Source organism: Electrophorus electricus, chromosome 14 (assembly GCF_013358815.1).
Source record: "Electrophorus electricus isolate fEleEle1 chromosome 14, fEleEle1.pri, whole genome shotgun sequence".
Classification (NCBI taxonomy): Eukaryota; Metazoa; Chordata; class Actinopteri; order Gymnotiformes; family Gymnotidae; genus Electrophorus; species Electrophorus electricus.
In genome coordinates this window covers 16,792,142-16,864,230 of record NC_049548.1, presented here as the reverse complement: position 1 = coordinate 16,864,230, position 72,089 = coordinate 16,792,142, and the positions used below count along the sequence as shown (strand labels likewise).

At 38.8% G+C, this 72,089-nt stretch overlaps 1 protein-coding gene across 1 annotated transcript; it reads left to right on the top strand.

Moving 5' to 3' along the window:
• Window positions 1-43,266: 43,266 nt before the first annotated feature.
• LOC113588312 (cadherin-20) lies at window positions 43,267-60,981 on the top strand. Its single transcript, XM_027027439.2, has 12 exons — window positions 43,267-43,332; window positions 47,579-47,864; window positions 51,039-51,333; window positions 52,180-52,299; window positions 54,035-54,202; window positions 55,160-55,347; window positions 55,729-55,982; window positions 56,860-56,996; window positions 57,742-57,863; window positions 58,122-58,239; window positions 58,642-58,893; window positions 59,244-60,981. Exons 2-12 carry the CDS (start codon window positions 47,670-47,672, stop codon window positions 59,759-59,761), a joined length of 2,367 nt encoding a protein of 788 aa, XP_026883240.2. The 5' UTR covers window positions 43,267-43,332; window positions 47,579-47,669; the 3' UTR covers window positions 59,762-60,981.
• The last annotated feature ends 11,108 nt before the right edge of the window (window positions 60,982-72,089 follow it).

Sequence of the window (72,089 nt, the reverse complement as noted above, 5' to 3'; positions counted from 1 at the left end):
CACTACTATGGCACTATCATATCAGTGTCACTTCTGTCTTGGAAAGAGCCTGCCACCCAAATAATATCTGGTCAGCCAGGACTGGTCCTGTGATAAACAGAGTTAGAGAATGGCTGAAGCATTCTGCCTGTCAAGGGATGGGCTACTGTCTATAATTATACATCTATAAAATGCACCAATAAGATAGGTGTACCTAATCAAGTGACCAGTGAGCAGTTCAAATAAAGTAGGTGGTGCATGTAATTGCATATAATTTTATTTCTAAGGGTTATTTTCCCCTTGGGATTCAGTCCAAACACTAAAAGCATTTCGTTCGTTGCCACTGCAGTGCATAAATGGAAGATAAGAGATTATTTTGTTGTCTACATTTTTGGAATTATGACGCAGACAATTTTTCAAAATCTTAAAGCTGGTTCAGTGGAAGTGATAATAATAAATGATAAAAAAAAGATGTTAAGTTGTTATTGTGTTGAACATTAAAGTTGGTTTTTAACATTTCTTTTTGTCAGTAGATGATTTAATTTATGAAACTGTTTTATTTTAAATTAAATAATTGTAAGCCATTCAATTTATATATCTTCCTGAGCCTATTGTGTGTAGGTCTGTTATATTGCATCTTGCATTTTGTCATCTGTGTATTTTATGAGAATGTTTAGCTTTTTCAACAAGTCTTCACCTTCATCAGTACCCCTGGGGACTTGCAAAAGGCCTCGCCAGCTTGCCAGCCCAAATTTATGCCCAGGAAAGCTAAGCCCAATAGGGCTTTTCTGGGCCGACCTGGGACTGGCCTCAGTCCATCTGCAGATGAGGTCCTTGTAGGCAGAGAGTAGTAAAGAGAGGGCAGGCAGAAAAGGGGGTTCTATAGGAGGGAATGGCACTATTCCAAGCACAGCCCTTGGGAAAGAGTGTGTTGGGGAAAATGGGGTCATGGCACTGCAAGCCCTGCCCCGGATCCCGGCCTTCACAGATGGCTTTATGTAAGTGTGCACGTGTATGTGCTGCACATGTCTGTATGGGTGTGAATGAAGCGAGGAGAGGGAGGGATGGCACAGTGATAGGAGGTATTGGTGGCTCTTTTCATCACTTCTACTAGAGCACCAGCTCAGGATGCCTCCAAAGCCCTGGGGCTTCAACTGAGCCATGCCAGCTGTGGGCTCTCACCCCTTTTACCTCTGCTCCTGTCTCGCAAAGCTCAGAGTCCCCACCCACACAGCACTTTCATCTACCACACGCCCTGTGCTCTGCAAGTGGAAGTACAGGTTACTAAGAGCAGCTCACAAGCCCTGCACATCCATGTTAACTCTGAGGTGAGGAAGCACTCTTCCAGCTTCAGCCAGTCATTGCTTTCAACATTTTGTGTGTGTGTGTGCCAATCAATTGTGGAACTCCTAATCCATGTTAGCTACAGTGAGTTAAGCAGAGATGTGAGAACAAATCTTTTCTTATGTACACTGTAGTTTAGAATATTATAAGTCACATTTATATAGCACCTTTATCAAACCCAAGGACACTGTACAGACAGAAATTAGCTTTTACAATCAAATCACTCACACACTGATGAGAAGCAGCAGCCAATTTGCACAGCATACTCTCTATTGGAAACCACAGCTTCCTGGGGGACTGCACTGGGTGCAGGAGAAGAGGTTAAAACCAGGACAGAGCACCAACCATCAATGGATGCTGCCGAGATGTTTGACCTTTCTGAAGTTTGCACACATTTAAATTTATTTTTAGTATTTAAGCAGTATTTTAGTATTTCATCTCATGCTAGATAATCACTTTAGCATAACAAAATTGCAGTACAGCAAATACAAATTTATTCTGTAAATTATTTATATAGTTATTTCACTCTGGACACCTGTCCTGCAGTTAGACATCACAGGATCAAATAACAAAATGAAGCTTGTTCCATTTTCTACATCATATCTGTGTTCTTTTGCCATATCTCTTTGAGGTACTGTTGTGTACTTGCATCTCAGGCCTGATTCTTCAAACACCACCCACATGAGATTCCATTAAATTTATTTTTTATTTATTGATGGTGTATCACTGTAAAAAAAAATAGAAAGAGTATTCAAGAGTGGTATTAGATAGTGGTACTCAGGAGTGGTAGTAGAGAGTAGTATTCAAGTCCAGCCCATGCCATATGTTGCTATGGCACTCCAAGAATGCACCTGTCTGTGATGCAACTGGGAGCTAAGGAAGACTCTCTCATTGCTTAGCAGATGTACCAGTCAATCTTACCTGTGCATTGTTATGTGTTAGAGCTTTTTAGTGAATGTGTGAAAATTTCTTCATCATGCATAGATAACCCAGTGAATGGACAATTGCTGGAGGGGATTAGGTTCTCTAAAGCGATGTGATGTGCTGGCAGGCAGTCTCTGGGAAATGGAGCCAGCATGTAGTGCAGATTGTATTGGAAACTGCAGGAAGAAGAGACCCATCTCCACTACCTGAGAGGGTTATATGCCAGAGCAGAGATCCTCAATGCTTGTGAAGGACATCATGGACCCTTGCTGATGGCATTCCATTGTGGCCATCTGTACTCTGACTTTCATCTGTACTCTGACTTTCATGACTTTCATGGAACAAACAAACAAACAAATAAAGCAGCATCTCTGTCCTCCATTTCCAGTCCTATCACAACAGCTGTGTGGGCCAGAAAGTTTTAAGCTGTGTTTACTCAGAGCTTGGATTTGGATAAGTTATGGGGAGAAGATTTCATTACAGCCTCAAGCTGTGCTTGATTGTGACACCGATGACAGTTTCGTCTACTTGTCATATCTGGAAGGATGCTTTGTCCACATCAAGACTTTGGCGAGGCTGTTGAAACACAGGTTTTATGCAAAAGTTGCATACTGCCCATTTTTTGGTTTTGCATTCTCTGCCCCTAACTGTGCCCATGTGGTCTTTGTGTTCTCGTTATAGACAAATTTGAAGATGACATCGTAGTTTTGTCACTGGCAGATGCATACGCATTGTGGTAGCAGAAAAAGAGCAGAGAGCAAAACACGTGATATCCATGGAATAACAAAACAAAAGGTCATCTTATGTTGTCTTCAGATACCAGAATATGAATGGAATCTCCTAATGACCTTCAATTTTATTACATACTATCATTGAAAATGCCCTGTGAGGCAAAATGCAGATGTTTATGGCAGCAAGCTGTTAAATGAACATGCTGTTTATGTGTATGTAAAGCCTACATTAGCCTTACAGAAATGAAATAATATTTAGAAATAACATTTTACATGCACCTAGACAATAGTAGCAGTTCTAATGATTTACATTAGTCTAACTTACACTAAACAATCAAAGTACAAAATTAAATGTGTGAACATGTATGCCTTCAGTTTTTCTTTCACTTGGTTTTCCACAAGGCATATGAAGAGATCTGGCTATTAATTTTGGCCATTTAGTTTTATCCTGAGCCACTGACATGACAGTGAGTACAGGTCATGAAACTCACCCCATTGTTATTGTTAGCTTGTTAATGTATGAAAGTGGTCACCAACTCCTATGGCTGATAAGATCAATATGGAATATTCAGAAGATTGACCGGTCAATCATGACAGATTGGTTGGTGACCATGCCTGTACAACAACCAGTCTTCTGCTGGCAAACCATTAAATTTTGGGAAGGCATCTGGATGATCCATATCCCTATAGTATAGTCGTACATGACCTGCTATGCTATCTGTCACTTTCTACCACCAGTTAAGCTCTACCCACAAAACACATCATCTCTCTCTTTACAAACACAAAAAATGGTCCATTCCACTGTATATATATTCTGCATGCATGTTAGCTTCATGGTCATTTCTAGTTGCTGTTAACCACGTTGTCATTGTTGTCATTGTTTTCAAAGTTATTGTTGTCTTGTGTATATCTCTGTGTTCTCCATTAGCTTTGTTTTGTCTTCATCTTCTTCTGTTTTGTTCTGTTTGGTTTTTGCTCTGTTTTGTTTTCTTACCTTTCAGTCTCATCACACAGTCCTGCCTTCTTTAGTTGGACTCGTCTAACAACCACGACTGGTTTTCACTGGAAAAACCAGCCTAACTTAACTGCAAATGTTTCCTGCCTATGTTTTCTCTGAAAGACAATTCTGTCTTTCAATCAAATCTGAAAGACACAGGTAGGCAGAGAACAGGTGAAATAATTTCCTGCTGTAACATTTTGTGCTCTCTGCAAACTAGAGGTGTAATTCTTTGGTAGACCAGAGCATTGGATGATGAGTTGGATGGATAAGTTTCTCTCTGTCAAATGTTATGGACTTTGGATATATTTCTCAAGTGGTTAGATGCATTTTTGCAGACATTACTTATATGGTTCTTAATCCTAAGGTCACTGTACAATATAAAACCCAGCTCTTTGACACAGGGAGTCTAAGCACACCAGTGCAACATTTTTCAGTTTGCTATGGTCAGTTTGCTATGGAATTCAATTGGTTTTTGTTTATTTACAGAGAATTGTGACACATCCAACATTTGATGTCCTCTAGACAATCACCCAATCAGCTGATAAACCTTCAAGGGTCAGTAGATAGGAACATGCACAACTGAATATCTTCTACAAACTGATGGTAATAAATGTGTTTATTAATTATCCCAAGATAATAGATTAAATAATCCTGGATCAAACATTAAGGGACTCCAAAAGACACTTGGATGAATGATTTCTATGTTCAACATAATATTCATGGTGGCTTAGGTAGTATTGGAGCCAATTTAGCATAGAACCAGAGAGACCCTCTTTTGTAACCTGTGCAGCAATATTTTGTGGTTAATTATAACAATGGTGGTGTTAAGATATTAGAAAACTAGTATAATTAGGTTACCTGCATTTTGATTCACTACATTATCAATTTAACAAGTTATGTTTCTGTGCTATGATTAGTTTGATCTCCAGACTGGGATATCTTATGTAAGCTGCTAGAATTTAGATAATCATATAATTGGACAGAAACCACTCTTTCAATGAATTTGCCTAGTAAGGAATAGATTGGTGACAAAAGTCCTGATAATAGATGTAGGCTGTTTAAGACTTTGTGGATAAATTCCGTGTTAAAGCAACTGATTGACAACACCCATGATGTCCCTTGCAACTAAACTAAATACCTAGTAGAGTATTGTGGGGGTACCTAATATAATATATTCTATGATTTATGAAAATGGTGATTTAGTGCTTCTCAGCTCACTGTGGTTTTTGCAATGTTGCCTCTAATGAAAACCTGATGTCTAAACACGAATATTCCATCTCAGCAATCTATTTGTATGAAGTGGATCTCCCTATTATTTTTATGGTTTTGATTCATTTGTACTGTAGTTCAAAACTACATGTTATGTGTCAATGTAGTTGGCCAACTTGGTTAGCTGATTTTTGTAGCTGTAGATTTTTGTGGCTATGGGTGTTCTACAGGCAAAGATTGTAACTTTAGCTGCTGTGTGTCCTGTGGCCTGCCCAACTCCAAAAGAGACACAGAATCAATCCAAAACACAGTTATTCCGTTCTTCCTGCTCCAATAGCACATTTGTTTAATCTGGAGCCAGAACTACAATAATTTTATCCAGAGTCCTGAAATAGGTTTTGAAGTAAGTATTGAAGTAAGAATAAGTGACATGCTTCAGGTGAACCATCCCTACACTTTTGAAACTCAAGCATTGGCAATCAGCTGCACAGTACTGACGGTAGAGGGTACTATATTTTTTCAGTTCAAATTTTCAGAGAGTGTGCAGGTGGAACCTGCATGAGAACATTTATCTCAGAGTAGAGATGTTGTGCTTATACCTGCTACTGCAACTGCTGCTGCTGTCATGATTTGTCTTGGTTGAGGGGATGGGTTCTCCACTTTCTGTACCTCAATAGCTTTAAAGGGTTTCTGCTGTAAACAGGCAGACATGAGAGGAGTAGAGACGTGTGAAGTACAACACATTTTCAGGGAGGTATGAATAGAGCAACACAGACTGTAAACTGAAACCCTGACCAAAATCAATCTGCAAGAAAGTGACCACAAGTAAATATAAGAATATCTATCTATGGAAAATCCTATGGTTGGCTAGAATGGTACACAGGTGTTCAGTATTGTGGAAAGGTGGTATAGAATCATATACAGCAGTGGGGGGCGGGGGGCTGAAAACCAGATTTGTAACAAATAATACATACATTGGATATTTTCTAAATATTACAAAAGGAAAATCACTAAAGGATTAATGTTCTTACTGCCCCTTTATTGACATATTCTGGTGGCTTTCTAGATTCTAACGTTGAAATTCAATTTAGAGTCATCACATGTATATTGCTTTGACTGGAATACCTGAAAGGCTTTGGATAAAGGAGAAAGGTTAAGGAGAGGAGAGAGAAATCACCAAATATATGCTTCACTATTATGCATCTGAAATAGATCATTATGACACTAGAGGCATAAATCACTTGCAAAGAGTGAAAAGGTTATTAGATATAGGACTGTTTGGAGATGGGCAAGAGAATAGGTTTAGACAGATTAAGAGAGAGAACAGAGGGATGGGAGATGGCAAAGAAATGGAAGCGAGTCAGGCTATCTCGTTTTCTGCAGCAGAATACTCGGTGGGGGGGGGGGGGAGACAGAGAGAGGAGAGCGAATGAGCACAAGAGGAGGGAGGGACAGACAGTGGACACTTTTCACCTGAAGATTACTTCAGCTTCACTCTCTCTCAGCCTGTGTACAAAGGAGCAGGATTCGAGCGCTGCCAGGTACATACTTCATCAGAAGGTGCAAAACCTGTTCTCTTCCTTTTCTTTGTCCTCCCTCTGGTACTCACTCCATCAACACGTGTGCCGCACCATCTCTGAAGAGCAGGGCTCAAGTGACGGAGTTGGAAAAAGAGAAGAGGAGAAAAACACAGATCAAGAAAAAGACAACTTGATACAGGAGAAGAGTTTCACTGCTAATAACAAAACAGGTTTTTATGAGCACTGACTAAAAAATACAGAATTGGGCAATAGCTAAGGTAAGAAGCTTTCTCTCTTTCAATGTGTGCTACTAGTTACATTTTGTACATTAAGAAAGTCCTGAAAAGAGAGTTATGTTATCTTCAAGTGACTCCTAGCAGGGGTTAATTGTTAAATGCAGTAAAGCACTATTAGGTATAGTCTGAATTTGTTTGGTTTAATTATTAGCAGAGACATGAATCAGTGGATACAATATAGTATACAAGGATGCTGTGTTTAAACCAGGTTGGTTAAGTGTGCACAAATGGAAGTGTATGTGGCTATCATACTTTTAATTAATAGTGTCAGCTGAATATTCTTCCTGGAGGTATTAGTTTTAAAACAGTGCAAGTTTGTTCCAAGGTAGTAGGGGCAAGATTTACTGTCACTGACTGGCACGCATAACATCAATTTGAAAAAAAGGAGAAGGTGAATAAGGGAGGGAGAGTGCAAGAATGACGGTCCGATGTGTGTGTTCAATAAGATTCTAGAGAACTGAGGGTGAAAGAAACATGTCGCACGGGAGTAGGAAAATCAGGCACATGGAGGGTGCATAACAAGAAGGCAGGGAAATGATACAGTGTAGAAAGACGGACAGAGGAGAGGAGCGGCTTGGGTAAATTGAAAGAGAAAGATGGAGAGAAGGGAATATGAATGAGCCAGCGAGCTAGTCATGAGAAAGCCCTCGCAGCATAACAAGCATGGTTATATGTCAGAGAGAGTACAGAAGGTGATACCCATCACAATACCCACAGTGCAGCTGCTCTTGCCAGCACTCTCAGCAGTTGATATGAGGGAGAGATAATGATTTTTTCTTTCCAGTGATCTCACACACACACACACGATTGTACTTCCAGTACCAAGTTCCTGCACTCTTTTCTCCCAGTGCACCAAAGTTTCACTGTGGGGCTTGTTGATTGGATTATTAAGCATGTGGTAGAGCTTTCTTCAGAGGGCTCTATTTCCCTCTTTTCCATTCTCTCTCTTTTCTGTTCTCACACAGTGTGGTCTCACCACCAATTTGTAACAGTTAGCATGAGCAAGACAGATGTTCCGGATGAATGAGGTCATGAGGAAAGGTACTAAAGTGATGCCCAAACTAGCCCCAACCTTCATCATTCATAACTCTCCAGATGATCAAGGCTATACAAATGATTAAAAGTATGCAATCGTGAGACCAATTTCTCTCCCTGGCAGTACACCCTCTGCAGTGGTGGTAAAGTATGTAGAACTGCAGTCAATTTCAGCAACCCAGCATACAAAGTTTTATATGAGAAAGTGAAACGAAAGTCAAAATAGATATCAGAGTGCTAAAAATACATTAAGGCTTCAGAAGTACAAACCAATGATAGTTTGATTGATACTTTTATGTATCAAAGATATTCTCTCTTAGATGCTCACAATAAATTGTAGTATAAATTCTTTGTGAATTCTTTTCAGACATGCCAAAAAAACTTGAAAAACTTCAAGTTCAATGCATATGAAAATAATTTAGATTACAGCTGATGTTCAAAGTTTAATTATGTGATTATAAGTTATGTTAAATAGTTTCAAAGGAGAATATTTAACTAGAATTGTTAAATGTGATTCCGTTCAAAGTTCTGTCTCAAAAGCTCTAATGGGAGTTCTTGTGTCACTGTAGTCACTCCAGAAAGTGAGTTAGGCATGTTCCTAATGTGTTTATAGAGACATGCACCTCTCGTGTCCTTGAACACTGCACAAACAGTTATGATTTAGGTCACAAACCATGGAAATATTAATAGGATTAATGAGAGTATCTTAGACACTGAGAAAATGTGAAGAAATTGATTGCTGAGATACTTTATTCATTGCTATGGAAAGCACAGCAAGAGGTAATTGAAGTAGATAATGGAACTACATTACATTAAGTAGTAGATTACTGATCTTTTGAGTAACTATATACTTTTGAGTTAACTATATATATATATATATATATAAATTACAATTTTACAATTACAATTTTCAACATCTTTAATTGAATATTCACAAATATATTTAGTTTTATATGGTCATTAATAACAGACATGTTAGCAAATTCAATACAACCAGTGCTGGATATTTAATAAGCTGGCTTCAAATAATGCTTCCCAAATTGCATAAATGGTGTTTTTTTCATCCACTGAAATGGTGCTTTGCAGGTGACAATTTCTTAACAGTGCCATTTTACTTACAGAGAACCTGTCATGCCTCAGTCATAAGCCCTTGTAGCAGGTGTACCATCTGAATAAAGTGATTTTCATGCATTTTTGTTTGCTTCACAAAATTATTCTTGTAGCCTCATGAATAGCTCTATAACATATATTAAAATATTGCCTTAGACCAAAATTCCCCTTAAAACATGCAAAATGTTGGTCCATTACTTTGTTATACAGCTTTGCATGATGCAGTCAAAAGTAAAATTCAGTTGTCATCTATTTTTATCAAGAAAAGCCTCATGGTCTAAAGTATATGGTATGAATTCTATATTTCTTTGCTAAAACTTTCCCTCTTTTTCTGTCCCCTTTCTGGCCTTAATGTGATGTTATACTTACAGGGAAATAGTTGATTACAGTGGCAATGTCACTCTTTGGCCATTTGGAAACATTTATGTATGCATGTGCGTGCGTGCGGGTGTGTGTGTGTGTGCGCGCGCATGTTCATGCATCATGCATGCACATACAAGCACTGTAAATAGATATGGACAGATAATGAAGATGCATAAATAAAACAGACTCTCAGACTGCTTTGAGGGGAGAAATTCACTCCTCAGTTAATCTCCCTCCAATACTGCTCTTAGGGTGAAGGCTGCACACTTCTACAGCTCACATGTGCTTTGTCTGTATTTGAGGGAGTTGAATGCATCGATATTTTCCAAAATATTTTGGAAATAAAATTGGGGCATAATTGTGCCAGATGTTTACCTTGTTTACCTCACAGCAAATCTGCTTTCCTTGGGTTTTTATTATTTGCGGGTTGTTTCAAACTAATTCTCAAATAGAGAATTGAGAATTAAAAAGGAGGACTCTGTCTGTCCACAGGTTCTCCTGTAGTACATTCAAAATGATGGTTTCTGACAGTTATAGACTAAAATAGCTTGACAGCAAAATTAATTCAAATTGATTCTGTGAAGCTCGTTCTTCTAACACCGCACTTCCAGCTGAACTAAGCTACCCACCTGTTCTCATTTTCTCTTACTCTCTGTCTTCACTCTTTTACTCTTCTCAGAGGTAGGGATTTCAAGAGGGCACATGCAGAAATCAATTTCCAAATGCCTCTTATCAAAGATGTGCCCTGTCCGCTCTGAAGACCCCTCTGCCAGTTCACACACTGAAGAAGAGGATTCATTAGCTCTTATTCATTTGGCTTGACTCTATCACTCTCTGCGGCTCTTCACTGAAACAATTCAGTAGTACTGTGATGATGTTAAAATGAAGTCCAAGCACAAATTTAAATTAGGGATGCCAAGCTGAACTTCACCACAGCTCACTGCTCAGGGGCTCAACCACTGCATATTCAGAATTTATGCATTTGTTTTCTTAGTTCAAAATCATAATCACTAATTAAATATATATACTCAAGCTTGAAGAGACAAAGGAAAGGAACTTGTGCATAAGGGGGCTGTGAAGTAAAGGGCTAATGTGAGGAAATGTTGCAATGGTAGAGTGTTGGTGCATGGCTGAGTGTAGGAGAAAATTCTTGCTCTTTAATAAGCGTGGCTGTGTTCTTTGTGTTAGTGAGCAGGCCTCTCACTGTGAGCAAAGGGGGCAGGTGGCACTGGGTGGACTAGTACTGAGTGCTAGCGGAGTAGTTAGGAATTTACTAACAATGCTTAGGGCTCATAAACAGGGGAAGCCAACACATAACCAAATTTTAAATAATTAATATTTCTATATGTCACATCCACATGACTTGTGTGGATGGGTTGGTCACAAGGATTTCAGGCAATGGTAAGATCTCATTTATCACATTCACTAATTAGTTGTCGCATGCAGAGTATCTAAAAGTTTTCGACTGAGGTTATTCATCTTTGTTTTTATAAATTATACAGTTGCTTTACACTGTCCACTTCAGATGCTTTAATGATTCTACTTGACCTGCTCACAGGGTTTATTTTTTGCATGCAGATTTTTCAATGGTAAAAATAAATTGTAATATTTAATTTTACTCTCACATGTATATACAGTTTGGAAATAAATAATTTTTAAAATACTGTAGAGAAACTAGTGTTTATATTGCGTATTGGCTCCACTGTATATTTTACACTCGAGTCTTATCATAAAGAACAACATGATTGGAAATTATTAGGGTCAAGTTCATTTTTGTTTGGAAAACTTTCAGTGTGGCAAATTGGTTGCACTGTTTGCTTTACCACTGCCCTATACATTTGTGTTGTTTCATCAACATCAAATTCACACAGTAATTTAATAATCTGAATACAAATGATCTGGTGTCATATATTCAATAGTGCCCCACTGCCTTCATTTCAGGGTTTAAATGTTTACGGTTATTGTAACCCTATCAGAGTAGTGTGTCATCTGACACTCAAAGCAGCAACAAACATACCAATAGACAGAACCTGCAGGTTGTCAAGAATCCACACATTGTTGTCACCACAGAGTGTGTATGGTGGAGAAGTGACAACTGCGATTAGGTTTTATTGTCATGTGAATATTCAGATACATGATCTCATTAATCAGCCTCTCCCTTCTGCTACAGGCCCAACACCCATGTCTCCCTCTCTTTCAAAGGGGGGAAATGGGACGCAGCTAGAGAGAATACATCTGTTGCAGTGTTTGATTAGATCTCTTTACCTTCTCGCTTGTTGTATTGAATTCAAGAGAGGAAATAGAGGCGAAACTGAGATGAAAGGAAAAAGAGCGAATGCCTGCTCTGTTTATCAATCTCATAAATCTAATATGATACACAAGGTGCATGTATGTGATCCCCTATGCATTGCCTCAGAAACCTGATCCAACGGTTTTCAAAAAAAGTGTGTGCGTGCGTGTGCGTGTCTGTGTGTGTGTTTATGTGTGTGTGTGTTAAAGATGTTAGGCTGGCAGGTGTAGAGTTTTAAGGGATATGGTTGTCAGTTGACCTCCACAGGTGTGCTGATGAAAGGTGCAGATCAAATATTCACAGATTCTCTGTGCATCAAAGTTCAAAGTTTAGACTATTTGTTGGCTCAATTCTTATCATGCTTTCAATTCTTGTCTTTTTATCAGACCAATTCACAAGGATTTATGCAAAAAAATGTTTCAGCATTCCCTTTAACCTTTCTCTGATAGAGCTTTGTCCTTCTTTTTTACTGTTGCCATTTAAAAACCTTTATACAACCTTGACTATGATAATTCCCAGCAGTCTGTGTGATGATATGCTACAATGTTTTGTAATGAAATTCCCAGTTGTTTGATCTGTTGGAAACAAAGTAGGGAGTTTCACCCTGTGCTTCACACACACACACACACACACACACACACACACACACACACACACACACACACACACACACACACACACACACACACACAAAAAAACCTTTGATGCCTGATGGCATGCCCCCTCTTGAGTTGAATAGATCAGAGACAGTAAGACATTGGGGGTTCGGGGTGGGGGGCAGTGCTTCAAACCTCTGTCCTTGTAAGGCAGAGCCTTACAGTTTCTGAAAACTCAGACTATCGAGCTGTTCCTATACAGAACTCCAGAACAGGCCCAACCTTCATGTCTCTCTCCCTTTCAAAGGAGGGAAATGGGAAGCAGCAAAAGAGAATACATCTGTTGCAGTGTTTGATTACATCTCTTTACCTTCTCACTCGCTGTATTGAATTCGAGAGAGAGGAAATAGAGGGGAAACTGAGATGTTCCTATATAACTCTTCCTATACAGAACTCCACTAGCAGAATGTCTTCAAATGTCCATTGTAACGATGACAAGGTTAAAGGACACAAAGAACAAAATGTAATGACCACCGCAGCAGGGATTAATTTACTAGGTCACATTTCCAGTTAAACTGGCCCATGTGGTACTTTGATAACTGTGTAACATCTTCTCTCCACTTATTCACAATGTTCCTTATTCATCAAATGCGTTGACAGATTAGATTGTCTGGCATGACTTCCAAACGTTAATAAAACTGTTGGTGAACACAGTGCCTTGACATCTCTTTGCTTGTTTAAAATTATAAGACTAAACTAGTGTAAACTAGAATTTTCTATAAGAAATCTATCTACATAAATTTTAGCGTGGCCAAGCAAACTGAATGTGTTTCTTTTTCAAAATGTGAAGTTTTGTTGGTATAGATGAAAATCAGTTTCCTTTGCTGGTCTGTTGTTCCTTTGACATTGATATAAAACCAGCCCAAAGAACAGATCTTATCAAAATAATTAACTAAAAAAGCAAACATTTCCTTAGATATATTTTATAGGAGTAACTGCTATACAGAATCAGTATAGATTTTTTTTTTTTCCAAAATGTCAGAGGTTTGACCAAAGGATGCAACTGATGGCAACAACTGACAGTAGACAAATTCTGAATTTTGATTAATAATCTTCCACAAATACATGCAAACACAAATGACTATATTTAAACTCCTTGGATGCTGCTTCATCATACAGTTGGACAGCAACCAAGTGACTTTCTACCCTCAAAAACTGCTGAATGGGCACTTCCGTCTCCTAATCTAAATCCAGATGAGTTTTCATATGCTGTAGATCTGACTGAAGGCTTAATGCTTCCAGTACAAGCAACAAGTAATATGGCTGCATTACAGACCTGATGGATCTTCACTACAGAAGAGTCCATGCATTGTCTATGTCAGTTTTATGCATTGTCTATGTCAGTACATGATTAAATGCTAAAAAGGGTAAAAGAATTCATCAAGCATCCACCACCCAGGTCGTATTCTTCTCTGTTGTACCCTGGGCCTCTAAACTCATCATGGTTGTATCATCACTGTGTATGCAAAATCTTTATTGATGTATTTGCTTTCTGTTTTAGCTTTTGGCTTCACATCGGTTTGTTATCCTATTTTACTTTTAACTTGCTGTGATCTCAGAAGCTGTTTTGTTTGTGGATTTTCCATTGAGATTTCATTTTGCATTTGTGTTCTCAGATTTATTGTTGTGTTTTCAGTATTGATGTATTTTTTGTTTTTTTCTTGATATGCTGTTGTGTTTTTCTTGTTTCACTTTTGATATGCTGTTGTAGCTTCACACTTGCTATTGTGTTTTTGGGTGTGTCATTTTAAGTTTTGCTTTCATGCATTGAGGGCAATTTGATTGATATAGTGTAAAGTTCTGATTAAATATATATTTTTTCTTATATATTAAAAAATATTAACAAACCAACCATAACCTATTTTACGGTGCCTTCTATCTCACCCTATAAAGAGTTACAATAATTGTAAGACTGCAGTACATGATTCTGTAGACCTGATTAATGATGACAATGATGTATGTCAAGCAATTACTCTCTTCATCAAGTGTCTTGGTACATATTATAATGTACTTAAATTTTGTGGCAGCTGCAAAATTTATTGTGGATTGAGGTTACTTCAAGTTAGGCATCGCACCTGTCTGGTGATGGCTTCCTTGTTTCTCTGCCATAGAGCAGTGTGTTGAGTACCCAGGCCTGCTACACCTCAATGCTGGTGTTAAGGGAGCATTGGATTCTTCCAAACCCTCTTGAAGAGGTGAGTTATTGCTTTGCCAAAGCACATATCCAGCTTTTGTTCCAGAAACGAGCAGCTTGAGACACTAGGAATTCACAAAGAGTGGTAGGAATTTTCCGACGTAGGTTTTCCTCGGACAAATAGTGAGATCAAACTCACTGCATGTGACGACAAATCTTTTAATGAGTCTGAAGTACCTCATCTGAGTGAAGAGTTAGAGCACAGTCATATACAAAAAGCACCTCTCTGATGAGAAGCTTGTGCCTTGGAGAGGTCACTCCAGCACTGTTGACAGTGTAAGCAGCATTTGGCATTAGAAGAACAAAATAAAGACGTGCCATAGTATTTTCTGCATCCATATCTATCAGCCTCCTAAAATCACCCTAGGAACTGCTGACAAGAAATATCTCAGAATACTACAAGTAAGGTATTTATAACATCATAAGAGAATGAATGATGACAATCTAAGTTGTAAAATAGAAATCACAATTGCACTTATTTTATATGGTAATTATATTATGGATTAAGTGAGTTCAAAGAGGTCTGAAAATTTGCCAAACAACATTATCAGTTTTATGTATGCATTACTTCTGTCACGGTATGGACCCCTCCCCCCTCAAATGTTTCTGTGTGTGTGTGTGTGTGTGTGTGTGTGTGTGTGTGTGTGTGTGTGTGTGTTTATTTCGTATGGTTATGTTCCTTTGTACTACATGCCTTTGTGTTTATCCGAGCTTTCGTATTTCTTAGCCCCAAGTTTTTCCTAGTGTCTTGTTATAGCCTGATTCTCCTGTTTGCCTTCGTGTGTTTATTTTGTTATCATGTATCCACGTACTCTCTGTGTCGGCTCTTTGACCCTGGACTGCCTTAATGACTCTGATTTTGGATTTGCCCATAATAAATCTTGCTCTTCTCTGCACATGCGTCCGCCTCCTTACCACTCACTGTTCAACTTCTACATGTGTATTGATTATATTGATCTTTATTTAATCAAACATCTATCATAGTAGTTAGAAAAAAAATAGATGTGGTAGGTTATTGCCTTTGAATCATATATGTCCTTTCCTGTATGTGGCAATGACCTTAATATGCATGCCATCTATGACATGGGCAGCGCCTGGAAATCTGCAGTTTATCTAAATGAAGCCTGATTTTGGTTTCCATCATGCTGAGTGATGTGGCAGTTCATGAATCTATGAATAATCTGTTTATTAATCTGTATATTATTTTTATTCACAAGGTGTGATCTATGAGCAAGGTAAGAAGGTTGATAAATTGCTTAAATCCTAAAAGTAGGCCCAAATTTGCATCACTTTATGATTTTTTTTTTATTAAAGTGGGATTCATACTATGAGACATTTGATAAATATAGGGCCTGGAGAATTACTGAAATGAAATAATAACAGTTGAGGTCTTTGCCAGTTGACATCTGAGAACTAGTAAGCATCTGAGAACTGGTAAACTTATGGGTTTCTATGGAGGTTGGGTCCAGAAGCTTAAGGCAGGCAACATTGTCCAGGCTAATTGGAAAGGACATTATCTGGTCCAGGTTTGAGATTATCATCCCAACAGGCCATTCTGAAACATCTCATGAGCTGCCTCATTTCAACTGCTATTAAGCTGCAAGGGTCTGAAATGTAAGTGCATAATTAATGACTGCTCGTTGACTTTGGGAAAGACAGAAAGGTTGCTCTCTACTCTCTTGTCCTTCTGCAGGAAGAGAAGCTATCATAAGACCAGGCATTCTCTTTATCATTCTACCAGGCAGGTGCTGATAAATACATCTATCTTGAAACCATCAGATATAAGGGAAAATCTCTGGTGAGTAAAGAAGTGTGAACATTAGAGCAGAATTGTCCCGGACCTCTCCGCAAACTCGTCAAAGTGATTGTGTCACTAGGTAAGAAGGGAGGGAGCTTTTATATAGGAATTGTTATTGTTTTAACTAGTAATAATTCATTCTTTTATTATTTTTATTATGCTTAAATAAAGCAATGTAAACCAGAGAAAGCCCTGTTAGTCCTAATTGTAACGAGTTGGCCCAAGTACCGAAGGCTGTGGAGCAGGATGCACAGACTCTCTCGACACGGCCAAACATTTATTCACACAAAACATAGAGACTAAAGTGACACTCACATGAAACACAAACAATGAACACAGGCACACCTAATACTAACAACTTTTAACATTAACATGAACTAGACAAACATAGTTACGAATGTTACATTTAGATACTAACACAAATACGCTACATCAACAATGACCAACACCACTGCACACACTGACACAGGTTTAAATACACAAAGACAAAATGAGGTGCAGATGTGTGCAGGCGTGAAGATCCTCCCACTGCATATGGCAGACCAAACCACGTGACTCGCGAGAGGCGAGCGTTCCATGACACTAATAAATTATCACTGCTTTTTAGTAGAATCATTTTCCCCTGTCTTAGATAAGTCCCTTGGCTTCCAATGATCTAGGTTAGCTTAGTGAAAAATATTTATATGGATTTTGTATGCATAAAGCTTGCAAATCTCCACAGAATATATTATAGTTCAGCATAACATTTTCACATTATACTGTCATTCTGTGCTTTCTAAATATTTCAGCTGACATTTGCTTCATGGAAGAAAATGTGGTTTAAAAATGTTTGCTTTCCTACAAATGATTAATAAATAATTAATAGCAAAAAAGCTTTGCATTTTACCTGAAAGCTTGTGTTATCAAAAACCAGTACCTACATCTCAAGAACTATTGAATTGTCATGAATGCTTTGGGAAAATGTAATGTGATCAAAAGCTGAACCCTTTTCATTGGCTCTCATAAATAATGTTAAGTGCTGACATGACCTATGTCCACTTTGCCTCATTTATTTATTTTGTTTTATTGTTTATTTTGTTGTTGTTTCTCTCTCTCTCTCTTTCTTTCTCTCTTTGTTTGTGTGTGTGGAGCATGAGATTGCCTTTGTCTGACATTAGTATAAAATAGCTAATGAGAAGACATAAAAGCCTCTTTGTATTTCTGCTTTAATGAGATTCTTTATACACAGTTTGTATAAATGAAATGACGACTATTTTTACCGATGTACTGTTAAAACCTTTAAAACAGTTTGATGGCAAACTGAAATATGTAAAGTTTTCAAGAACTTCTCATGCCGAGTTGATATATATTTCTCTGGGGCCTTTAAATCTTAAAAAAAATTATAAGCAATGAAGCACCTTGTCTAATTTTCTAATCATAATCACAGTCTGTTCTGATTTATAAGATTACTTACATAATAAATCATATTATTAAAGTTGTGTTGGAAATAGCACAAATAGCTAAGTAAATGTGTATGTTGTAATTGCACACTGTTCCTGTAACGTGTTAGCCCGAGTGCCGAAGGGCGTGGAGCAGGATGCACAGACTTCCTCGACATGGACGAACATTTATTCAAACACAACATAAAGGACAAATGTGGCACTCATGTGAAAACACAAACAATGAACATGAGCACACTAAACATTAACGACTTTTAACATTTAACAATATTAAACAAACAGTCAAGACTCGATACATATGGTTACAAACATGCTACACTAACAATGGCCAATGTACTGCACACATTGACACGGGTTTAAATACCCAGACAAGACAAGGTGCAGGTGTGTGCAGGTGTGGCCACAAGTCACATGGCGGGCCAAACCCCGTGACTTGCGGGAGGCGAGCATTTCGTGACAGTACCCCGCATAGCTAACTTACATGTTGTAAGGGGGGGGGGCATTCCGTGACACATGTCTGGCATTTGTCTGTGGATGCAAGTTAAAAATAAATCAATAAATATTGATGTATGTACTCTTTCCATAGCCCTTGAAAAGGAAGATCCAGCAGCTCTACTTGACTCTTTTGCACCACGTATAAAGTGTGTATTAAAAGTAAAAAAAAATATAAAGCAACATGGTTAATAAAAATTATTGCTTTCATGCAGTACTTGAAATCCACAGTTCAAACATCCCTATATATATATTCAGATGTGACATTGTGAGTCGGGAGCATGGCATGAGTGATGATTGTAATATGTAAAAAACAATGGAAGTGTCTTAGAAAGTGTGCAGCAGCAGCAGCAGTGGTTAGGGACCATCAATGCAAAACACTGAGATCAGGCACCTGTGGGATTAAAAAGAGTGACAGTAAATGAGGAACGGGTGTGGAGTGTCTGTGATGGCTGGCTGGGTACTAGCCAGGGCATGACATCAGGCTACCTAGAATGCTAACTTAAGTCCACAGAGTTTTCTTTCCTCCCACACAGCCACATTGTCATATCATAATAATCACAAAGGTGTTGTTTATTTTCCTGAAAATAAGGATTCTATAGGTGTTGTTTATTTTCCTGAAAATAAGGATTCTATGTCTATGTTTTATACAATTAGCTATATATTTCTAAGGTTTATATTTCTAAGATTTCTCTTGTTAATTTGCTAACTGTCTGTATTCTGACAATGAGTTAATCACTCTCCAGATTATCTAGTTTTAGACTACTTACAAATGCATAGTCTGGGCTCTGAAAATGAATTTATTTGCTTCGTAAGACGACTGCTTCATTATTGTTAATTTATTGCAATTAGTTAAATATTAGCTATATTACTTTAAAACTTAAATTTGATCAAAATACAGACAGGCTATGGAGTTCTTTTGTAATAGGTCAAAATAAACTTAGTTGTGAAGTATCTGCATATTAATGAACCCATGCTACTGAATCGAAAGATAAGACAGCTTATCACCACTAAATCTTCTTCTCTTTAGAGCCAGTCTGTGACTTCTTTATGACAGTATAATGTCAGACATCAGCTCTCTTACAAAAGACACAGAAAGCACTGGTGGAAAGAGTTGGGCCATGGCATCAAATGCATCAAGAGCTTTCCTGCACTCACAACTGCATTCACAACCCTTCACAACTGTACAAAAGTCTCCATTCAATCACAATCCACTTTATATATATATATATATATATATGCAGTGTAAGCAGTATAAAGCTGCAATTGTTTATTATGGCCCTGTATCCCTGATACAAAAAGTGAGTAGAAGCAAGATGCCACTGCATTGATGTGTATTGTATAATTTGTTCCATAATCAGAGTTATGGTCACAGTCCACAGTTGAAAAGCTGGGAGACAGGGAACATAATATAAAACCAATGGGGAAAAAAACAAGGATATACAGAGAAAATATGTAGGAAAGTACAGTGAAATGCAGTACTCAAGAACACTCCAACAAAACAAGGCAGGGAGACAATGGGTACACAGGTAGAGTACATTGGCCAGAGGAGGATGGGCCCTCCCTTTGAGTCTTGGTTCCTCTCAAGATTTCTTCCTCATACTCTAGGGCATTTTTTCCTTGTCACTGTTGCCCTTGGCTTGCTGACTGGGGGCTTGGAATCAGACATGTGTAAAGCTGCCCTGTGACAAAAACTGTTGTAAAAGCTATCAAAATAAATTTGACTTGAGTAGAGTGAAACAAGACACAAGTGCAAACAATGATGTGTGCGGAATACAAAACATGAAAAAGGCCAGAGATAAGGCAAAATGGAAACAAAAACAAAACCACATCGCAATAGTGCCATGGGAACTGCAATGCAAGACTGTAACTGCGATAATCCCATTATCAGATTACCTTTTCATCACTTCCCCCTTAAGAGAGTGGTGTGTTCACAAACCACTAGACTACTGCAATTGCAAGTGAGGACAGAACTTGTTAGGAGGTCACATTCCCTCTGTAGTAGCAAACATAAAAATATTTAGGTTTTAATTTAATTCTTTTAAAATGCACATACATATGAAGTCAGAACATAATAATGCAACTTATTCATTGCTTATATGGATATGAGGGATGTGCTCATTGATGACATCCTAAACATCTATTAAATTAACATTAAATAACTAATGACTTATATTACATTACAACATACACTGAACTCAGTGCATTAGTGAACATAAAAAGGGATGAAACAGAAAAGAAATTACATATAATTTGATAAGAATCTAGTTCTTTGAGTGATTAACTAGATCAACTAGATCTGGTTAGTACCTTGCACTCTAGAACATGCTTGGAACTAATGAGTGAAGAATCCTCGAAAAGCATCTTAATTCATAAGTTGGTATAACAGAGAGTATTATCATACAGTATGAGTATGTGGGAATTTTCATGGAAACATAAGTCAGCCGTGTTTGTATCAGGAGCTTGTCTTCTGAAATGGATACATATCCCATTTTCAATATATGACTATGCAGACTTAAATCCCTTTAACTGTACCATTTGAGAGACCTCAAATATCATAGTATTTTGTTATATTGTCAACACTTCTTGTGTGAAATATTTTTATGGTCTTGGGCCTCTCTGAAAAGAGATAGCTTGTAATAATATTGAGCTACAACACACTGGGGACTGCTGACTTGTCTGCTGTTTTAACCTTGTGATGTGTAGTCCGTCACAGTTTAAGAAAATCTGTAGATACATTCTCTGCTTTGAGTTGGCTGGACATCCAGAACCACTTTACCATTGTAGATGTTTATATATATATATATATATATATATATATATATATATATATATATATATATATATACAGGATACAGGAGTGTGTGAGTGTAAGTATATATATATATATATATATATATATATATATATATATATATATATATATATATATATATATATATATATGAGTTGGCTGGACATCCAGAACCACTTTACCATTGTAGATGTTTATATATATATATATATATATATATATATATATACTTACACTCACACACTCCTGTATCCTGCATGTCAAGATTAAGTAGCATTGTAACAGAAATAGCTGCACAAAAAATGATGGAGTGGGACTGAATACACTGGCTCTGATTAGTGTGGGGGTTAAGAACACTAGATCCTTTTCCCCTCTCCTCACTCGGCAACCATATATATATATATATGTGGGGGTCACACTTCCTAGTTCTCCGATTACCATACTTTTCTTGCTTTTCTCTCAGCCCTTGGTGTTTTTAGAGCTTTTCATGTGACTTGGTCCTGATGTTGCAATCACTTGCAACTACGGCGCTCTTCTGCTGTTTCTACATCACTACTATGTGCAGTTGGTTAGCCATTACCATTTCATTTTGTCAGTCTGGATGCCTGCAAAATATATATATATTAAAAAAAAATCATCATTGACTGCTAAGGGTTAACAGTGTTTTCAATGAAAACATATATTTATTGTCTTAATCTTTAATTGCATTAATGTTTTATTCTATTAGTGTTAATTAATGTATTATATAGTATTTTTACCTACAGATAAACACCTACTGTCTACATAAACAGCTTAATGTTTTTGTTGATAGCCTAAGACATTAGCAAAGACCTGTACATGATACATTAATATTTGTGTAGTATAACCAGAAGGTATGTCATTATACTATTTGCACCTACTATCTTAGTAATCTATGAAACTTTGTTAACATTGAACCATAAATACAAAATTTTTCATCCAAGATTCAACTACACAAAGAAAGATTCTGCTAAGTGATACACAGCAGCTAATAGAGTAATAATTCAATAGCAAGAAAATGGATGAAGCCAAGAAACTAAGGCACAGAGCAGAAACATTACAGCTCATCACTGATGACTAATTACATGTATTTCAGTTACCATACTTATATAGAAGAGTATATAGTCTTCTTGTGTTGCAAAGCCTTAGTAATCACTTACTGAAGAAAAAAAATATAGATTTAATAAAATATAATTAGATTTCTCCTGGTAAATGCTGGTAAATGCCAATGACATTTTTTTCAAGATTTTTTCCACCCACTCATCAAGGGTGGTGATGAATCCACCTGGCATTATAACACTTTTACAAATGACCTCCTGCGAACTTTTATATAATGTCATTCTCACTGTTATTTTTACCCTTTCCTTTATCCATTTCTGGTGGCAGAGGTCCAGTTTTTGTGCTCGCATTACACTACTTCTTAATATCTCCTTAGTATTGCAATATCTCCTGCTTAATATCCCAAGCTCATAAAAAGAGCTCACACCCCGGAGCCCTAGCATTGGCTCTCTCATCAGCAGCACAGGACAATGCCCATCTGGTGCCCGATGTGAGGCAGAAAAGGTGTAAAATACCAAAAAACCTCAGTCTTTGGCTGCCAAAAGCACAGGGTACGCTGCAGCACAAAGCCATATCAGAAGACACTTGGAGTGAATCCTTTTCCTACACACAGTGGGGCAATCTGTTGAACAGTGCCATGTTTGTTCCAGAAAGTCACACACCCCTTGGGGGTCACAGCAAGTCCAAAGCTGAACCAAGAATGTTGAAAAACCTTGTTGTGTAAATTACATAATTATATTTTGGTTTCCTGAATTATTAATAAAGCACTTTTATAGATCACATAAATGACACCGCATTTTTGAGTTAAGGGTCCTGCTTATCTTATCTTCACATAATTTTACATAGCTGCACTATGTAAAATTTGTTTGTTAAAACTAACAGAAGTCACATTACTGCTGAAAGATAATCTTCTTCTAATGCTAGTCACCCTGTAAAGCATGAAATATTCATTCAAAAGTCAGAGCTGTCAGATCGGAGTTTTTTGGAGCACATCAAACGTCTTTACATATTAACATCACAAGCTCAGAAATAAGGTATGGATCAATGGGCTAGTTACCTGCAGTGCTGATCTGTACACCACTGAATTTTAGTGAATGGAAGGAGAGAGGTAGTGGTTAATATGGAAACACTGTAATTGCAAACTCTATCTTTCCTTGTTGGCTTTACCCATGGTCAAAACAAAGAAATGTAGAACTAAAAAGAATCTAAAAGCTAAAAGGTAGAGTGGTAGAGCTGGAGCTAAGACCTGAATCAGCACTGGCTTGGCTTTTTCAGAGGAGGTGACAGAGATGTGACCTGAATGGGGTTCCGGGGACATGTAAAGTTTTTTATAAGGATTTTGTATTGCTGAACATGTAAGGGTCACGGTACGGCCCCTCCCCCCTCAAGTCTGCGTGCATGTGCATGTGCGTGTCTGTGCATGCGTGTCTGTGTGTTCGTATTGCCACGCCCTCTTGTGTTGTGCACCTGGTCCTTGTTGTGTGTAATTGTCATGAGTGTATATAAGTCTCGTTTCGTATCGTCAAAGTTGTCGGTGTTTGATCTAAGTTGTCTGTGTTAAGACGTGTGTGATTCCTGTTTGAAATAAAAATGTATGTTTGTGTTTGACGTGCCTCGTCCCCGCATCCTGCTTAACCCTCATCCGTCACAGAAACACCAACCTACCAAGGATGCCTGGGAAAGGCAAAAAAGAAGAAGGGAAAGAAGGGAAGTCAACACCCTCCCACAGCACATGCAGCAAGGTCTCCCGTGGTCGTGGGCACCCTCCTGACTCCAGCTGCAGATCTAAGTATGGAAGCAGGGAAGGTGTACGGAACCATGGCAGGTGACCTGGACTGGTACAATGACTTCTAATACTTGGAGTTGGACTCTGTGGACTCATACTGTCCAGCAGAGAGGCCTTCCCTCATCCTGGCCTCGCTCCAAGGAACTACCGGGAGGGAGGAACCCTCTGAACAATTTTGGGGGGGCCCTGTGTATGGTCCAGGATCGAACGGTGCAGAGTCCTGTGGAGAACAGCCAGACCAAGAGGACCAGTACTCAGAGATGGACTCTGCTGGGTCCTACAATCCCTACCTGGACGATCATATGGGAGACACAAATTATGGAAAGACAGAGGAGTGCAGCAACATCTGTCTGCAGTCCGAAAGGGGTTCCGATGGTGAGGAGGAAACTCCTATGGAGGTAGAAGAGTACCCTCATAGGGATCTTCCCTCCAAAGGCGATGCCAGAAGCTCAGACAGTAAGGAGGCTCCAGCACCCAAGGCACCGCCCAGGGCACACCACCCAGGTGCGAGATGGTGAACATGGGCAGCTAGCAGGGAGGCACTGTTGTCAAATATGGACACTCCCTCGCCTGAGGCGAGGAGCTCTAGAGCATATGCGCCTACGCCATAGCCTCGTACAGGCAAAAAGGAAGCAGCACCAGTACCAGGACAGTCGCCGCTGGCGAGGGACACTTCCAGCCAGGATGATCAGTCTTTGACCCATCCGACGACTGGGGGACTGGCGGGAGTTCCTTCCCCTTTCACGGACTTTTGAATGTGTGTGGTGTTGTTCATCTGCCTGTCCCGATTACAATAAATGTACCGGTCACTTTGTTCCCCTTTGTGTCTGTGCCCATGACCATTAGTGTGTGCGTCCCTGTGTCTGTCATAGTCTTGGTTCTTGTCCACGCTGGCCCGTGGCGGGTTGTCTGGTCCTTCAACGTCACCTTTTGGTGTGGGTCTCGAGGCCGGAGCCTGATAGGCTGGCACGCCAGGAGTCGTGCTCTTGAGGGGGGGCTCTGTCACGGTACGGCCCCTCCCGCCTCAAGTCTGCATGCGTGTCTGTCTATGCGTGTCTGTGTGAGTTCGTATTGCCGCGCCCTCTTGTGTTGTGCACCTGGTCCTTGTTGTGTGTAATTGTCATGAGTGTATATAAGTCTTGTTTCGTATTGTCAAAGTTGTCGGTGTTTGATCTAAGTAGTCTGTGTTAAGACATGTGTGATTCCTGTTTGAAATAAAATTGTATGTTTGTGTTCGACGTGCCTCGTCCCCGCATCCTCGTCCATCACAGTAAGATGTGTTGTTGGATTGCAAACTGCCTGTCGAAAATAGCCAGCCAGATTTTATTACCTATTTAATGCAATGTACCTTTGTAATTGTTAAGTTGTTTTAACTATATAGCTAACATTAGCAGGCTAAGTGGCTAATGTTAGCCAATTACTTTGCTAACAGTCTCTTTTTTTGTACTTTTTAATTGGAAAATCCAAGCTATCAATTTTCTGAGATAATTTACAGTGCTACTGTCTGTCATTGTGTAATAAATGTTATAAGGTACCCCTTGCTAGTACCAGGTTGTGCCCCCTTTTGCCTTCAGAATTACTGTTTCATGGCATAGATTTAACAAGGTGATAAAAACATGGTTCATATTGACATGATAGCATCACGCAGAAGCTTCAAATTTGTCAGCTTCACATCTATGATCCGAATCTCCCATTCCACCACATCCCAAATGTGCTCTATTGGCTCTATTGAATTGGTGACTCTGGTGGCCATTTGAACTGATTGTCATGTTCAGGAGACCAGTTTGAGGTGATCTGAACTTTGTGACATGGCATGTTATCTGGCTGGATGTAGCAATCAGAAGATGGGTACACTACGGTAATTAAAGGAAGGATGCAGTCAGCAACAGTACTGAGATGGGCTGTGGCATATAAATGATGCTCAGTTAGTATTAAGGGCCCCAAAGTGTGCCAAGAAAATATCCCCACACAATTACACCACCACCAGCAGCCTGAACTATTGATACTGAGCAGGATGGATCCACGCTTTTATGTTGTTTTTGCCAAATTAAGACCATACCTTCTGAATGCTGCAGCAGAAATTGAAACTCATTGGACCAGACAACATTTTTTTCAATCTTCTGTTGTCCATTTGTGTGTGCCCATGCAAACTGTAAACTTAGTTACCTGTTCTTAGCTGACAGGAATGGCAGCTGGTGTGAGTTCTGCCTATATAGCCCATTTGCTTCAAAGTTCGTCATGTTGTGCATTCAGAGATGCTCTTCTGCATCTCACCTCAGTTGTAATGAATGGCTATTTAAGTTGCTGTTGCCTTTCTATCAGCTTGAACCAGTCTGGTCATTCTCCTCTGTCTGTGTCTGTGTGTGTGTTTTTGTGTATGTGTGTATTAAAGTCATTTTCACCCAGAGAACTGCCAAGCATTTAACATTTTCTCTCTTTTTTAGATCATTCTTTGTAAACCATAGAAATGGTTGTGTGTGAAAATACCAGTAGATCAGCAATTTCTGAAATATTCAGACCAGCCTGTCTTGAACCAACAACCATGCCACATTCAAAGTCACTTAAATCACCTTTATTCCCCATTCTGATGCTCTTTGAACTTCAGCAGGTTGTCTTGACCATGTCTACATGCCTAATTAGATATTTGTGTTAACAAGCAGTAATACAGGTGTACCTAATAAAGTGAATGTAGATAATAAGCATTCTCATCACGCAAAGCAGCAATATATTCTTCTCAAGTTTATGTCATATATCTGAATGAAAATATCTGGAGAACACATGGTTAATGGTGGATAGCTTGTTAAATTAACCTTACTGATGTTGGGGTCACATTGGTCTATTGGTGCATATAATGTTACATTACCTATCGTTTGTTTTTTTTCTTTTTTGACGTTGAGAGCAATGCATATTCATCCAAAAAGGGTAATTTCAAAATACAGCAAATACATATTATTTTGTATTTATACAGAACAGTATAAATACAGCTTTTACAGGACAGTACCTTCTCCTAGCTAAACATCTCACAATACTGACGATAGTAACCTAGATGTCCCACCACTCTTATACGTAAAATTTAGCCTAGTACTCGGTGAATATGACCATTTTTTATTTTCATTCGTATCAACATTTGAAAGGTCCAAAATGCAAATTAAGCATACCAATAAGGATATAATTAAAACAATGAACAACTCACAGGACATATCCATCAGTGAGTTCTGATCAAGTTCTCTTTCAAATGGAATGCAGCACAAGCTATGTTACAAAATGTATTTCCACATGTTTACGCAATTACAATCCACACATCACCACCAGAGATGGCAGCAATTCTCTAAACTTACATAGTGCAGCTTCAGTAAAAAAAATTGAATAAAAAAGATTACAGACAGTATAAGCACTCGAGTTAATTAATACAAATACAGTTAAAAAGCTGAAATTAAACCCCAGAAATTCAGAATTTCTTAGATACTCATAAAAACCCCTTAGGGACTCATAGAAAGCACTTCTATATAGTCTTTCTTTTCCTTTGTTATATAACTATAACAAATGTGATTTTATAAGTATGGAAACATTTATAAACAAAACAAAAAAAATCCAAAAACAGAGAGGCAAATATGACAAATTTATTTACCAAGAAGTTGGTAAATAAATATTTCTTTGGCTCATTTAATTTGCCCTAATTACAATTTTTCTGTGCATATTACTATGAATTTCACAGAAACAATTGGTAAGCACACAGAGTCCACTTATTCTCCATGAACCATTTTAGAACTTGACAAACTGAGTTTTAACTGAACTCCTTCATTGCTCCCCTTCTTGTTCCTGCTCCTCTTCACTCATCACTCTTTTTTATTCCTTAGTTTCTAACGTTACTCTCTTAAAAACTGTAAATAAAGAATATATTTTGCTGTTGTTGGCTGACACTGTACTGTATGCAAAAATACAAATCACCTATGTTGTTACTGGAATTTACATTATCAATGAATATTAAACACATTCAGAGCATGCACTAATGCTTGGTTAAATATTCCTTGTGTGTACAAAATACAGGTTTAATATGTTGAATCATCTTGGCAGCTGACATTTACTGACATGTTTTGCTGAATAAAAATTACATTAATTTTAAAGATGAAACATGCTCTTTAGAGTGCTGTTTATCTGCTGATATAATTGTAACAGTGAAATCTCACTACAGCAGTGGTGCTACATTACTAAGAAGTCTAGCAGCCCATGCACAGAGGTATTCATTTGGCTCAGGAGTAAACACACAAACACAGGCTGCCTGAGGGACTGAGGTAGCTAAGAGTGGAGAAAACAATTAATTCAGGTCCTTTTTTCACTCATCCCCTCCTTTGCCTTATTTCTTTCATCCACTCATATAGTTTCTCTAATATATTTTTTCTAATTGTAAAACAGTGCAGAGAGAATGGGTGCCAAATTATCTCCAGTAATTTAATTAGGAGTCAGTTTAGAGTGAAAAAAAGAGTGAATAGTATATTCAGGACAGCTCTATGTGTCAGTAGGTTACCCTCCTGAGCAGTGCTAATGTACTTGCAGATATGTTTATTCAGATCGGTGGATAGTACTCCCGGAGTTTCCATGCTTTGGACAGGCATGTTATTGATATGTTAATATATTTAGCCAGCAAGCATAGGTAATATTAGGGCCAGTGACTGCCCAGTTCTTCAGGATTTCAAGATCAGACAGACGGATCTAAAAATGGTCTGGATCGAATACAGCTGCATATACGAATATCTAGTTAATAAGACGATAAGTGCCTTCATCAAGAAATCAGTGGAACTGGTTTTTGCCTGCCCCTGTTTGGATTTGTCTCCCTGGTTGTATGATTTTCTGATTTTTGATCTGGACTGTTCATTTTTTCTGTTTGTGATGCTCCCTGGTTCTGTTAATCCCACAGTGCCAGTTCTGACCCTTGTTTTTTGACTACCATGTTGGATTGTCCTCCTCTGAATAAAACCACAACTCATTTTATCCGCAAGAGTCTGGCCTTATCTGAAATGTTACAGGAACATTGGAGGATCATATTTGTCACGTACATAGTCATACATGGTATAACTCGCCGTGAAATGCTTTGGTAACTGCTCTGTTCAAGCTGAGGAGAGATACAGGGAACTACAGGGAAAAATGGATGGATGATATCAAGCTGTATGCCAAGATGGAAGGGGACATTGGGTCATTTATCCACCTGACCAGGATCTACAGCAGTCAAGGAATGTTATTTGCAATCTAGGAATGTCACTCAGGCTGAAGAAGTGTAGTCGGATGATAGTAAAATAGGAAAAATGATCAGGGTTTAGGGAATTGAACTTCCACAAGACCATATAATATGGTGGTGTGAAAAAGTGTTTGCCACCTTCCTGATATCTTATTTTTTTATGTTTGTCACACTTAAATGTTTCAGATCACCAAACAAATTGAAATATTAGACAAAGATAACATAAGTAAACACAAAATGCATAAAGTTTTTGTTTTTAAGGGGAAAAAAAATCAAACCTACATGGCCCTGTGTGAAAAAGTGATTGCCCCTAAACCTATTAACTGGTTGGGCCACCCTTAGCAGAAACAACTACAATCAAGCGTTTGCCAAAACTGGAAATTAGTCTTTTACAGTGCTGTGGGAGAATTTTGGTCCACTCATCTTTGCAGAATTGTTGGAATTCAGTCATATTGGAAGGTTTTCGAGCATGAACTACCTTTTTAAGGTCATACCACAGCATCTCAATTGGATTCAGGTCAGGACTATAACTCCTTCAGGATTTCATGGTTCCATTTACCACAGCATGTGTTCCAGGTCCTGAAGCAGCAAAACAGCCCCAGACCATCACACCACCACCACCACCATATTTTACTGTTGGTATGATGTTCCTTTTCTGAAATGCTGTGTTACTTTTACACCAGATGTAATGGGACATAAACCTTCCAAAAAGTTCAACTTTTGTCTCGTCAGTCCACAGAGTGTTTTCTCCAAAGTCTTGGGGATCATCAAGATGTTTTCTGGCAAAACTGAGATGAGCCTTTATGTTCTTTTTGCTCAGCAGTAGTTTTCATCTCGAAACTCTGCCATGCAGGCCATTTTTGCCCAGTCTTTTTCTTATGGTGGAGTCATGAACACTGACCTTAACTGAGGCAAGTGAGGCCTGCAGTTCTTTGGATATTGTTGTGGGGTCTTTTGTGACCTCTTGGATGAGTCATTGCTGTGCTGTTGGGGTAATTTTGGTCGGCCAGCCACTCCTGGGAAGCTTCACCACTGTTCCATGTTTTCGCCATTTGTGGATAATGGCTCTCACTGTGGTTTACTGGAGTCCCAAGGCTTTAGAAATGGCGTTATAACCTTTTACAGACTGATAGATCTCAATTACTTTGTATCTCATTTGTTCCTGAAGTTCTTTGGATCACAGCATGATGTCTAGCTTTTGAGGATCTTTTGGTCTACTTCACTTTGTCAGGCAGGTCCTATTTAAATTATTTCTTGATTGAGAACAGGTGTGGCAGTGAATGGTTCTTTGGTGAAGGGGGCATTTGCTTTTTTGGTTGCTGCTTCTGCAGTCTGGATGCTGATAACCTTTATTTAGAAGACTCAAGATACTTTGTGTATCTACCCAGGACTTCTTTCACCTTAATTTACTCACCTTGAGAATTCTTCAACAATCTCAGTGGTGCCACCAGAGACAGTTCAACAGGTGCATATGCCCATAACGTCTGTATTCTGTCTGGGCCACTACAGGGAGTATTCCCTTTGGAATGTGTTTATGACTTCACAGTGTAGGATACACAGTCTTCTCTGAGCTGTCTGGCCCTGAATAGTTTTCCTGAGTGAGGGCAGAAATTAATGTAATTGCCCGAGTGCCACAGGGCGTGGGGCAGGACGCACAGACTCCCTCAATTGTGACATACATTTATTACATTAAGATGTAGATGACAACAGTGGCACTCACACATAACAGCAAAGAAGAACATGAATATACACTTAATATTAACAAAGATTATACAAACATTGCTTTAACAGCACAACAAACATTACCGCAGCATCTCATAAACAATGACCAAACAGGGAGTACACACTGACAGAGGTTTAAATACACACAAAACACTTAACACTAAATCCCATGCAGGTGTGTGCTATTCCAGGGGGGCGTGGTTACAAATTAGACAACCGTGAATCCCCCCCCCGCACGTGGCGGGCCGTACCATGTGACTCGTGGGGGGAGGAGCATTCCATGACAGAATCTCCACCCGAGGTGCACGGCTCCCGAAGCGTCCGAATCTGGGACAACGAATCCTAGGCTACCGTGCGCATACACAGACAGCACGGCAATGGCTGGTGCCCACCCAACACAAGGCAGGCCTGGAACCACACACCAGGGAGACCTCTCCATAAGAGGGAGAAAGGCAGAGTCTCTGCCTCTCTCGGGGCAGTCCGGTATGCTCCCACTGATGTGACATAGCACCTGTAGACACAACAAAAGGCGGGTACACACAAACAATTGCACCTTCATGCACAAATGAGGCGCTGTGCCATAACACCCACTATCAGCGCAAGCCCCTCAAATGTGTTCTTGGCCTCAACAGACACGCAGGGGTGTGTGTCTGCCCCAGTTCCAGACATGCTACCTCCCCTAACAGTCCTCCTTTTGCCAGCCGCTCTAGGAGTGTCCCAGAGGCAGTCTGCCTCCGAGGCTTTGGGCGGACTCCTCCAGTCTCTCTGGCGAGTCCACGGAAGGAGAGGAACTCGGGGTTTGCCTTTGCTAGCCAGAGACCTAGCCAGCTCCACCAAACCTTTGTCACCATGGTCCTCTGGGAGCTCTTTGGCTCTCCTCGGTCCTGGCTCTGTAGCCTCAGGCTCCCCCCAAGAAATTACTGGGGGCGTTCCCCTCCACCTCCAGAGTGGATACAGACACCGGAAGCAGTCCTCTCCCCAATGTCCTGGGATCCAGCCAGCAGCGCAAGGGGTGCCTATGCACCTCCCGCTAGGAAGTCCTTCATTCGACGAGGGAGTTGGCGTCCTATGGTAGTTGGTCATTCTATAACGGTGGCCCGAGTGCCACAGGTCACAGAGCAGGACGCACTGACTCCCTCGATTTTGTGGAACATTTAATGACATAAAACACAGATGACAGTGGTGGCACACTGGGAGCACACACTGACAGGGGTTTAAATACAGACAAAACACTAAATCCCGTGCAGGTGTGTGCTATCCCAGGGGGTTGTGGTTACAAATTACACAGCTGTAGACAACCACAAATCCTCCCATATGCGGTGGGCTGTACCACGTGATTCGTGGGGGGAGGAGCATTCCATGACAATTAATGTATTTGCTGATCATAGTCATACACATTTCTTGATCAATCTACAAATATAAAAGCACATATTCTGATTTCCCCACTCCTATTTATAACTACTTTATGGATTGGTCTTTATGAATGTAAACTGTTCATGCTTGTTTTGACTTTGGACTGTATTTGTTTTGCAAGCCTGCTTTACCCCACTGTTGTCATTAACACTGCATTTCCAGTTTTCATCTGCAAGCGTCTGACTAGTCACTGTCATATTACAAACCATGACACTGTCCATGTTGCAAACATATCCAATAATATGGAACTTGTAAAACCTTTGTTATGTATAGGCAATAAAGAATCCTACACTGTAAGTGCCCAATGAGACATGAGAGCCTGTTGCCCCACTGGAGTGTGGAGTTATATACTGGAGTTTTATGCAAACATTCAGCATGTCCGATATTAGAGTGCATTCCCTCCTGGCAAAGTCTCCTAGAGTTGAAGGGACAATAAACAATGTGGGATTCATGGAGGGCCCCTACCTTAGCATAAAAGCTTCCAGGAAAATCCTTAACAAAAGGATATTCACCTCTTTAAACTTTTACTTTACCCAATTTATGTCTCAGAAATTCATGAACAAAGATGCATTACACCTCCTTCAACATTTTTACCATTTCTTCTTAGTGTAGCATATATTCATAAGGATTCCTTCCAGTACAGATATTTTACAAAGGCAAAGAATCTGAGAGAAAAAAAAAAAACAGAACTGCTAATTTGCCTGACAATACAAACTCCTGCTAATTACAAAACCCATTTATATAATTTATCCAGAGCCCCACAACGAAATAAGGATTTAGACAACAATAAGGCTAATTAGAGAAAACTGAAACATCAGTGTGATACTGTTGTGTGCCAACTATGCAAATTATCAGCTGATGTCTTCTTTATTTCATGAACTGATGAACTGAAGTTCATGACAAAAACTTCATGTCTGAAAAAAAAATGTCTGAGCTTTCACAAAATACAACATATACAGCTGCTCCACACTGAAAACACAGCTACCAAAATATAATTTATTTTGTGACAAAGACCTAATGCAAAATTATCTAATTTCTTATAATGTCTTAATAAGATCTGAATTGCATGCATCAAGGAGGTTAGAAACCAAGGGAAATACATATGGAAGCAGTCTAGCATTGTCTTCAATCTACAATGACAGTCAAATTATGGACCATCTTTACCTAGAAAAATCTTTGTCCTTGAGTAGCTGTTATAGTAGTATATTACTGCATGGGAATAAGAAGAAAATAGAAGAAGAAAAGAACAGGCACATATGAATATCACTGCAAGGAGTATTGTTTGACTACTTTTGTTCCATAGGCAGAGGCAAAGTTTAACCTTGTAAGATAATCTTCACAGCAGCTATATTGAGTTAAATCGCTATTCAATGGTTGTTAATCAAATTGAAATATTGTGTGACTACTGGGAGAGAAAGAGCTGAAAGGGAAGAAGGAGAAAGAATTACAGAATTTTGCCAGAACCTGTGAAAGTGTGTCCTGCTCATTTTCTCTCATGTCCCTGCCCGTTGCTTTTCCTCACTTACTTCTGAATCTAAGATGAGATGAGTGCAGATGGTTTCTTTACCAGGCAAGGTGTCTGCATCTTCAACTAGCTACAGAGACTGTGGTAAGTTTTAGATTAAATAGGCAACGACAGTTATGCATGAGCGCGAATGCAGATTGGTTCAGCAGGTGTACGCAGATGCAGGGGGCTGGGCAAGGACATGTGTTGTGAAGGTCTGCCATACTAAGCATTGCTACTGAAGAGTAATGTTGTCAGACAGTACTATATTTCTCCCTTTTATACCTACACACACACACAAACACACACAAATATGCACAGCCTACAGGCAAATGCAGACAGTGCTGGGAGTGAGAAGTGGTAGGAAGAAACAATCCCTTCTTTTAAAAACTATGCTTTGTATCTCAGAAATACACAGTTACACATGCTCGCATTCAGTCACTGACAATTGAAGAAATATAAGATTTGTAAGCTCCAGAAGAATTTTAAGAGAGCACAGCAGAAGTAAAAGTCATGATCAGGTCACTTTGCTAATACAACAGCATCATTCCTACAGGTAAAACCTGTATAATGACCACATCAAAAATTATATGGTAGTGCAGTACAGATGGAGGCAGATATAACCTGTGGGATGACCCACCGTACTCCCTGTATGTTCAACCACTGTACACACCCTCTGTACTCACCTGCTGTATTCACATCATGTACTTTCACCTCCAACGTTTTCACCCAGTGTAGGTTCATCCACTGTACTCACCTACTGTAGGTTTATCTACCATACTCCAACACAGTATTCACCCAATGTATTCACTCACTGTAGGTTTCAGCCACTGTGCTCAGTATGGCCCTAATTACACCTTGGATTAAAATGTTATATGTGTTTGGATTTCATCCGCATTAAGAAAAATGATGGCTAATGTAAGGTGCAAATATACACTAGAATGCATTGTGACGGGAATGTGATCTGATCAGCTAGAGCACCTTGTATAGCACGACCTCATTTTGTGACTGGAACTTAGGCAGATATAAACACAGTCCACACTACAGAAAATTCTCAGATTACTCTAATTACTAAGCATGAGTCCTTTTCCCCTGATTCAGTGACCAGTTCAATGTACCAGTGTGTTTGTTAACTCGCACAGCAACAGGAGCAAAAACCTTTCTGTTGCTTTGCAATAATTATTATAATTGCTAAAGACAACCTTTTCTTTAACAGAGAAAGTAATAATGAAAGTGTTTCTGGTGACCGTGCACCTGCTATGTTATTATGTAGTTTAGCTGATTGGGTGAGCCACAACTGGCTGATATCCTATACTGCCACATATCTGAATCCTGTGCACGAGAAATGAGCTCTGAAAGTAGTGCAGACAATACAAGGCATAAATTCCAGGGTAAAATTGGTCTGCTTGTTATCCAGATATTGACATCCAGATACAGATAAATGGTAATTTATGGTGCAAATGGGACCTAAGATTTTCAGTGAAGGAGAAAGTGAGATTCCCACTGACCAAATCCTTTCCCCCAGCAGTCCAGCCAATTGCAATCCCCATGGAAGTATAGCCACAGATGGCAAATGGCAGAGCTTAGATTTCAGTCAAGCCATAGGGTGCACTTTCACATGGAAGGAGGATTTTTTAAAACCATGGTGTCACTCATGGCTTGGCTTTTCGGTTAGGGGAGGTTGATAGATATGCAAATAGACCAAAAAGAGAGGGGGATTATCCAAGCAGTGTCCTATTTAATAATGTAAGATGTTTCATAAAAAATAAACTTTTTTTGTGAGTATTTCTGATTTTTCAGGTAGTTCCTGTAAAGAAGCCAGGACTAAAAATTTGCTAAATTGTACCCAATTTTATTATTCCATTTATTCCACTTTAATAAAAGGCCAACCTAACCCACATATAAATGGATCTTGTGAAGTAGTGAAACTGTCAGTTAAATTAATTCAAAACTACACACATATTTGAATATATAAGCTCAGTTTGTCTAATGTCATGCATTGCATCTGGCTGTGAGCATGCCTGTAACTTCTGCTACTCCTGCACTCTCATTTAAACTGCACACTTGTACTAATCACTAGCATCTCTTCTCTTCGATAGGACCATATATGTAAGTCCTTCATAGCATGTCCAGAGAGTAGCAGATGCATTGTTCTTTTTTCCTGCATGATCAAAAAGCAGTTTAAATCTGCCTGTTTTATTGGAAATTAATCGTGTCTATTCCCCTCACATGGTATTTCATTCTACTTCTGAATTATTCTCTATTGTAGCTCAATAGAATAAGTCAGCCTTTTTCCCCGGGGAAATTTCAAGGTTTTATTTTCTTCCATTGTGGTATAATTGATACTGACACTCATCAGAAACTTTTGGATTGGTTGGATGTCTGACTTGCTAAGCCACAGTGATGGTGGCTTCTGTTGGAAGCACTGTTGCAGAACTTTGCTATGATTTTGTCAACCGCTCTCCAATGATGTGTAGTACTTGGTTTTCCAGGGTGTGTATTTAAACCTGCTGGAGAAGCACATGCAAAATGTATAATATTTAATTGTACCATATCATTCCTGGAAATCTTTGCATTTGTGTTTTATAGTGGTTCTTTTAGTTTGTGAGCTCATTTGCACCTGTTCTGTCAGCCTAAGTGATTTGACTGTGTTGATGCTGAATGTTGCTTAGGTAGACAGCTTTGAATGTTTTGGATATCACTCTCTCTGTAAGTAAGTTCCCCCACAACCGTTTTAGCCTTATACATACTTTTCCATCATATCACCAAATCGAAATCCCTTTCACAAAGTGTAGATCATGCATTCAATATATTTCAGCATATATGCAACTCACTATTTACTCAAGGATTATTGAACAAAGGGAAGTTTGTCTACATAAATGTTGCACAGTGCCTCATAATTTAATCTTACAGAACTGCTATATTTAAGGCTACATTCCAATTTATCATTGTACAATTTTATGTGGATATTGTCTGCCTATATGCATTTATGTAGATATGCGAACAATGAAGAAATTAGTCTCTCTACTGTTGTTTCTCAGCACAGTTATCACCTCTCTGATCCAGAGTACAATTTGATCACAAGTACTTCAGGATTGAGTGGGAATGTCATAGAATCTATTGTGGACTGTTCAGAGACCTTGCACCTCCAGATGCAAACAGCATAACTAGAGTCATCCCTTCATCTCTTGTTAGCTCTCTTGTACATTGTAGTGAAGATAGATCAAAATAACTCCCCTGATGAAGTTCTAACCTGGTCAAAAGGAGGGTTCTCTTCTACCCCCGGGGCACAGACCAGATCTGGGACATGCTGGTGCCTTAAGGATTAGCAACAAAGCCATATATGGCACAACTATCAAGATGGTCTGGCTCCTTACCCTCAACCCCCTCTCCCTAATGAGTCATAAAGTGATGGATGGTAAGGTGAAAAGCTCTTACAAGACTGGATATAGTAAAGAAGACCATACATTCCATTAGACTCAAATTCCTACCAGGGCTAGTTACTTTGCTTATCCCACATATTCACAAAGTAATAATTTACCATTTAATCTACCATGTTGTGAAATAATCAACCGATAATGTATGGTGATTTTAATATAATCTCTAAATTGTGATGTGTGCTCCTGTTGTTTTCTAAATACCTGTTGGTGCATTAGTCTGTTCATTACTTGACCTTCATTAATTTGTATTATTCATTCATAAAACATCATCTGTATGTTGCTTAACCTCATGCAATGTAAACAAATTGTTACTCACTCCTAGTTGTGTTTACAGAAATTCTATATGAACCAATTAGACAACATATAAGTTAGTAGTTTGTAATGTCTAGATACCAGGAAAGTAATTAAATTGATTATCCAAATTCTCTACCCTCATTTTAAGACCAGAAGGTAGAAATGGATAGGAATGTGTGCTTTTCTTTATTATTTATTTATTTATTTATTTATTTATTTATTATTTTATTATTTTTTATTAATTTGTGGTGGAGCCTATGTATTCCTATATTCTCTTAAATTATTTTCCCCCAATCGTGAACAGAGGTTACTGAATATGCATGACCTAGACAGGCCTCATTTCTTTCAAATGATATGTGGCCAATTCTACCCCTCAGTTAGTTGAGAAATTGGGAGGAGAAGTTGAGAGGTTAGGAGTGTAGTCTGTCAAGCAGTCTAGTGGGATCAGAGGTGCAATCTGTGACTGAAACAAGGTGCGGGGCAACCTCCTCACCAAACTTTGGCAGAGACAAAGTTGTTTTTTGTTGTTGTTGTTTTTTGCTTCTTAAAGTCAATAACCTCTTGATAAGAAGCTAGAAATATCATGTTTTCTTAGTTTACCATATTTTAATTGAATGTTGATTCTATTGTTATTATTATTAATTTCTTTTTGTTAGTGTGTATTCGTCAGAAGTGATCCATCAAGGGTCTTATTGAACACACCCGTCTGATCGAGACTGAAATTCCAATACACTGTCCGTAAAGAACCCACTCTAATTTTGGAAAAGCTCTGCCTGGGAATGCATATGTGACTCTCACTGGAGCCAAATCTGAAGGCCCAATTCCCTGGCATAAGACCCCTGATCTCCACACCGTCACCGGATGTCAAGAAATACAAGGAACAGTAGACTGTTTCAGAGTTATCAGACAATCTCACAGCAAGGACATTACTTTCATCACCATTCGGGCAGTTGGATGAAAGACTGTTCTTAACATCTGGCAAGCTGGCCTGATGCCCGAAGTCAAATGAACACTCGCACTCTCCGCATTGTCCAGATGATACAATAGAACACACTCCTGCATCTCCAGACTTGGTCAACAGGGTCGAATGCCAGATAGTCGTAAGAGCCCACATTTCCCTCACATGTTACCAGTTGGTATAATTTTTAGCTTTAGTATTTATTAATCAATTTATATGCGTTAACTCTTTTCCCTCACCTGTGACACAGCCTCATAACTCTTAATTAGTTCCCACTTCACTGTTCACAATGGCTTTCTCTCCTGATCCTCCTATTAATTGAATCCTGAGTCAATGATTGTTCTGCATGTGTCTCTTATCTCTGCTTATTCAATAAACATACCTTGATTATTATGTCTGTGAGCCCTGAGTGATATTATAATGTTTGGTAGACGAGAAATAATCACGTATTGAATTTGTGACTGTCATGAGTTGGGACTAAATTATTAGTCATGAATACAATAATTAAAATTAAGAAATCTTCCCTGTTAATCAGGGTGGTGCCACAATTACATTTACCAACTGTAACTGACAATTAATTAAAAGTATAAAAAAAACTTTTATTTATTTATTTATTTTTTGCCCAAATGCAGGTATTCTGCACATTAACTTTGCTGCCATGATTTCTTCCCAAATCCACTCAGCTGGAATACAGAGCCAAAATAACAAAAATGGTGTCACTAATAAAGAGACAAATTTTACTACAATTAAATATAAACAGTAATTAATTGTAGCAATTATTGCTACAATCAATATAAACGAATATTGCTACAATTCATATAAACAGATGTATTGTGCAATAATAACATACCTTGCATCATTGATGGACACAGCTCATTTCCTGCAAATATGACATATTTTCATGATTCCTGGCTTATGTTCTGGCATGACTTTTTGAATTATTGTTGCTATTTGTAACCAGGAAACCAGGAAGTAATGTCTACTACCAGTAAGATGTTTCTGTCAAGAACATGACATGGCATTATTCTACAGACCTTTCACATGAGCAAATATGACTAATATATTGGCATTATTTTAGGCATTAGTCTTGAATCACTTTAGGTTTTTAATCCTTTATCTTTTTCACAATTCTTTCCCCTATTAACTTTTTAAGATTGTGCAGACACACACACACACACACACACACACACACACACACACAAAGCATTCACATTTTTACAATGGAAATGTTTGACAAACTACCTTTTAAATCTCCAGCCTACCCCAGATCATTAATTTACTTGTTATCAGTCATTATCTAATTATCTTATTATAATTGTATAATTACTTCCTAAACTCTTCCACCATCTAAAATCTTGTGGAAATGGGCACTTAGTCTCCATCTCCTCCCCTTGCTATGTCTGTTGTGTTGCTATGTCTGATGTGTTGCTGTGACTGCTGTGTTGCTTTTTCTGTTGTGTTGCTGTGACTGTTGTGTTGTCTCTGTCACTGAGGGAAGAGGAATGAGATCCAGCTTTTGGCTTGTCTTGCCTACAGAGGCACTTTGTAGTTGAGTGCACTTTTTGGATGCATCATGTTTAATCTTCATCAGGATGCAAGAAGATTCCTCTTCTCATGCCCAGCAATGGCCAGGATTTGTCTCACCCACCCCTTCCCTCTTTCCTTCTCTATCTCTCTCTTTCACAACCCCCGGTGGGTGTGCTTAAAAGAAGGTGACAGAAAGATGGGTAACAGAGAGTGTTAAAGAGCACAGGGTTTACCTAAATCCTGTTTTGTGACATGGAACTAATAGCTGTGGTTCATCTTCTGATGGCCACAGATGAATGCTTTTATGTATTTTCAGTCCTGCCTCTTGAATCATTTCGACCATTAACAGATGTCATTTTAGAACAGTGAATGAAAGTGAAGATAAATATCTGACTGAAAAGAGCATATCACTGTTTAATTGACACAAATTGTATATATATATATATATATATATATATATATATATATATATATATATATATATATATATATATATATATATATATACTGTGTGTGTATATATGCTCCTATCCATTGTCTTCTCTTTCATGGCCTGGTATCCAGCTCCGTGTTGCAACCAATCCAGCCCCATTGTACTTGGTCAGCCTCTGTACTTCCTTCTCTTCATTATTCCCTCTGTTTTGGTTCTCATTAGACTATCAGGCCTTATTATGTGATCCATCCACTGTTTCTGTCTTTTTATTGTCATATCTAGTAGATTACTTTGCTCATGAATGCTCCTCAGGACCTCTTCATTTGTCACCAATTCCATCCACTTTTTGACTTTTTTCATTCCACGCCATGCCCACATCTCAAATGCTTTCAGTCATCTTTCATCTTTCATCTTTCATCTTACCATATTGCTCAGGTCTCAGACCCATACAGATCCACAGACCAGACCAGCGCTTTACTAATTCTCTTCCTCAGATCCACATTTAAGCCGTTTTCTTTACAGATTCTTGCTGAGAAAGTTATTAAGACCAAATTTTTTTATCTTAAAATTTTAATCCTAATTTTGTTTTAATTGTATTAAAAATAAGTGAGTCAGTATGTTTTTTAGAGGAAACATAACTACTATGGCAACAGGTATCACAATTCAAAGAAAAAAGCAATATAAATTAATCAATAATGCCACATAGAAGTTGATAACTTAGGGAATTTACGTTATAAAAATTAAAGATATAATTTTGATTGAAAAGACCATTAAAAAGGAAACCGTGTTGCTTCCCAATTTAAGATTATAAAGTTAAACAATGCCAAATGTCTGGACGTTTACATTACATATTCAGGCTTTCCACTTTAAATTTAGAAGAGCGAGGATAACTATATACTCCTAAAAGCCATAACCTTCTGATTGCATCCTATTTGGGGCTACCACAACTGTAGCAAATCTATTTCTACGCTAGGCCACAGTCCTTTGTAGCTTTCCTGTCCCTCTTTCCACAAGGACCATGTTATTGCACACCGATTGACCATGTCTGCTCTCAGAAGGGCCTCAGCACACCTCATAAATGCCCCATCGCATTTGTTCTTCAAGTTACCGTTTGTCTCCAGCCTCCTTGATTTCTCCACTCTGTTGAGGAAGCTGGGGGAAAATGCCAGCCATCAGAAACACTCTAGTAGAGTCTTCCCTCCAACTCCCCCACCCCTTCCTTTGACAATAGAGAGAGCTTTGGCTTTTCTGATGGTCTAGTCAAGCGTGCTGTGACAGATTGGTTGGGACACTAACCAGTCAGGTCCTCAAAGAGACAAAGAGGTTGCGAGAGTTCAGGAGAGAAGAATGGTCTGCCAAATGGGAGGGAGACACACTGAAAAGAGGGAATGGGTTGAGGGGGGGGCATTTCACTGATGGAAAGAGAAACCTTGTGACCATCTGCTTTGACGTAGGACAGCAGGCTCTCATCTGTATTTTTAGGGAGCTGTAGAAATGGAGTAAATTAGCCTGTCAGGAAGATTAAAGAGCTGCAGAGAGGGAAGAGGAGAATGAACGAAGACTGAAAGAAACTGAAAGAAAAAGAGGATGAAGACATAGAGAGAGAGAGAGAGAGAGAGAGAGAGAGAGAGAGAGAGAGAGAGAGAGAGAAATAGAGAGAGAGAGAAAGACTTTGTGACATTAAGCCTAGACAGTACAATGGCTAGAGAGAGGTAATGAGAGAATAAGTAAGTGGTCTTTTTGAAGTGGAACCACTGATTTCAATGTAAACCATAAAAAACAACCCTTCCATATATCTCACAATAACAACTGCTAAAATTAAATCAATCTACTTCAAGTTACAATGCCCATAACCACATGGTTCATCTGGAACACTTTGCCATGTCAATTCCATGATTAGATTTATGATTGTCAATGTAGTGCCCATTCAAGGAAATCAGGTGTGCTAACACATCAGATCAGATTTCCATGGCCATGATGAAGTGGCTATATGTGCTCAGGGGTGATAGAACAAACCTCATTTCCTTAAAGTTTACAGAATTTTAGAAAATGAATTGATTTGCCAGAGTCTGAACTCGTGCAGAAATCTCACAGTTTTAAGCCGTTCTTGTGAATGCCCTCACTCATCTTACAGGAGGCACTCTAATTAGAGGTCGACTTTTTTCCCTCTACTTCTCTTCTTCTCCATTCTTTACACAAGTCCCTCTTCATACTGCTCTCCACACTATCACCATCATTAACACACACACACACACAAACCTGCCAACAAAATACACTCCATCCCCCCCACACACACACACTGTTAGACCATCCAAGTGATTTATTCACTTGCAAATCTCAAAAGATGAAGTTTTTCTGCCTCCACTTTCTTCTCTTGCTTTCTCTCTTTCTCTCTCTCTCTCTCTCTCTCTCTCTCTCTCTCTCTCTCTCTCTCTCTCTCTCTCTCTTTCTCACGCAGGCTACCATGTGCACAGTTGCCGGGGCATGCTAAAACTGACTTGAACGCCGGTTGCAGAATTCCTTGCCATTGGTTAGCGTTGACTGTAGGATCCCACACAGCACATAAGCAGAGCAAGCAAGTGGGATTCAGAGGGTAGTGTGAACTGAGAGCTGAAAGTTAAGTGATGCAGTAAAAAAGTGAGAACTGGGCAGGAACACTTACATGCTCCTCAAGGGAACTTAACTGAACGTGGATCAGAAAGCAGCAAAAACCAAAAAGAAAAGCTGGGAGAAGCATATATGAGGCAGAGATAGTTGGCAAGGAAGAAAAGGTAAGAAGCAGAATTCTTTTTCAAACACTTTTGAAAACTCCAGAAAATTAGTTTATGTTTTTGTGAATGTCTTAGTTGATAACTTTGTGTAACCTTAATATTATGTGTATCCCTGTACATGGACTGTGTCATGCCTGGAATAAAGTCTTTGGGACTTTGTGGAGTTTTAATGCTAAAACTGGAAGTTTTAAGAATTGTGGCTTTTGCAAGAGATTGCATGAGAAGTAAAGTTTTGTTTTGATTATTTATTTAGCATTACCACAGAATACAGTGTGCACACTCAAGGACATGTTACGCCCTCCCTGCATTCATTTTTGCTCCTCTCCCCTTTTCTTCTTAAACCAGTATTCTATTACCTGCCTTGCCGTGACAGGTTAAAATAAGTGTGGAGATTGACAAGTGAATTCTCACCAGGGTATTGAGACATCCTAGTCATTATCAGTGTCAGAAGCAGTGATTAATGACCAGCAAAACGGCATACATTATTCATCTTGCTTCAGAATAACAACAGCTCTCCACCAATCATGCAGGCTAACCTCTCTCTGTCCTAAAATCAGAATGGTCTGCGTAAATCATTTGGTAACAGTAGTGATAAATGCTTATAATCTCAAAAGGCTTTTTGCTTCCCTAACTCAATGCATCATAGATTAATATGCATGTGAATATATGCCTAATAAGAGACTTTTAGTGATTAGTAAAATAAGACAGAAGTCATGCATGGCTGTAAAAGAAGCAGGAATAAACTGTTTTGTGGTACCACTGATTACAAACCTTTGCAGATGACACCCATGTGCCATAACATCACAGCCACGTACCAGTGCACAGTGCAAATGTCATTATGGCTGATTTAATTTCCCCAGAAATGACAAGATCTCCATTTTATGATGTCTACAGAGTAATGAGGGTATATAAAAGAGGAGAACTGAAAAGAAAGGGAATATATAATGCTATAAAGGTAGAGGCTGGGTGAACAGTGTTCAGAGCAGACCAATTTTAGACTGCACTCTAGAAACCAGCTTAAACCCACAGAGTCAGAGTCCTACAACTGCTTCTGATAGTGTTCTGTTAAACATAAGGGTGCTTTACAGGACACAGTAAATGTTATAAATTGTGAATTATTTTATATTCCACAACTTATTTTCCTGCATATATGTACCCCCTTTGTGTTATGTTTTAACAGCACTTCATATGTCAAGCCAACTTCCAGCACATGATATGTACTAGAGAATAAAAAGGATCCTGATTTTACTAGAGCTTCTACATGAATTCAATCCACTTTTATAAGCATGAAAGACATCATGTTTGTGTATGCAAGCATGTGTTTATACACCTGACTTCACTTATGAAGGTGGCGAGAGAGCGGGAGGATAGGGGCAAAATGGAATGCAATTCAGTTTTTGGAATGTGAAATTTGATAAGTAACTTATATACCAGGGCTGACGCTTTAACAGGGTAGAGGCAAATCCTCTCTACTTAAAGAGGCTTTTAGCAAATTATTAACCAATATAGGATAAGAAGAGGGCAAGGAATCAAGAATCATAACTATAATGACAACTATATATAACAAAAGGCAAATGTCTCCTGACAGGTTATGTAGTCAATCACCTTCCTGTCCCTTAGCTAAATTACAATTTGATAGTTTTCTCTACACTTAATCTCCTCTTTGAAACTCTACTTTGTATAACCTTGAAACACAGGGACTCGAGGTCAAAGATATGAAGTGCCTTGGTGGTGGTGATATTGGGAACCATGCAAAATCAATTCAGGTTAACAAATTTGCCATGACACAGCCCTCTGTGCCCCCCCCCCCCCACCACCACCACCCCCAAGCACTGAATCACTTCCTCTCTCTATGGCCTCCTGGCCTCTGTAAACATTTGATACAGGGTGCAAGGAATGGAGAATGCAGACATGCTTCCTGTGAAATCAGCCCTGGATAATGCTATAGAATAGAACAGAGGGAGGTTAGTCACTCAGTCACCTACCACAGCTCTGTCAGCCTGGAATGTATGAAAATAGAGTTGAATGGGACATCATTTACATACATTCTCTATAGTTAACATTTTTACACCAAAAGGTCAAATAGTATATTGTGTACCAGTTTCATGTTTTCTTAATATTTGTGAATTGAATAGGCTTTAGCTTTCTGTATATCATTCTGTGTATGAAAATACAGTATGATAATGTTTGGACATAGGAAAACATCAACATGTAAGTTGTTTTTCAGAGTGCCTCTGTGTGTTTGTGTGTGTATGTTTTATGAATGTGTGTATGTGTGTGTGGGTGTGTGGGCACGCGCACATGTGCACGTGTGCGCCAGTGCATGCTGCAGCTGCTGGAAGTAGCTTGAAGGAATATATTGTTTAGGAGATCTCATTCACAGTCTGCTTGCATCTTTAGGAATCTGTGCTTGGTAAAGGAGTGCAGGAAGCCACGGTATTTTTGTCCCTTACACTCTACAGTATAGCAGAGTGAAGAATTACACATACCACACTCCTAGCAAAAAGGAAACTCCTGCTTTCTATGAATAGGATTTTCTCTTGTACCAGACAGTACAAATGTACGTTCCCTAACTAATTTTTATTTTAAATCCCAGTGACCTTGTAGTAAGAATGGCTTCTCTTGTCCTCAATCAGACAAATCTCTCTCATGTGGATCCTGTAACATTCTCTCCCTCTGCTCTTCTAGCCTACTATCCATAGGTGTGTGGCAAAGCCCAGCTACCCTTAAAAAAATAAAATGAAGTATAACATTAGCCCCTGAAAGATGTGTGTATTGTTTAGCCAGAACAATAATATAGCATGTCAGCTCATTAGCTGTGACAAAATGGTGGTGAATGCAGGGGTGGGAGTGTTGGTGAGGGAGTGGTTGAGATTTGACCCTACTGGTGGAGCTGCAAAGGACAGGCAGAAGGGGGGCTGGGGGGATGGCTTAAGAAGAAGCTCATTTGACTTCATAATGGCAATGAGCCTGCTGAACTAGTGAAAATGGCTGATACAGGAGGGAGGGAACCACGTTGTTCTGCCAAGGAAGCCCATGGGAAACTAAAGCTTAAGAGAGTCAAGGCAGCAAAAAAACAACTGAGGGACCCAAACTCTTGGATACATCTTCCCCCACCCACCTATCCCAGCTGGACAAAACGGTTCTGGCTGTACAAAAGAAACACACCCCCATGCCCTCAACTGGTTCATGAGGCTTTTTAGTGGTGATGAAGTAAGGTTCAAGAGTCTGATGGCGCGCAGGACTCTACAATGCCCACCTCCTTCACACAGAAGAATGAAGTGAGGCCGGCTCCTTTTCTCAGCGCTGCTCTTTTGTTTCATGCAGTATGTCTTGCAGACCATTGGTGGTCTACCATCCTCTTCCACACATGGCCATTCTTTTCTTTCCAGAGAAAAAGAGACCCTCTTTGTGTTAAATAAAAAAATGAACAGATGGTATCTGTCTGATAAAAATAGAGAAAAGGCCCAAATGTCATGAGGTGATGCTTGTTGTCCCTCTTTGTTTTGTTTCATTTTTTTTATGCATGAAAAATTAATTATAAAAATTACCTTGTTTAGAATGTGTTGCTACTGAAAATTAATCATAGAGTAACACACCAGTCATTTGAATATATTTCTGTTTGTAATTTTTTTTGTTCTTTTAGCGTGGCAATCGTAGCAAAGCACCTACACAGAGGTGTCTGTGCCTGTTTGTTGATATGCTATTGATTATAACATTGTACTGTGTATTGTATAAAGCATTGTTGCCAGTATGATGCAGCATTGGGAAAATGAGAAGGGAAGATCACCTTTTGTGTTGTTTCACTGTAACCGAGCTCCAAGTAGAGAGACAGAACAAGTGAGGGGGTAGAGAGTTGAGATTCTGCACAGAGGTGATGAAGAACCAACGTCTGGAGGGGCTGGAAAGTCTTCAGGCCCTTCATCTGAGACCTCTCTGCTTGTTTTGATTGTTTTTCTTTGAACAAATCTGTTATTTCAGCGGCCATAGAAGTACTGATTTGCTACTGCCTCTAATTAGATACAAGGCAGGTTGTGTTTTTGTTAAGAATATTCTCTTGACATTAATTAGACATAATAATGTTTCTCAGGGCTGCTCTGCATTTTGGATTGCACTTTTTGTTTCTTCATAATTATGGTTAGTGTCATTGGTGCCATAGTGTTGTATACAACTTAAATAGTTTTAATATAGGAGTAGAAAACAATATTGGAATGTATAACTCACTTATCTTTGTATGTTTTAACAGAGATCCACCTGAATTGTAAAACAACAAAGAGGAACGCTGAAGATCCCTTCATGAGAACTGAATTCCTGGCCTAAGAGATTTCATCACTACTATGGCTGACTTGTTTCTGAGGAAAAGAAACTTTATCATAGTTGTCATTGTTTTGACAACACTGATTCAGGTATTGGTCGGAAATAAAACTACTATGAGAGCAAAATCCTTGAGAAGAGCAAAGAGAGGATGGGTTTGGAATCAGTTTTTTGTTCTTGAGGAATATACAGAACAAAAACCCCTTTACATCGGAAAGGTAAGGGAGATCCATAGTTCACAATCCAAAATATCTTTAGGTATTAAAGAATAATTCAAAGCCTTGTTTGCAGACTTAATGGTGCAATCGCAATTAACATTGCAACTGACTTTTGGGAAATCTAGACCTGTTATATTCCACTATACGTGGATTATTTTAGAACAGTTTTTCTACAAAGTATTTGAGTAAAATTGTTAGTTTTAATTAAATGAATTTATTAGTAGGTGAGATGTCACCTTTAGTGCACTGTGTAGGTGCAGTTGGTGAGTTCAGATATCTATAAGCATTAATTCCACACTCATGGTTTCAGCCACTTTGTGGTGTAAGGAAACTGAATGCAGTGCAGTTTATGAATGGCAATTTACAGTATGACCTCTGTCCTTATTATTTATATTACTGATGCAATAATAGTAGCTATATATTACCCCTGCACAGAACTATGAATAGGGTGTGGCTGCAAGAGAAACAGACTGGTGAGACAGATGTCATAAGTAAGGAAAGACAGAAAAAAAGTGAAACACACACTGTGAATAGAAATAGTGGACCTTATTCAAAACCTTATTCATCAGAAAAGATGGACACTAATTCTTGGTCAAGTATATAGAAAGAACATACAATAGTTTCCATTCTTTATGCTTCAGCACCATGGATAGGTCAGGTTGTTTTTTACTGGAAATATGATGCTTATACAGAATCAGACATAACCTAAATGGGAGCCTTTTTTTTCAAACAACTTTTTTTCAGTTAGTTTAAGCAGTGGAGTAGTGTTGCCATCTGAGTTGGATTTGAGGAGACACAGAAAACTAAAAGTCTAAAGCTGAAATGGAACCCAAGATACAGAACTGTACATCAGTTCTTCTTCTTCTTCTTCTTCTTCTTCTCTGTACTATTTATGTCTTTTTGCCAGACATAAAAGCAGCCTAAAAAAGGTATCTTTGCCAACTCACTGACTGGCAGTGAAATGTCCATGCTAAATGAACTTCAGCACATCTGGCTTGCTAACTAGAAATTTATCTACATTATTGATAGACACAAAGTTCTTAAAAGTGAAGACCACAAATACCTGGTTGCTGTGAAGACTTATAGTTATTCTACCTTTACTCATATAATTAGGTAAGTAATCATAATTATGGTGTATTACATTTAAGAATGAACACTTTTAGTATGTTTAGCTTTGTTGGTGATTAAATTTTACCAAGTGTGGAAAAAAATTATTTTTACTACTCAGGACTGGCAAACATAAGGCACTACTAGCAAACCAATAGACATCTTTATTAGCTATCTATGTAGCTAACATAAAAGATCAGTAACATTTTAACATATCAACATATTGGTCCTCCCAAGATTTCTTTCTTAATTCCACCCAAGGAGTTATTCCTTGCTACTCGGTCCACTGGCTTTGGCATTATGGATCTGGACTCATACATTTGTAAAACTGCTTTTACAATGTGAAAACACATTGTAAAAGGCACTATATAAATTGTAAAGGCACCATAAAAATTGCAAAAGTAAATTTGAGATGAATTTGGCTTGTATTTAATAGACACTCACTGCTGCCTGATGTCAAACTGAGTTGACTGTTAGAGAGAAACTAATTAATCTTTTTAAACCCAGTGAAATCACAAACAATAGTATTCTTGTGTACTCCTAGCAACAGATGTCTTTGCCATTTCAAACCCTGAATCAAACCTCGAGTCCATCAGAATGAGGTAACCTTCTTAGCTATTGTGTTACTTGAGGGCCTCTAATGTGTTCTTGCCATAGCAACGAAAACGTCATGCAGTTTTGTTTTTTTTTAATTGAATCATTTTGTCATATTACATATATTGTTATATTATAATAGAACTGAACCTATCAGCAAGTGTTCTCAATCTGTATATTGCGATACAGATGTAATATTGTCCTTCATGGGGAAATAATCAGGTATAGCACGAATACATACTATGGAAAAGCACGCACATTCCTTGCCCAGTCATTGTAAGAATAATGTAAAATTACTTTATGCTCTTTGGTAAGAGCATGGATTATGACTCAGTCATTGTGTTTGAGCTACACACGTGATTTTAAGGTTTTCAGCAGGTCCCTTAGCAAGTCATGGTTGCACTGCTTTAAGTTGTCATTGTAACGGGGCTGCTCGAGTACCGAAGGGCGTGGAGCAGGACATACAGACTCTCTCGACTTGGACGAACATTTATCACACACAACGTTTCGGCACTCACATATAACATAAACGATGAACATGAACACAATATGGTTAACAACGACGAGACTAACCATAACATCACGCTACACCAACAGTGACTGACACACTGCACACTTTGACACAGGTTTATATACATAAAGACAAGACAAAGTGCAGGAGTGGCCACAAACAAATATCCTCCCACTACACGTGGCGGGCCAAACCACGTGACTCATGGGAGGCGAGTGTTCCATAACAGTCATGTGCTCTTCTTTACACATTTGGAGGAGGACTAGGACATACCATAATAATTACATTTTGGTAATTATCTGATGTGCAATTATTTGTGTAATTTGTGTGTAATTATTTTCTCTTAAATTTTACACACTAAGAAAGTTGAAAAAAAAAAGTGGGCCTGGCATGTTAAACACATGGCACAATAAATATTTGACTTCACACTAACAATTTGTTACTAACAACAAAGATTTATGGCAAATAAAAGTGTGATATTCTGATATATAAAATCAGGTGGTTTTGAATTATTTAAACTCAAGTGCCCTTGTCTCTTTCAAGAATTTCACTTTAACTTCATTAGATGACTGTGAACATGCTGTCTAGAGTCAGATTGCCAACTGGCAGCAAGCATGTAAAAGGTGTGTACATAAAATGACTGAAACTTGAGTGCCCCAAATCAGAACTTAGCTTCAGTCATTAATGTAAAAGGGGGTGTGTTTCTAATTTGTTTTTAGCTAATTAGCTTACTTGTTTAATTGAGGGAACTGAAAGAATGAGCAAAAAATATATATGTGTACAGTATATGCTTCTATATAACTAATTATGCCTGAATTTTGCATTATCTCTTGAAGTCTTCTGTCTGACACCAAAACTAATGCCGTAAAATATTTCTGCTTTTAAAAATGTCCAAGTAGACTTGCATTTCATTGCCACCAATACGAGTGGACTAATAGCACCTGTTTCCCTGTCTTCTTCAGCTTCACTCAGACATGGACAAAGGTGATGGCTCCATCAAATATATTTTATCAGGGGAAGGTGCAGGCACTACTTTTACCCTTGATGACAGCACTGGTGACATCCATGCCATCCAGAGGCTGGACCGGGAGGTGAAGGCCCAGTATGTGCTCCGAGCCCAGGCTAGACAACGTGAGACAGGCCACCCGCTGGAGCCAGAGTCAGAGTTTATTGTAAAGATTCAGGACATCAATGACAATGAGCCTAAGTTCCTGGATGGACCATACTTTGCAACTATACCTGAGATGTCTCCCATTGGTACAGTATCCATAGAAACTATATATTTTGTGCACTGTAGTGTAAAGTGTAAAGTTTGGCATATAAGAGATCTTTTTTACTTACCTAATTATCTTTAACTTTAATCTGCATGTGTGGTAGTTCCTCTCCCAATTAATTTAGTTCAGTTTAGTTAAATATGTGATGGTAATATCACCTCTAACAAAGGGTTTTTTTATGTCAAATTATGTTTTCATTTTGTGTCAAAACATAATTAAAATTTATATAACAATACAACATAAAGAACAAAATATTGTATTATTCCACTTTCTAGGGGAAAAAAATGGCTCAATTATTTCAAATCCTTACTGATTATATACCTTTGTGCGGGTCTCTTCTTATGCCAAACCAACTCCTTTATTTGTGTTCTCCAACATTCCTCAAGGGGCAGGTGGGTAAGGTGAGTTTTGCAGGGGTGTTTCTTACATAAGATTTACACCACAGTGAACTATTGATGGATAAAACTTAACAGAAAAGTTAATAAGCCTGACACACATGTCTGAGAAAAGTCTTTTCTTATTTGAATTTTGTTTGAATTTTTAATTTTAATTTGGTTTTAATTTCAACAGATGGTTGCATTTTTCCCAGTTTAGGATGAAATTGATAAACAGCAATTTCCATGATGAGACAATTCTTAATTAGTATTCAAGTCAAGTGTCAATAGGATTTTTATTATCATTCCAACTATATACAAATATACGGTGAAACAAAATTTCTCCAGGACCATGGTCGTGGTCGTCTCTCTCATGACTCTTCATTTAGAGAGTAAGAATATTATGAATCCTGAAATATTTTGTTATTCTTATTCCCTCTTTCCTGTGTCCCTAGGCACGTTTGTAATTCAGGTGACAGCAACGGATGCAGATGACCCATCATATGGTAACAGCGCTCGGGTAGTCTACAGTATTCTGGAGGGTCAGCCTTATTTCTCTGTAGATCCTAAGACAGGTAAGAGAAACAGAATCACAGATTCTTTCAATAATATGGTTAATCATCATGATATAAGAGCTATTTTAAAACTATTTGTTAACCTCATTGGAGACAATTTTTATTCAGTTCACCTTTTTGCAACATATCTAAACTAAAGGGCAGAAATAATGGTATTAGTTTAGGAGTTTTTTCATTTCGAACTCAAGCTCCACAAAATGGTGAAGTGCAGGTTTGTAATGAGTACAGATATAGCAGTCTGATAAGGGTAAACTTGGCCTTGCTAGGTGAAACACATTAGGTATGTCAGCTGCCTATGTTTGCCCTTATGGAGAGCATAGTTTTATGCAGGTGTGAAAAAATGCTATAAATTAAGAATCCTTTCAAAAATGGAAGTGTTTATAGTTTATTTTAATCAATTAACAAAATGCAGTGAATGAACAGAAGAGAAATCTAAATCAAATCAATATTTGGTGTGACCACCTTTTGCCTTCAAAACAGCATCAATTCTTTTAGGTACACTTGCACACCGATTTTCAAAGAATTCGGCTGGTAGGTTGTTCCAAACATCTTGGAGAGCTACCCACAGATCTTCTGTGGATGTAGATTTCCTCAAATCCTTCTGTCTCTTCATGTAATCACAGACAGACTCGATGATGTTGAGATCAGGGCTCTTTGGGGGCCATACCATCCCTTCAAGGACTTCTTGTTCTTCTTTATGCTGAAGATAGTTCTTAATGACATTGTCTGTATGTTTGGGGTCATTGTCCTGCTGCAGAATAAATTTTGTTGCCAATGATACGACCTCCCTGATGGTATTGCATGATGGATAAGTATCTGCTTGTATTTCTCAGCATTGAGGACACCATTAATCCTGACCAAATCTCCAACTCCATTTGCAGAAATGCAGCCCCAAACTTGCAAGGAACCTCCACCATGCTTCACTGTTGCGCTGCAGACAATCATTATTTTACCGCTCTCCAGCCCTTAGCTAAACAAACTGCCTTCTGCTATAGTCAAATACTTCAAATTTTGACTCATCAGTCCAGAACACCTGCTGCCATTTTTCCGCAGATTCTATGTTATCGTGCATAGTTGAGTTGCTTGACCTTGTTTCCATGTTGGAGGTATGGGTTTTTGGCTGCAACTCTTTGATGAAGACCACTTCTGCCCAGACTTCTCCAGACAGTAGATGGGTGTACCTGGAACCTCACCTTGGTAGCAGTTTGACTGTTCATCACCCAGTTTTAAGCTTCCTACACAGCTGTTTATGTTTCAGTAATCACTGTGTTTCAACCTACATGTGAAATTGATGATCATTTGCACCTGTTTGGTATAATTGCTAGATCATACACCTGACTTTAATCCTACAAAACCCCTGACTTTGTGCAAGTTTACCTATAAGAATTGATGCTGGTTTGAAGGCAAAGGGTAGTAACACCAAATATTGATTTGATTTAGATGTTTCTTTTGTTCACTCACTTTGCATTTTGTAAATTGATAAAAAATAAACATTTTGTATATTTGAAAGGATTCTTAGTTTACAGCATTTTTTTCACACCCACCTAAAACTTTTGCACAGTGCTGTACAATAGTTCCGGTATTGGTCAGAATTAATAATATGGAAACTCTTTCCTATAAACAAATATTTGAGTGCTTGTTTATACTGTATCTGTATGTGTCTGTCTGCCTTCCTGTCTCTCTCTTTCTCCCTTTCTACCTCCCTCTCTCTGTGTATCTGATCTGTTTACTGCAGGTGAGGTGCATGTGTCCTTGGCAGACATGGATCGGGAGGTTAAAGAGCAGTACCATTTGGTTATTCAGGCTAAAGATATGGGAGGACAGCTCGGGGGTCTGGCTGGCACCACTACAGTTAACATCACACTCAGCGACGTCAATGACAACCCACCCAAATTCACCAAGAGTAAGGGCATTTATTCCTCTAAACTACAGTCTCTCCTCCCTCATGGCTTGCAGTTCTGGGTCCTCCTGTAATTGAATTATATACATGAACATTACAATTCTGATTTGATTCCAAATCCCCCTTTTTCCTGCCTTACTATCGTTGTTCCAGCTCTATCATTCTTAATGACCCATTTCTGTTCCCCTCTGTAAGGTTCACCAAAGGTCATAAGCTCATCTGGTAACCATGACAACCCTGTCTGTCTGCTTTATGGGTGGTCTTGCTTTGTCCATGGCAAAGCAAAAGCCCCAGTTATGATTACCTCATATGTGTACATACACCTATGCATTACTTTTTCAGCAGTGGATAGACTCTCTTACCATGAGCAACTTACATTGATCAGTAGACAGCACATGTCCGCCCTGGGAATCAAACTTACGACCTTGGTGTTGTGAGCATGTTTTTGCACCTGCTTTATTAGTTAAAAAAAGTAAAACATAGTGTCCTTCAAACACAATGAATGTATACAAAGTCTGTGGCACTAAGTGGCCCTTTATTAAATAAGTCAGGTGAAATGTTTAGAACCAGCATTCAAGGATCCCTGAAGACATTTGGCTCCCTCTACAGGAGAAAAAGAAGTACAGCAGTCATATCAGTTACACTGAAAACAGGTATACAGTTCTTATGAAAGAACACTATAGAAGTGCCTAGTTTATTGTTTTCCATACTCAAAAACCTGATTTGTCTTCTATTACGTTTTTGATCATTTGCTGATGTATTAATACATGTGTGGTGTAGAAGGAAATATGTTGACTAGACTAGTGGTGCAGTCCTCTATGTGGCTCTCTACCCCTGCCAACTGAATCATGCTGACTCTCTTGTGTTTGTATATTTTACACTGTAATTACTTCAAAAGTTATTACTTCACTTTGCAGATTTGATGTGATATTTAGTATTTTTCACCTTTCTCTCTCCCAGAGTTGTATCAGATGAGTGTTCTGGAATCGGGCCCAGTGAGTTCAGTAGTGGATCGAATTGAAGCCAAAGATCGTGATCTGGGCATTAATGCTGAAATGAGATATAGCATCATTGACGGTGATGGACGAGACACCTTTGACATCAGCACTGATGCCAGCAACCTGTATGGTGTCATCACTATTAAAAAGGTAGTTACCGAAATGTATAAGACTCCCAGATACCTCAGCAGTCAGTAACTGAGAGCAAGGAAAGTTGTAGTGTTGCTATACTTCAGCAGGTTTGTTCTGATAATGTTATGCAAAAGCCTGTGTCAACAACCTTGTGTGCCACTTGTCACAACTCCTGATTTAAGCTCTAATGGACAGAGTTTGTATAAAGAATAGTAATGCCACAGGTCTATTCACTAGGCATTCACAGATCAGTGATTTTTTTTAAGCATAATTGAGAGGTTAGCTTCTTGCTAAAGAAGCCAGGAATAAGTGGCTAGGGAGTTAAGTTAAATAATTAGTTATTTTTACTGAATTTGCTTATTTGCCCTCAGTGTATATGTGCTTTTTTGTCCGTTTCAGCATCTGGATTTTGAAAGAAAGCGCAGCTACACTCTAAAAGTGGAAGGCTCAAATGCTCACATTGACCCCCGCTTCATTAACAAAGGATTATTCAGTGATGTGACAATTGTCCATGTGAGTGTAGAAGATGTGGATGAGCCTCCGGAGTTTGAATATCCATTCTACTATGTGGAGGTGCCCGAGGATGCGGAAATAGGCACCATCTTAACAATGATATCTGCTAGAGACCCTGATGTTGCAAACAGCTCAGTAAGGTGAGAAGCAGTTCAGCAAGCCAGCTCAGAGCCAGAATCTCTCAGTAATTGCTAATGAGAATAATATTAGCCTAAAGGCATTACAATTAGTATTCCATGATTTAGTGAATGCCATATAAGCCAGCACACTACATTTCAGTATAAAACTCCAGGTTGGAATGCATTCTTTCACCAATACCATATAAATATTTGTTCCTTGTATTCTGTGCATGTAAAATGCTATTGCCATGACCATCATATTTATATATAGTCTTATATATTATATATAGTCTTTGAAAGGAAACACAAACATCCAGTATTGGTGAAACGACCAATAAGTTAATTTATTTATATTGAGTATATTTTGTAGCCAGGATTTATATACTGAAGCATTATTTGGCTAAGATGCAAAAAGAGATAGCACAAGAGATGTATAGTAAACACATACAGAAAACCCATATCCCTGTCTTTCTACAACATACTGAAATATTATGTGAAATTATGGAAACATGGAAATAAGTGAAATGGGAATTGTTTTTGGTTTTAGTGTATGTATTTACTTATTGATTTATTTCTTGGAGCACAATGGTGTTTTGTGTGAATGTATGTTCAGGATTTGTGCTTCTTTTTTTGTTTGTGCGTGTACGCACATTTCTACATTGTGTTCATTACACTTCAGGTCTCAAGCAGACTTAATTTAGTTAGCCATGATGAAATCATTGCACTATATCTACATGCTAATTAGAACATATTAGAACTCACACAAACTGTCATATGCAAATGCATATATACAAACCAAAGCTCACACATCCTGACAGATTGCTATGGAAATAATAAATTAGTATTATTATTAGGCAATATTTTTGCTATAACTAGCTTTCCTCTGCATTTTTGTCAGGTACTCTATAGAGCGTATGAGTGACCCTGACAAGTATTTCTACATGGACATCACCAGTGGTTCTCTGATAACAGTACTGCCTTTGGACAGAGAGGAAGTCACTTGGCACAATCTCACAGTTTTAGCCATGGAGATGAGTGAGTAGACACAGATGCACACACTGGAATTAACTGTCTATATTTCTACTGTTTTGACTCCAAGTGGATCAGTGAACCACTGTAAATATACCAGTACAGTTTGCCCTCAACTGCTTAAGTACAATTGTTAAAACTCTTTAAAAAAAAACACTGCATAACTTGTTCATAACTTGTTTACATACATAACTGTTAGAATGAAAAGTTTTTTGGTTTTTTTTTTTTCTGTGCAGTTGTCTGCAACTGGCATAGTATAAATTATTCTGTCAGTTAAAGGTCAAAATCTATCCAACCCAAATTTACATTTGTAATCAAAGGTCTCATCACTAAAGTTATTTACTTCACATATGCAGAACAAAATGGTGCAGTCTTTCAATTTCATATGCAAATCAAATATGCTTGTTTTAATTTGCAGTCCAAAAGTACATTAGGTAAATGTACACCTAATTCCATACATTATCTTCAAACTGTGAAGGTAATGCTTAAAATGGTGAAAAAATGCTTCTGCCCCATTCAGTAATATTAAATAACTCTTTTTGGGACACACTGTAGAGTAACAACTATTCTTAAGTTTTCTAAAAATATATATTATTTTAAATAATTAAAACATGCTGCAATATATTTATTGGTTATAATGTTCCAATGCTTTGTTAAAAATGAACCTCATATTAATGCAAAAAAAAGGAAATCTTGAACTGAGCATTAACATCACATGATAACGATATGTGTGCATTGGTGTCTCTCATAGATAATCCATTGATGATTGGAAGCGTGTCTGTCGCCATAAAGGTCCTAGACGTAAATGATAATCCACCATCACTAACGCAGTACTATGAGGCTTTTGTATGTGAAAATGCACAGGCAGGACAAGTAAGAATACATACTCACTCTCTCTCTTGCTCTCTTTTTCTCACTTACACACACACACACACACACACACACACATTAAACAAACCAGCCAACTCAAAAGTTAAATTGAGTAAGACAGCTGAGTAAATTCACTGTTAATTATGAATTGGTGCTTAAAGAGTTGTTATATCAGGCTTAAGTATTTTAGAAATTCAGTGATTGGATACTTACATCAATCCTTAAATAAAATGGGTCAATGTGCTTTGTGTTTTGGGTCAGCTGATCCAAACTGTGACAGCTATAGATCCAGATGAACCAACTGGGGGACAGCATTTCTACTACAGTCTAGCACCTGAAGCAGCAAATAATCCCAACTTCACACTCAGGGATAATCAAGGTGAGAATGACCAGGACTATTACATCACTAACTATGAGTGCTACCTGTCTGACTGTGGTTATGCATGGCAGATTGGGGATTGGATTTTTATGTCTATTTAATGGCAAATTCTGCAATCTATTGTGAGCTACTGTGTACCCAATCACAAATCCCTTGTATGAATTTACATACTTGGGCAATAAATCCAGATGCACTTTTGCTCAGTTGCTTAAAGCCTTGAAAAAATGAAGGGAAAAAAGAAATGTGAAATCAATAGCACTGGGACTGAGTATTTTCCATGTTTGAGAATTTCCCTAGGTATATGCACTCTGAAATGTCTCATATTTTGATTAAGAAGATAATTAAGGTGTTTTGATGTTGTGCCACACACTTTCTAAATGTATTCCTCCCCTCCTCCACCAGATAACTCAGCATGGATATTAACCCGTCGTGGGGGATGGTCATCTCAGACCCAGAATATCTATTATCTACCCATCTTTGTATCAGATGGAGAACAACCTGTACACTCCAGCACTAGCACTCTCACAATCCGTGTGTGTAGCTGTGATGTGGATGGTAATGTGTTAACCTGTCTCGCTGAGGCCTCTATTCTTCCAGTCAATCTAAGCAGAGGAGGCCTCATAGCTATCCTCACCTGTATCTTCATCCTGTTTGGTAAGAAACATCACATAATGAACCAGCAATATAACCCAGTTCAATCAAAATGTATAAAAAAATTACAAAACAAACCTAATTTTTGGCAAACAAATTGGCAAACAAATCGGCAAACAAACCTACTTTTTTTTTATCTATACCTTATTATTTATCATATTTTTCCTCTTGTGGTATATGGAATTTTCCACAAATTTGTATTATTGATTTAGTTAGCAATTCTATAGCTCAGTAATTGTAGTACTTCAGTGCATGGTCAACTAAAGTGAAGGAAAAATTCCAACTTGTGTCTGAAAAGTGTTTATGATATTATAAACTTGTGATACCAAAACCTTATTTTCTCCTCTCCTTAGTGATGCTCATGCTCATGCTGACCCTGCAGAGACACAGGAAGAAGCCTTACTTGACCAACGAGGAGGAAAATGTGCACGAGAACATAGTATGTTACGATGACGAGGGTGGCGGAGAAGAGGACACAGAAGCTTTCGACATCGCTGCACTCTGGAACCCTCACGCGGAACCCGTGCGCTATGCTAAACTACGTCAGGACATGTTGCCTGAGATTCAGAGCCTGTCGCGCTATGTTTCTCAGACCTGTGTTGGGGGTGTAAGTGAAGATGGTAGTAACGTGTACAGCTACATGCTAACGAAGCTTTATGAAGCCGATTTGGACCCCAGCGCGCCACCGTACGATTCCCTTCAGACGTATGCATATGAAGGCGAGGGCTCTGTGGCGGAGTCACTCAGTTCTCTGCAATCTCCTGCTTCACATTCTGATCATGATTATGATTATCTGAACGACTGGGGGCCACGCTTTCACAAACTAGCGGAAATGTATGGTGTGATTGAGAGCAAGAGCAATATATGGTAGAGATGTCATGCTTACATAAAAAGAGGCGTGTTGTCATTTGGAAATACAGCAATTAAAACCAGGGAAAAGTGAGATCAAGAGAAGAGAAGAGAATGGACAGAAGGATGAGATGGGAAAGTATGTCAGGAAAGCTGATCTACAGACTGCTGTGTATTTTAACAAAGATGATTGAGGGGTAAATCAGAAACAGAATAAAAACAGGGAGAAAAGGGGCGGAAGGAGATGCTGACCAGTTGGGTAGACAAAGGATATTTAAAAAATGAGTGCCACGCATCATAATGACCTCTAATATCCACTGCTGCTCAAAATATGTCCAGACCAAGACACTGGCAGTTCTGACATTGGACCACTCAAACTGGAAGAAAGATGCTTCAAGTAATCATCAGACATATGATGAGGCAGGATTTAATTTAGCCCTTATTCTAGTCATTAAGATGAGTGACAGATCAGATTCATTTAGATTTGTTAGGAAATTATGCTGGATCGAGGCACACTTGCGCATCTCATCACCGGTGCCAAGGCTAGTTCCTGCTGCAAGAGGGTATGTATCCACAGTCCTTGCTCTGTCATCTGTTGTCTGCTAAATTGACAGGAGCAAGACAAACCCCAGACTGTTGATTCTATAGACATTGTTTTTGATTGGAGAATAGACATGCTTTCTATCATGTTCCATATGTGAGTTTGCAGTCAGCACAAAATATTGCGTTCTATTGAATGGGATTTAAAACCGTCATTTCAGCCTTTTGGGCATCTTTATTTATATTGCTTTTGTGCAGATATTTATTGTTTTAATATAAATTATTTTTGAAGTATGTTCAAGATGCTGAGATTATTACAGACTAGACATCATAAAAAGCTGATAAATTCATGCATAATAGAGATCCTCTACAGATTCAGTGATTGATATTCAATGTATTGATTTGTTTTATATTATAGGAAAATTGTTAAATTTGACAGTTTGTTTGGCTGTGATCATGCATTTTCAGCAAAGCAGCTGAGAAGAATATCACCAGAGGAGTCTGTAAAACTACACATCCATTACTCACTGAGCTTATATAAAAAAAATTTTTAAGTTAAAATTCTTTTCCATGGTACCAACATTAAGTGCCAAAATACAAAAGAAAATTATTCTCCAGAACAATGCCAAAAAGTTGTCCACTGGGTAATGATGGAAGTCTACTTGAAATAATGTATATTGTATCAGTAACACCAAGTGAGAATTTGAGTGTACATATTTTTTATATGCTTAATAAAGACCAGTCTTTTCAGATCTGTGATTCAGATATCCCTTCATTGAATGTTTAGAAATTTGTGGCAGTTGAAGTGTCTCAACTTAGAATATGTTTTTGCAATATACTTTTCAGATCATTTACTACAAAAATACTTAGACTACTAAGAAACCTTAATTTAACTGCATAAAGCAAACTGGCTAAAGCAACAGAACTGAACAAATTAAAAAAGGAACCCAAGTTCTCAAGAACCCAATGAGCTCAGTAATCAGATTCCTTTGATCTCCAGTATGGTTTTCCATAAGCATTGCCACTTATGGAAATATGACTTGGCAAAACAATAGTTTATCAAAATGAAAAATTCATGTGATCAATGGACTGTCCACTCACAAGCCTTCTTCCTTAATGGTTTAGGAAAAGCTAATGCCAAAATTGCATTTTAAATGCAAAATCAGCTACAGACAGTTCTCTACTTTACTACCTTGAGAAGATGCAACAAAGGGTCTATGACTCAAAAGTAGCTCTGCCCTGCCCACCCCCACAGGGACAACTGTTGTCAGACAGCTGAGTGTCAGTTAACTCCAGGGACAATGGTTTGACATTTTGCTAGAATATTGATTGAGCCAACACCTCCATGTAAAAACCAGTCAGTAACAACTGCACCCACACATACAAATTGTCCAACAGCACACTGAAGGGTTTACTTTCACACAAAGGAAACCATTTGGCTTAAACTGGATTTCCTGAGCACTGGCTAGAGAACACCAAAAGAGGGGAGAGAAAAAAAAAAAAAAAAAAAAAGGCACACAAGTGTACATATGTCAAAAGTGCTTTATTCAAATCACTGTATAAAAGTGAGTTGTGATTAGTTATAAACAGATTGAAATCATGATTGTGATTAAAAGGTGATGGTAAAAGTGCTCTCATCCATTTGGTTCGTGCGCTAGTGTCATCAGCATCATGTGTCTCTTCTGTGAAGTTCTGGAGAAAGTGTATTCCATTGCACCAATAAGAGAAATATATTAAATATTTAATTAGTCTGTCAACATATAACACATTCCTCCAAACTACTTTATTATACTCAAAAAAAAACTCACTAGTATGGAGAAAGAAAAAGTAAATGCTTCATCTTCACAGGATTTTGGTCCTACATTACTGCAAATAACTTCAGCCCTTCATATGGCTGTTCAGTTACCACAGTGAGCTATGGTACAACCATGGCCAGAACCAAGGACAGACCCTCCTCCTCCCCCCCACCCCCTTTTAGTTTACCGATTAATACACTTAGAGCAGAAAAGGTTTAAATCTTTCTGGGTTACATGGGCTAGAGAGACACTCCACTGATTAACCTCTACAGCACTAATCAGACTCTTGTCCAGAGTGAGTCACAGTAGTGCTTTGCTGCTGAAGCTTCCTTACCTTGTGCCTGTGCACATTGTTTTTGTTTATTGTGGGTCATTATCCTCCCTCCACTTTTGGTACTTTCAGTATCTGATATCTGCAAACCTCCCTTCCTTGACTTCTCTTTCAAGGAGAAGGGGAGGGAGAAATAATTTTACACACAGTTATGGCAGGGTAGATGATATCAAGATAAACATTTTACCTTTCGGTTTCTGTGAAATGAATCTTCGTTCAGTCTCCCTCCGTTTCCCAGTTACAGACAGAGCTAGGTTTTCCTCATTTTTCTCCCGAGTAACATTATAGCGAGTACACCCATTAGTGGTGTCCCATGGTGAGGTGGTATGAGGAACACCTTTTGGATCTTCACATGAGCAGTTCTGCTCTCTAAGCTTCGACTGGTGAGACATGGGGCACTTCTCAGAATGCCTGCCCAGAGGGAGTTTTTGATAGCAATGTAATCTTTGGCTATCAACACCTCTCTTCATCCCAAGGGAAGGGTATAAACTGTTTTCAGAGACCTCTCCTTCAGTTTCATCACCCACATTTACCAAACCAGGTGTGCCTGGAGCAGCAGCTTTGCACCTGGGCCTTTTCTCAGGATCACGCTTACATAGTGCGCATAGATTAACTTTATCCCCCGTCAAATGAGCCTGAGCAACTTTATACCGTTTCACTCCATTAGCTTTGGGTGTTGGACTACCAGACATGACACTTGCCCTGCGTTTCATCTGACAACTCTTACAGATTCGTGCTTTGTGGTCAAGAGCAAGAGGCAAACCTACACGTGATGGGGCCAAACAACTTTCATGGTTAGAAGGGCTATGAGCATCAGTGCTACTTCTCTTCTGGAGCTTCTCTTCTTTGAATTTCAAAGACACCAAGTTGGGACCAAGAGATGACTGAACTTGGACATCCTGACTAACCTCAAGCATTTCTTCAAGTTGCTGCTCTGGCCAACTACTGAGGTTGCCCATCTGCTCTTGAGAAGCTAGTTTGTTGTAATAAACATTACTAAAGCCAGCCAGCCAACTGGCTGCAGGAAGGAATGGTGGGAGGGACTCAAGAGAAGTCACTGAATCTTGGCCATCCAGTTCAATCATTGTGCCAACTTGATTTTCCTTTGAAGATAGATCTGCATGTGGTGTGGTCTGGTTACAGTCTATGGGAAGCTCAGAAGGTACTTCCATTAGTGTGGTTAACGATGGTTTCTGAGGTGTTACCAGGCCATTTTGGATCAGCCACTCAGTAGATGGCACATAAGGCACTAGAGACTCTACAGACCAGACAGAAGCCTCCATCTGGCGCAACTCATCCAAACACTTTAGGTCAAATGGCAGCCGCAAGATTTTGAAATGAATGTTCTTTGAGTTCCCACAGAGGTCCTCTTCACCTTTGGATACGTTGGTGTCTCTTTGAGCCACCAAAGCCTCTGAACTATTGCCTGGTTCAGCAGGTGATACAAAGGATCCCTCTAATGCAGTCACTGTGGCACTGGAAGAGCATGGGCCCATCATAAGAATATCATGGCAAGTTGGCATGTACTGTGCATCAGAATGGCTCAGGTCAGCTTCCCTTTGCTCATCCGCTCCACATGATAAAGGTGGGTAACACCTCAAGACTACATCCTCTGCAGAGTGCACAGACCCCATATTGCATTGCAACAGCTCACCATTAGCATTGCTGGCTAGCTCAGTGGTCTCCTTTGCATGTATAATCTGTAGCCCAGCAGGTGTTCCACTACACTCAATTCGTACCTCTTCCGCTTGGAAGAGGATTCCACTGGTCAAAGCTGCCGGTGAAGTGTCAGTGCTAGTGGTGCCAACTACATTCTTTGAGACCATAACATCCTCATGACAAGCTGCTGATTTGTCTTCAGAGGGTCTTGGCGATGAAAGGATGCTGCCAGGGCCAGTACCCCTTCCGGATTCAGAGCTGGTCTGGGAACCTGGTGCAACCCTGCAGTCACCTTGAGAGGACTCTACACACATGGGTTCAGTTTGTACTTCAGAACTGACCATAACTCGGCCAGAGGGTGCAGTGTTCTGGTAGCGGAAGCGGCGGGCTTGGTATGCCATCGCAGGAGGCAGGTGAGGGGCCATCATGCGCCTGTAGTCAACCATGTGCAGCTGGGCATGGGGAAGGATATATCCAGGTGCTTCCACATAAGGAGTAGGGGGGAAGGGTGGCATCACCATGCCATAACCTTGGATGAAGTATTGACAGATTAGCCAAAATAAAACTCAACAGTGAAAGTGTATTATTTCAAATGAAATCCCTCTAGGGTACAAGCAACAGGAAAACTAAGTGCAAGTATAGTTATATCTTGACATTTTTGCACTGTTCTCTAGAGGAGTGGATTTAAAAGGAATTAGCTATGGTTAATCATCTTATCCGTTACCCATAAACTTACACATGACACCAGTAACCATTTTAATGCTTCCAGGATGCAGAATACCTAGTTCCAACCACTAATGATAAATAACAATAAGAAAGGGGAATCTCAGTTAAAATCTTCTACAAGTGAAATAAATTAACTTGAACATATACACAACAAAAGACATCAAATCAAGACTACATACCCAACCCAGGAAAACTACCATAGGGAACATAAGGCATCGGGAGTGGCCACTGGTAGGGCATGTAAGGCTGTGAGGGCTGCATATAGAAGAAGGGCCAGTTGTGTTGCTGCTGCCGATCTGGTTGTGGTCCTCTAAAAGAACCAGGTAGTGGGTGACGAGGTCCTGCCTGCACAGGTGGCGGCCCATGAGGAACACCCTGTGGATGAGGTCCTACTCCTGCTGGGTACTGGGTAGCTGTAACTACCATACCACCGTCTTTCTAACTAAAGGTAAGGGGGGGAGGAAAAAAACTGGGGGGGGGGAAAAAAAAAATCAAACTGTTAACAACTTCAGATACATTTTAAGTACTGCTTACAAACAAATAAATAACTAGCAAGGGAACAACAAACACTCAAAACTAGATCAACAATCTTATTTGAAAGCTTTATGGCAAATTACTTACATGAACAGATCAGTATTTGAACAAACAGACCCAATTAGGTGTGTTCACGCCATCTTAAATAAGTCATAAGGATGCCTCACAGTGATTGGCTACACACAAGCCTTGTGATTGGCTAAAGGCAGAATTAATTTTAATATTAACCAATCAGAGAGACCACAGTTTCAAGTACTTTTTTTTTTTACTGACAATTAAGGGCTGTTTGGTAATTTAAAAAAAATTTGTTTAACCTTGAACTTCACTCAAGTCTCATGTAGTGTTTACTATTAAGGCTAAGTAAATTTAAATCTATAAATTAAATATTTCGCATCAGGAAAGATTCCATGATTTTGGGTGCTGGTACACCTTGATTGAATTAACTCACCAATGTCCTAAGGTTTGCTTATGCAGATCTTGAATTTCTAGATAATGCAGTGTTTTAACTGACATGTGCTGCAACATAATACAGCTATTCGTTAATAAGTGGCCAAATCAGATATACTCTGCTCAAGTGCTTTAGGGACTTAAGGAAACATGTTAGTGTGCTTTTTCACAGCTATCACACACACAACCTACAGTAAAAAAAATGCTTTGTGGTAACAGAGGAGTAAATCATGCATGTGAAGCATGATCTCCCTTACTGCTGCATTTTCAGAGTTGTTTATCATACACAAAATTATTGTGATTATTTTCCATAGATATAATCATGACTGCAACACTGATTTTGTAACAAGAATCTTCTGAAGCAAAAACAGTTGCAGTACTACATACAAGACAATACTCATCTTAAACTGGACTAATTTCAAAGGCTTAGTATAATCCAATAAGAATTGAAGTATAAACAGGTATTTTACTACACCTAACCCAGGCTGGATTTTCATCAAAGAGATGAGGCACACATTTCCATTAACACTACAGTAGTAGCAACGCATTAAAGCTGTGTATGGTACACCACTCAAAGATTTCAATTGAATTTGTGGTTATCCACACAGATTTGACAACATCAGAGCATATAAGAACTTCTCTAACTAATCTGCATTAATCGCTCAACAAAATCTACAATGAAAAGAAACATTGCTGAACATCTCTTTTCCCTTTATTCCACTGTAATTTCTTTGCTACAAAAGTATTCAGAAAATCTCTGTACTTTGCTTTCACCTATGAAATGTGGATATTAATTTGCATATGATTGCCATTGAAAATAGGAATAGAATATTTCACAAGAGGATTACAATATTTTTAATAATCAATACAACTTCAGAATCATCCAATATGTAATTTACATGTGAACAGCATGCAAGTGACCAAGAATTAAACTATTATGCAAACTAAGTGATGAACTGTATTACAAAGTTTCAGTATTTCAACTTAAATGTCCTCATTTTTCATTACAGATACAAAAATAAAACTTTATACACATTGTGCAAGTTGCAGTAGCCAACTCTCTAGAACATTTCACCACTGGTGCCGTGCATTGTGAACTTCAGCATCTAGCACCTCCTAGTTTCGTGGTTCCTGTGAAGGTAAAAAAATGCCACATATATTTAAATCCTACAACAACGTCAATACATTTGAGATGTTTGCTTTCTACGAAACAGATCAGAACTCCACTCCAACAGTGTCTCAATCCCAATTTGAGTAAATAAATGATATTTGGAAATGTTTTGAAAGACGCAAGTTTAAAATGGTACTCAATGTACTTAAGTTGTATACATCCTTAAAACCTAAAAGTACAGTGCAGAAAAGGTTTAAAAGGAGGAGAACCCCTGAAGCCAGTTAACATCCTGATTCTGCACCCAATGCTTTCTGGTCTATGGGTAGTTTTCTATAAATAAGTTCATGCTGATCATTGGGAAAACTAAATAAAACCAGTTACATTTAAATTAGAAAGCATGGGTGTCAATGCATTGACAAGCTTTTGACTCTTAGGTTTTAAGATATGGTGAAAATGTATCAACCTTTTCCCTTATGGAACCGAAGCATCTCCTGATCCTCATCTTCATCCTCTTCATCATCATCATCATCATCATCATGGTTTTCACTTCTGGATTCCTGATGCTTAAAGTAAGCCTTCCCATGTTGACGTCTCTCTGTAGAAAGGGGGGGTTGGGAACCCACACACGGTACAAAGGTGACTAAGCTTGTACAGCTATGCTGAACTCATCATCATTCGTGTTATCTGAACACATACATACATGATTTAAACATTCAAAGTTCAAAACACTCTGAATTTTGAACAAAATTCTCTGTATGGTTGAAACAACCTTGCACCTAGGCCTGCTGGTGTAAATGAAGCTGCTCCAAAGTAAACAGAGGAGAATATTTGATTTGGTGGAGATGCAGAGTGCCATATAGTCGTGCACACAGACAATGGGATTGTTGTGTGTAAGGTAAAGTGTAAATTGTTAATGTTAAGATAATCCCACATCTGCCAGTTTCCATTCCTTCATATTTATACACTTTTATTCATCAGAAGTATCCATTTTTTTAATATAGCATTTTTTACAATAGATGTCACAAAGCAAATGTTCAAGTTCATGCCCCCAGTGAGCAAGTCTAAGGTGACAGTGGCAAGGAAAAACTCCCTAGGGCATGAGGAAAAAACCTTGAGAGGAACCAAGACTCGCAGGGCCACCCCCATCCTCCTCTGGCCAAAGTAGTAATACTAAATCTGTGAAATCCATTTCAAACATTCTGTTTACCAACATACTAAAACTAAATATCCCTCATTATGGTCCTTTATTAAAATGTCTTAGAACATTTATCGATCCAAAACATTGGAGGTACCCTTACATCTTACATACAATACTGTATAAAGTAATTCTATATTTTTATATACATTTCTTTTTTCTTTCAAATCATGGCATTCATGAGCCAACAAACTCAAATGTTTAGCATCTTTTTAAAATTTCCAGCAGCAACCAAAAGTGCAACAGTTCAATCTTCTCCACAATTTAATTGTTTATAGAGAATAAAGAAATTTTCAAATGCTTAAAGGAAAACACTTAAGAACAGTATGGTCCAAGTTTTGATAAAGTCTTAATTTTGGAATCAGATGACTAGATAAGCATGTTAATGGCAGAGTTCCACAACTACAAGATATACTGACAGCAAGCTAAACCAGCACAACCCCCTGATTTATAGCATAAACAACAAAACAGTTTGTGAAAGAGGAAAGGGGGGCATTTAAAAATTAATTTAATTAATTAATTAAATTAGAAAAACAAAAAAATGACGACTTCCTTACCTTGTCTTTGTAGTAATGACTGAGATCTACAGCCCTTTAGTCGGGCCATACTCTCCCAGGGGATCTGATCTGACATTACTGTTCTGCACAGTCTTTCTGTAAACAAGAAATGTTACATGCATCACCTCCCATTTTATCGCAAGTCCCACTAATGACTGATGAGTGGTTCAACAGGCAAGTGTCATGTTCACGCAAAGTTCATTGACGCACATAGGGAGTGAAGACTAGCTACTGTAACAAACCACTGATAAAAAGTTAATGCTGACTTTTATAGTAAGGTGTCTGTGCATTGCAGCTTGCTGCACATCTTCAGACTGGTCAGAGTGCCCCACATCAGAACCGGGCCATGGAGAAAAGGAAAAACAGTGTGGTTGGTTATAATCTCCCCCCGCCCCCCAGCTTGTTTACAAGCATTTCAATTATACAAGGAAACAATGGCACTAGGATGCACTATGAGAAGGTAGCAAACCAGCAGAGATTGTGTGATGCCCTGTGTTCTGCTTAGTTCCTGGCATTCATGTGGACGTTACTTTGACATGTACCACCTGCTTATACATTGTTGCAGGCCAAGTGCACCTCTCCATGTGTATTCCCTAATAGCAATGGCCTCTTTCAGTAGAAGAAATGTGCCCTGCCACACTGCAAAATTGATTCAAACCATTCCTGAATATGACGACAGTTCAAGGTGTTGAGTTGGCCTCCATAGTCCCCAGATCTCTGATCAAGTATTTGTGGAATGTGCTGGAAATCAAGTCCAACCCTTGGAGGCCACATCTTGCAACTTACAATACCTTAGTCTCAGATAGCATAAGACACCTTCAGAGGTCTTGGAGTCCATGTCGGCGGTCAGAGCTGGTTTTATGGCATGAAGAGGACCAACAGAATATTAGGCAGGTTGTTTTAATGTTAAAGCTGATTGGTATATGCAAGGCATATGAGCGGGATGCTCCAAAGTCCAAATGAGAGGAACCACACAGTGGTGGAGAACAAAAGGCGAGATCTTGTGGGATATTCAGACCTAGACAGAGCAAGTAGTGGCAAAACCACCCAGACATCAGGATAGTAGATAATAAAATGGCAGTTCCAAATGAGGACATCCACAGGAATGTTTATGAAAAGCTGGAAAAATATCAGGGACTGAAAGGAGAAAGAATAGGCAAGGTTAACAACAAAGCCCCTACTGTGAGGAGGGAAAACACAGATGACCATCCAATGAAAAGGTAAGATAAGAATTATGTTAAAGTTTTACATGTCAGTAGCTTTCCCTGAGAATAACTGAATATTTATACCTACTTTTTTCCAATTTGATAAAATTGACTGGAATTAATTCATGGTCTCACAGTTGTTTAAACACATGGCAAAGGTTTGCATGATTTTTTAAAAAAGGTCAACCCAACCCACCATGGTAATACTGTGTACACGCATGCTCATTATACCTGTACACAATTCCTGTCAAAAGAAAAATGGTCACAAAGACAAATAAAAATTGTGTGCAGCTAACTTGCACTAGAGAAAATCATTCCATCAATACAATGGCTAAGGTCAAAACTGAAAACAGTAACATTTGCTTTATATGTTACCAAATATGATCAAAATGTGCCTGAACTAGGAAAAAAGAGCATTACAACCTGACAGATAATGCAAGTAATCTTAAATGAGCAGCAGGTACAGGAGACCTGAAATTAGAATCAAGATGGGTAGGGATATGCAAGGACTGCATGTGGGAGAAAATCAGACTTCCAAAATGTTACACAAATGAAGCAAACTCCAAGCTGCTAAGTAGTAAGAACCACTGATGAAGAACAAAGGCTACAATGACTGACAGTTGTCTAAGGGCACTTGTTCACAAAGAGAGAGAGAGAAAAAAAAAATCAATAAAAGTTCTGAAAGCAACAGCAATAGAATATGTAGATACCTACCTTTGGCAGCAAGACCACTGCGTTTGTCTGGCGAATTTGTACATTTTTCACAGCAGAAGCACTCAGAACATAATGCTTCTGACTGGCCCATCTTTGCCCCATCTTGAACCTTTTCTCTGTGCTGAGCCAGCCTGACTCTGTGTTTGAGGAGTGGGTGGGTTCTCTTAGGGAAGTACATTTTTGTTACAGTGCCTTGACCACAATGCTTACATGTTTTCCCAACTTCACATTCACCAGGCTTAGCAGTTATGGACTCCTCATCTGAATAATCCACATATTCATAGCAGTGTCCCTCACTATGATGAGCTTTTGGCTTACATATCTCCCTGAAGGTGTTTGATCCACACATGGCACATGTCAGCCTCTTTGGATAGAGTAAACACATATGTGAATGGATGTCACATACAGATAGATGGCTTTTCTTGGATGCAACTTCAGCAAGTTTCCCCCTGGTGTAAATGTGAGTTGGAAACAACTCCTTATCCTCCATGTCAGTAGACAAAACCTCATCATGCGATGAAAGCTCATCCAAAGAGGGGCTTAGGACACTCACACGCTCATGGGCCAATTGAGGAGGACAGTAGCTATAACTCAATGGAGATTCAAGTGATGAAGTAGTGCTTGGAACATACACACCAGTAGAGAGCACCTTTTCAAATGGCAACCGAAGGATGCAGCAAGGGTAATCACCTGCAACATCTGCTGTTGGCTTCTGGATTTTTACAGGGTCCTGATCTTCAGTTGTTCTGAATTCGGATGAAGGCTGAGTGGCGATAGAACAATTCCACTGCACTTCATCACTAGTCTGAAGCACTTCATGAGAAAACTTATCTTGGTTGTTCATTTCACTTCTACTGATTGGTGAGAGTGACTGGTTTTCTGATAGGACAGAGTGTCTATCTGTGCTGTCTTGATGCAAATACTGGTGCACTTCTTGAGGCATACTACCATCCTCATGAACAGAAGAGCTGTCCAGAGGTGGCTCCTTGCCCAGTTCCAGTGACCAGTCCTCTTCTTGGTTGAAGTTCTCAACATGACAAGTGTCCTCTGTATTATAGTCTGTCAATGTAGAGCCACCAATTATCTTGTCCTCATCCTTCTGTACCTCAGCTACAGGTGAGAAGACTCCAGATGTCTGGGAAACTACTCCAGAGTCCAGCTCTCGTTGTGAGGAACCATCACCAGCACGAAGTTGATCCAGACATTCGATGAGTTTATTCAAGGCATCGCAGGGGTCTGTCTGTGCTCCAGAACAAGTTGTCTCTCTCTGTTCATTGCAACGTTGATGTCTGAGAGTGATGTCGTATGCGGTGGCTGAGGCAGCATGTGGCATGTTGCGTTCATATGTCCTCTGGTAATCAACTGGATGTATCGGAGCTTGAGAAACAACATAGCCAGGATACTGCAGGTAGGAATATGGGACCATGTAAGGTCGACCAAAATGGAATCCTGTAGTCATAAGAAACAAGACTTCAATACATGATTTTACATGTCACCTGAGAATCACTTACAATTAATAGAAAATATACAATACC

Coding starts and splice junctions, on each gene's coding strand:
- LOC113588312 (XM_027027439.2), top strand. CDS start 47,670: ATGGCTGACTTGTTTCTGAGGAAAAGAAACTTTATCATAGTTGTCATT. Junction 52,300..54,034: donor CTCTGTAGATCCTAAGACAG/GTAAGAGAAACA, acceptor TGTTTACTGCAG/GTGAGGTGCATGTGTCCTTG. Junction 55,983..56,859: donor GTTGCAAACAGCTCAGTAAG/GTGAGAAGCAGT, acceptor CATTTTTGTCAG/GTACTCTATAGAGCGTATGA.